This window comes from Ylistrum balloti, unplaced genomic scaffold (assembly GCF_031769215.1).
Source record: "Ylistrum balloti isolate Yb309-2 unplaced genomic scaffold, AGI_CSIRO_Ybal_v1 Utg370606, whole genome shotgun sequence".
Classification (NCBI taxonomy): Eukaryota; Metazoa; Mollusca; class Bivalvia; order Pectinida; family Pectinidae; genus Ylistrum; species Ylistrum balloti.
Window position 1 is genome coordinate 69,631 of NW_026782373.1, and position 72,089 is coordinate 141,719.

The following is a 72,089-nucleotide window of genomic DNA, read 5'->3' on the forward strand; positions in this document are numbered from 1 at the left end:
CTACAATTCCGAAGGAAACTATTTTTTGGGCTTGTTTGGACTGTGCACTTTGCTAGATTTAGCGCTTGGACAATGAAATGCTGAAGGTATTTTTCACTGATAGAGTCTATATCTGTGTGTGATTTGTCTAGCGATTGTATAAGGTTTTCTAAAAATAACTTTTTGGTGCCGCGTTTTTCATGTTTATTTTTTCATAATGAAGTCATGATAAAATTATCTGTAGCTTCATTTAATTGGTCTAGATCGGGTTCCAGAAGAAAATACTGACCAATCACTGGCTGATACGCTCCCTTTGAAAATTACAAGGGAGCGACACCCAATTTCAAAGTCATTACAACATACCGTTATGAGACCTCGAGATTCGTTTGGTGTATATCAAAGGATCAAACTAGTGTCTTCGTTATGTCCATAATTGTGCCCAAAATTTTAAATTTTGCCACGGTATGTTCCACGGGTGCAGAGAATGTCAGTGAGCGCAACCCCTGGAGTTTCGAGGATGATTAAAAGTCTCTAGATTCTAAGAAACGAACAATTATGTTCGTGTAAAAATGACTAGCATTAGGGACCTACGAATGTTCATTGTTAAATTCAACTACGGGCAATTTGAACAACCCACTATCTAATGATGATTGGGTCAAAAGAGTGAAGATAAAGTTAAATGTTTATTTGTCAGGGTGTCGGGGTACAATATTCTTGCAGTAACTGGTCACAACCTCACTGTACAACATATGGGAAGTCAACACACACCATTCTGAACAATTAGAGTTAAGTATCGTGCTTATGGTCACAACCATGATAGAAAAGGTCTAATCCCATTTAAGTGGGGATCCAACTACACATCCGAGATCTTCAATTACCTACCTAAGTCTACCGAAGGCAGGATGTCCGAGATCTTCACTTACCTACCCAAGTCTACCTAAGGCAGGAAGTCCGCGTACTTCACTTACCTACCTAAGTCTACCGAAGGCAGAAAGTCCGAGATCTTCACTTACCTACCCAAGTCTACCTAAGGCAGGAAGTCCTCGATCTTCACTTACCTACCTAAGTCTACCGAAGGCAGGAAGTCCGAGATCTTCACTTACCTACCCAAGTCTACCTAAGGCAGGGAGTCCGCGTACTTCACTTACCTACCTAAGTCTACCGAAGGCAGGAAGTCCGAGATCTTCACTTACCTACCCAAGTCTACCTAAGGCAGGGAGTCCGCGTACTTCATTTACCTACCTAAGTCTACCGAAGGCAAGAAGTCCGAGATCTTCACTTACCTACCCAAGTCTACCTAAGGCAGGGAGTCCGCGTACTTCATTTACCTACCTAAGTCTACCGAAGGCAAGAAGTCCGAGATCTTCACTTACCTACCCAAGTCTACCTAAGGCAGGGAGTCCGCGTACTTCATTTACCTACCTCAGTCTACCGAAGGCAGGAAGTCCGCTTCTTTCTCTATATTCGGCTACGAATCATTATTTACACAATTACTTGTGCCGGTCCAGCAATTATATGGGGCAGTATAATCGTACGCAAGTGAATGTACACTCCAATGTCTGTCTAATCTTCATTCGAGGAACTTCACGGAGTTTGCACCTATAATGGCGTCTGACAAGCCATTCCATACACGAATGACCGTGTTTGTGAAGAAGTATGTTAAGCCTGCTTCTGCATTTTTTCGAATTTCCCTTAGTATTAGTATCAGATACTCCTTCTGTGACTTTCTCGTTGTACATTCCTGACCGAATCTTCCCGCCTCTCAGTCACCGAAGGATTAAAGTAGGTAACATCAATCTCTTGAATCTTCGTATGTTAAATCACCTACTACAGGAATACGTTTTGTAGCTTTCCGTTGTATATTCCCTGATTCCATTTCCTTGTATAGGCTCCATACCCTGGCCGCATACTCCAGGCGTACTAATGTAAAGTAAAGGTCTCCATAGTCTGATTCTGCCAAGATTCTGTTTGCTTTGTTCAGCTGATTCTGGATATGATCCTCTAATGTTAAATTGGCTTCTGACGTCACTCATATCTCGATGTCGTTAAGTGTCCCCTCCTATTTTTTGTTTTCCCTTTCACTACTTGTAGATAAATGCATTATTTATCTGGTTGAAATCGCAGTAGCCATCCCATTCAAACAAAGGATTCTCCTGAATAATGTAACCCTCACTCTCTCTCTGTATATCACCTGCAAACAAGTCTCATTTAACAAACTCGGTCAAGTCATTGATGACAACAAATTATATCGCATATAATACTGATCCATGGGGAATTCCGGTGGTCATACAGTGCAGGTTAAGTAAGAACCGTTGATATGTCCCCATTGCGGTGATCTGTCCCACTTTCCAACCTCCCGGGACTCTTCCACTGGCATACAAGCTATTAAATATCATGAAAATTGGTTCCGAAAGGATTTCAGCTAATTCGTGTGATACACAGAGATGAACCAGTTCTGGCCCTTGAGATCTGTTAACATGAAGGTCTCTAATTACTTAAATTTGCATACTTTTTCTGGCTGGACGTTTGCATCCTTTCCTATCACATATTGTTCATATGAGATGACAGTTTTCTGATTCTATGGTAAAGACGATACTAAAGATGTTTGCTAAATCCTTCGCTTTTTGTCTTTATCTGTAATAACTGTATCATTTCCCTCCTTCATTTCACACTCCAGATTTCATACATCTAGAAATGTTTACTGTTGATCTTCTTCTCGCTACCCTTCTGTTCGTTAACAACTGTATTTACTTTGTTACCAGCGATACAGTAGTCCCTCTAATTTTCTCCGCCCCTGTTCCCTAGATATTTCTTCCGCAGTCTACGTATTTTTCTTGATAGAGGCAACCGATCCTTGCTAAAAGTCGTTTTTCCTTTCTTTAATCCTCCTCTCATTTTTGTGTCGCCTGCAGAGCTGGCGGACACTTAGGGATCACTTTGTCCGTCGTCACGCGTCGGTGGCGTCGGCGGCGTCCATACGAAAGTTTTCTGGACTTTTTTCGGTTATGCTTTGAGGTATCAAAATGAAATTTAGTATATGGCTGTCTGTAACCCTTCTTGGCAGATTAATGCCCCTTTGAACTTAGAAAAAATTCTGGGAATATTGTTTTCCGGAGTTTTTTTGGGTTATCCTTTGAAATTATATACTGAGAGGAAAAAGAAACGCAATTAGCAGAAAGTTAATATTGTAAATTAAATCCTTGACGTACACCCTTGAAACTTACAAATGTGCACGTTTGATTTAGGTCCCTGTGGTACCGTATTAAAATCACTGATGCATAACTAAACTGCGCACGTCGCTTGTACAAAAGAATAAGAGACAAAAGCACGATATCTCAAACCCAGCATAAAGGATTGGTTCAAAATCTGTGTGGGCGAATCTTCAGACATATCCGTCTTGATTTCCCACATTTTAACCATAAACAGTTCACCGTGAAAAAAAATGCCACAACTGTCCGAAGTTGACAGGGGTCGTGCCATTGCACTTCTTATGCAAGGTACCCCGCAAAATCAGGTCGCTAATCAATTTGGAGTCCATCCATCGAACATTTGCCGTCTCATCAAAAGACCACATGCTACCGGAAAGGGTTACAGACCGTCCCGAAGCGGTCGCCCTCGTGTGACGACGCGTCGGCAGGATAGGGCAATGCGACTTTCGCACCTACGCAATCGCTTTCTGTTCCAATTGATCCAAAGACAGTGCGTACTCGACTGCGTGCCTTCGGTCTAAGACAGAGGCGCCCATAAGTTGGACCACAGATTAATATGCGGCGACGTGCCAGACGAATGCAATGGCTAAACGCACATTCCGTAAGACGCTTCCCAATGCAACGTTAGAGAAGGGTCCTGTTCTCAGATGAGTCCAGGTTTTAGCTTTACAGGACAGACGGCCGACGTCGTGTCTATAGACGTACCCACGAGCGCTATTCAGATGCTTGTGTGATAGAAAATGACCGCTTTGGAGGAGGACCGGTCATGGTATGGGGAGGGATTGTGCATGGTATCAAGACTCCTCTGGTCGTTATTCAGGAAAATCTCACGGCCGTCCGCTATAGAGATCATGTCCTAGCGCCGCATGTTGTTCCTCTAGTACAGCAGCGTCAACTGACGTTTCAGCAGGACAACGCCCAGTCGCACGTAGCGAGGGTTTACCGTGTTTATCTCGCAGCAAACAATGTCTCCACCCTAGACTGGCCCCCCATACAGCCCTGACCTCTCCCCAATAGAGCATTTATGGGACATATGTCAGTTGGACAGAAGGACAAGACGTAGGCCGAATCCTCCAATCAACGTCGCTCAGTTGGCGTTGGCGCTGGATGAGGAATGGAATCGTATACCAATGAGGAGGGTTAATACCCCGATCAATTCAATGCACAAAAGAGTTCGTACAGTTACCGCAGCTCGCGGGGGGCACACACGATGGGTCCAAAACGTACTTCATTTTGAGTGGGGTACTCTTGAATCAACGTCAGGTTCTGACATCCAGTTCGATTTCTGGATGACTTCTGTGATACTTTATGCAGGCGACACATACAGTTGAGAAAGATACAACAATAAAAAAATTTCAAAGTGAAATTCCATGATGGCCGCATGTCGACCATAATGTTATCTTGTTTAATGGGCACAATAAGGAACAAAGGGGAACCTACATATGAAATTTGCGAAATGTTTATGGATGGATGACGGACCACACGTGACAAAAACAAATAAAGTATCAAATGCTATTTCTGTTGCCTAATACATATTTCTGACATCAATTACAGTTCCTCTGGATGATTTGTCTAAGAAGTTGCTTCGGAATAACTATCTTCCCTTGCATAACTTCATATGTTGACTTCCTCTGTCAATTATATCGGGCTTAAAATCAAATTGTGATGATCTGGTTTCCAAGTTGTCATCTCAGCTAGCACAGCCCAGTCAAGCCAACTCTAACTGAACCATTTTGATAAACAAGAAATCTACGAAACTCAGTTTTAGTGTTGTAAAAAATTGTATTATAGGAGTACTGAATGTATGGGGAACTAGTGACTAGATAATAGTTGTTTTACATAGAAAAGGTCTGTAAACAAACATGTCTCATATAGTGGTCTGAACATAAAAAGCATAAACGAATATTTCACAACACTAATACACAAGGACATCTGCTACCTCACACATTTCATCAGCAGGTCTCTCTGAATATAAAATCACTATAATTAGTGTCAAATTGTTATAATTGAAAATATTACACTATATTGTTTATTGTCCATTTCCAGGACAGACTCTTGGTTTATTGATCCAACAGAACAAAGATCAGGTGATTGTACATTGTAATATATAAGTGTAACTGTTTCTGGGCCGAACTACAGGCCACACGGCATAACGGGCATGAGTGTGAGAGAGTTCCTGGGCTTGTATCCTTTGTTTTAGGTAATAACCCGAGTACACTGTCCCTAGGGGTGGGCTTGTATCCTTTGTTTTAGGTAATAACCCGAGGACACTGTCCCTAAGGGTGGGCTTGTATCCTTTGTTTTAGGTAATAACCCGAGAACACTGTCCCTAAGGGTGGGCTTGTATCCTTTGTGTTAGGTAATAACCCGAGGACACTGTCCCTAGGGGTGGGCTTGTATCCTTTGTTTTAGGTAATAACCCGAGTACACTATCCCTAGGGGTGGGCTTGTATCCTTTTTGTTAGGTAATAACCCGAGTACACTGTCCCTAAGGGTGGGCTTGTATCCTTTGTTTTAGGTAATAACCCGAGGACACTGTCCCTAGGGGTGGGCTTGTATCCTTTGTTTTAGGTAATAACCCGAGGACACTGTCCCTAGGGGTGGGCTTGTATCCTTTGTTTTAGGTAATAACCCGAGGACACTGTCCCTAGGGGTGGGCTTGTATCCTTTGTTTTAGGTAATAACCCGAGGACACTGTCCCTAAGGGTGGGCTTGTATCCTTTGTTTTAGGTAATAACCCGAGGACACTGTCCCTAAGGGTGGGCTTGTATCCTTTGTGTTAGGTAATAACCCGAGGACACTGTCCCTAGGGGTGGGCTTGTATCCTTTGTTTTAGGTAATAACCCGAGGACACTGTCCCTAGGGGTGGGCTTGTATCCTTTTTGTTAGGTAATAACCCGAGGACACTGTCCCTAGGGGTGGGCTTGTATCCTTTGAGGAAGTATTCTTTTGGTAAATGGTAAGATCTATTGTGAATGTGTATTAATGAGCACTCTTACCAGAAATCATATAGATAAGTCAACTGCAAGTCAGTAAGCAATCACAAAATATTTCTTATTTACTTATCAGTTTTTCTTTGCTTTGCTTAAAAATTGAGAATTAGCTTGACAATGTTGACGACTTTATCTGGATCTTGGAAACAACACTAACAAAGTGAAGTGTTTTGACTGTATAACATTGGTAACAGACATCTAGTGTACCCTTTCTAATGTAAACATCTAAGATATTTATTCTCTTATACTATCTCCTTTCCAAAGAGTTCCAAAGTAATAAACTCACTTTCCAAATCTGGAGTGGTTTACACTTGATTCTCAATATCTGTACAAGTTGAGTCAATATGGAAAACTCACAATAATAGATTCCGACCAAGAAAATTTGACCAAATTGTACACTAAATCAATTTTGATCCATTTTTCCAACAAGAATAATGTTACATTTTTTGAAGGGATTCCATATAAAAAAGTATATATGATTCTCTGACAGTTTCAAGACTAAGCATTGTCTATCATCCATTTGGTGGTAAGTACTGACTGAGTTTTCAATTCTTTCAATGATATTTCCTTGACATGCAAAAATAAAGACATGTACATACCACAATTGGAATCATCTGATCTAAGGACTTTTGATCAATATCTGTTATTGATCAAAGCTAGGTACATCTGAAAGGCACCCACTAGCTTAACTTGTTCTTTGAAAGTTGGATCTTTTTCCCTTCTTTTTTTCTTACCTATGTTTTTTATCTTAATGATATGAAATTTCAAAACAGCGATAACAATCTTTAATTGCCAAATCAAAGATGGCTACCCAGTCTTTTTCTGATACATCACAAAATCTGATATCAGAAGGGCATAACAAGGGCAACCTACATATGAAGAATGGTTTTACAAACATATGGGTGTAGGATAAAATGAATAACCAATCCTATAATGAATTTACTGTTCTCTTTCTAAATTGCTGCATCATTTAATCAAAATGTTCAGTGATTTATCTAACCAGATATCCCATAACTAGAAATCAATAGTTTATTGTGACATAAGATGACATACATCCTTTTTTTTCTACCAAAGACCAAAAATATAATGTGCAAGATAGCAAGGTCCTTACTGGAGAGGATATTCAAAACACATACCACAGGTTACACATGTAAGGTAGACTATTACATCTTGTCATATCAACATTCTGACATTCAATAGTCAGCTAAATGCAGCAAATGACACAGTATCTAATAATGCTCACTCTAAACATTGAGCTAGTCATGTTTACTCAAAAATTGAGTAAATAAACTAGGCTTATTTGAAATTGACCTAGTCATTTTTACTCAAAAATTAAGAAAATAAACAAGATTAACTCAAAACCTGGGTGAGTCATGTTTACTCAAAAATTGATTAAATAAACTGGGTTTATTCATAAAATTGAGCAAGTCATTTTTACTCAAACCAGGTTTACTTAAAAAAAACTGAGCGAGTCATGTTTACTTTAAAAAAAAGGGGTAAATAAACCAGGTTAACTCAAAAATTAAGCTATTCATGTTTACTCAAAAACTGAGGAAGTAGTGTGGGAAATCCACCTAGAGGGTATATCATCATTATCTACACGATGTCTTTGACACCAGACACATATATTCATTTTATGTCGACTATAATTCAGCACTAATTCGTGTACCAAAGTCTCAAGCTTTGCAACAATATTATACATCAACAATCACCCCAACTCTCTACTCTTGCCTTATTCATACTTCACTATCCACTTCTTAAATTAAATCACACATACTATATATAAAATCTGTTTTTGCCAGAATCTAATTTTTGGCATTTTTTAAAGGCTTCTTGCCGAACTACATTTCTACTAAACGACAGAAGAACAAAACACAGCTTTAAATCACTGAATATCAAACTCCCAAAAAACAAAAAAATTATTTCGGAGAAATTGGGTCTTATTCATTCTACTATTGTTACTGAAAATTAGAAATTTAGAACAGAAAACTAAAGCTTTACTACAGCAATGCATAATTCCTTTTTCATCACTTTCTCCCTTTTTTGACCTCATTTATGTTTTACTACCAGTCACACATATAAATCAATATTATCACTTATTCAACCCTGTGATCACCATACACACATATGTACATGTTTGTGGTCATTCACTCACTCTCTCACAGTGATCTTCACATTTTCTCCTCACAGCCTGTATCCTCAGCACATGTGTTCAGTGACTTTCAAACACTCCATCTTTTCACAGCATATGACTTTTAAACACTATTTCTTCACAGCCAGCAACTTCAACACATGGAGATTGTCACATTAATGCCAAGATTTCCATGATCTGCAAACAGCTGAGCAATGTTTGTATCAAACACAAGACAGTCACTAGCTACAATGGCTGACTGAACACCATCATGGATGCTCCGTGGAGTGGCTTCCCATGACAGGCGTCGACGATGGCCATTCAACTCTAATCTGTCAACAAGTAAACAAAGTATTGTAGACAACATAATTAAGGAACACCACACAAATATAGGCAAAGAACTTCCTTAACTATGTATGCATGCACCTATACCAATATGTTAATCACTCTAACACCTAAAATCTCCTCACCTGAGCTCCAGTCCCAGTAAATGTAACAATAATTTAGACATGTAAAATAAGAATTCCTTTGCCCTATTGCAGCCAAAAATTTTAATTTTTTTGTCCTAGCGCTGTTTCAGTCAAATACTGTTACAATTCAAAATTCCTTTCTCTTTACACTGTTTCAGTCAAATACTGTAACATTGATATTTCATCATGAACTATATCAATCTTTTGAACACACTGTTTATGAAATACATGAAATATCATAAATACTGTCATTCCTACCTGTATGCAAAGTTCTCTGCCTGTTTGCGTGTGCCTATTAGCTGAACGATTGCATAGAACATTTGCTGTCCCTCTGTTTTCTCTTGTTTTTCTAGCACCAACATGAAGTTATGGCCAAAGCATGACTGCATCATAACCCAGTCTACAGCGCCCGGTAGGTTGATGTCTGTTGCGAGGAATACAATGTCTTCACCTGTCAAATAGACATTAATACAAGCTAGCTTGCTCTGCTCTTGATGTCCTAGATTCTATTTTCATCTGAAATATAAATGTGTGAAGAAAATGGCACAGTAGAAAATTAAGTTACTTTTCATAATAATGAAGAAAAAAATTTGTATTGTATTCATGAATATTACATATGTCCCCACATGGTTGTTACTAATAGTGATAAATTGAGATTGACATGAATTGTGATAAAAATCAAACAACATTTGAATTTTATCACATAAGTTGTTTCTGTAGGGCTGTCATTTTGTTAAACAATAAAAAGAACACCATAGTTTTTTTTCCTGGCAGACAACACTGTGCTGACTTTCATCAAAACTGGACAATATGTAAATTACAACAAATCTGAAGCTGCTATATGGCGGCCATCTTGTCCAATGAGAAAGCTGATGTCATCAGATGTGGACTAACCAACATACCAATTTTCCTGGAAATTTGGAGATGCCTTGATATTGGCTAAATTTTCACAAATAAGAGGCCGCTCCAATGACCCATCAAACAACAAAATTGTTCTTTCATAACTTCTAAACAATAATGATCAAAAGATAAACTCTAGAAGAATTCAATATCGAATGTTTACTAATCTTTTTTATCTCAAACAATGCAATTCATTCATAAACAAATCAAAATTTTACCTTCAATTAAATTTCTTTTAATTATGAAAACATAATTTTGTGAAAAAAAAATTCTTGTTTGAAATAAAGTTAAAACATCTGCTTTAATTCCTCGCACACAGTCAAGGTAAAAATGACAGCTCCTATGTGGAACAGTGAATTGGCAACAACTGTTGTTTGATCAGAGGTATATTCAGTCCATAGAACTTATGTGTTTACAAAACCCATATGAATGCTTTGCAAGGGATATGCATCACTGACAAAATTGGGTAATCCCCAAATGAAGGCATAATTTATATAGAAGTGGAAAACTGTAAATAGCCAGGATGTTGTGACAGGTTGCAAATAAAGGATTCAAACTCGGCTGGGACATTTTTTAAAATATTTTTTCTTTCCCTATTACTTTGTACTAGTGAAAACATCAATCATGAATAAAATATCCAGACTACAATGGTCACTCCAGACAGCAATGATCACTCCGGACTACAATGATCACTCCGGACTACAATGATCACTCCAGACAGCAATGGTCACTCCGGACAGCAATGGTTACTCCAGACTACAATGGTCACTCCAGACAGCAATGATCACTCCGGACTACAATGATCACTCCAGACAGCAATGGTTACTCCAGACTACAATGGTCACTCCAGACAGCAATGGTCACTCCGGACTACAATGATCACTCCGGACTACAATGATCACTCCAGACAGCAATGGTCACTCCGGACTACAATGGTCACTCCAGACAGCAATGGTCACTCCGGACTACAATGATCACTCCGGACTACAATGGTCACTCCAGACTACAATGGTCACTCCAGACTACAATGATCACTCCAGACAGCAATGGTCACTCCAGACTACAATGATCACTCCGGACTACAATGGTCACTCCAGACTACAATGGTCACTCCAGACAGCAATGATCACTCCGGACTACAATGATCACTCCAGACAGCAATGGTTACTCCAGACTACAATGGTCACTCCAGACAGCAATGGTCACTCCGGACTACAATGATCACTCCGGACTACAATGATCACTCCAGACAGCAATGGTCACTCCGGACTACAATGATCACTCCAGACAGCAATGGTCACTCCGGACTACAATGATCACTCCGGACTACAATGGTCACTCCAGACTACAATGGTCACTCCAGACTACAATGATCACTCCAGACAGCAATGGTCACTCCAGACTACAATGATCACTCCGGACTACAATGGTCACTCCAGACTACAATGGTCACTCCAGACTACAATGATCACTCCAGACAGCAATGGTCACTCCAGACTGCAATGGTCACTCCAGACTGCAATGATCACTCCAGACAGCAATGGTCACTCCGGACTACAATGATCACTCCGGACTACAATGATCACTCCAGACTACAATGGTCACTCCAGACTACAATGATCACTCCAGACAGCAATGGTCACTCCAGACTACAATGGTCACTCCAGACAGCAATGGTCACTCCAGACAGCAATGATCACTCCAGACAGCAATGGTCACTCCAGACTACAATGATCACTCCGGACTACAATGATCACTCCGGACTACAATGGTCACTCCAGACTACAATGGTCACTCCAGACTACAATGATCACTCCAGACAGCAATGGTCACTCCAGACTACAATGGTCACTCCAGACTACAATGATCACTCCAGACAGCAATGGTCACTCAGGACTACAATGATCACTCCGGACTACAATGATCACTCCAGACTACAATGGTCACTCCAGACTACAATGATCACTCCAGACAGCAATGGTCTCTCCAGACTACAATGGTCACTCCAGACAGCAATGGTCACTCCAGACTACAATGGTCACTCCAGACTACAATGATCACTCCAGACTACAATGGTCACTCCAGACAGCAATGGTCACTCCAGACTGCAATGGTCACTCCAGACAGCAATGGTCACTCCAGACTACAATGATCACTCCAGACTACAATGGTCACTCCAGACTGCTATGGTCACTCCAGACTGCAATGGTCACTCCAGACAGCAATGGTCACTCCAGACTGCAATGGTCACTCCAGACAGCAATGGTCACTCCAGACTACAATGGTCACTCCAGACTACAATGGTCACTCCAGACAGCAATGGTCACTCCAGACTACAATGGTCACTCCAGACTACAATGATCACTCCAGACTACAATGGTCACTCCAGACTGCTATGGTCACTCCAGACTGCAATGGTCACTCCAGACAGCAATGGTCACTCCAGACTACAATGGTCACTCCAGACTACAATGATCACTCCAGACTACAATGATCACAATGGTCACTCCAGACTACAATGGTCATTCCAGACTACAATGGTCACTCCGGACTTCAATGATCACTCCAGACTACAATGGTCACTCCAGACTGCAATGGTCACTCCAGACAGCAATGGTCACTCCAGACTGCAATGATCACTCCAGACTACAATGGTCACTCCAGACTTCAATGGTCACTCCAGACTGCAATGGTCACTCCAGACAGCAATGGTCACTCCAGACTGCAATGGTCACTCCAGACAGCAATGGTCACTCCAGACTACAATGGTCACTCCAGACTACAATGGTCACTCCAGACAGCAATGGTCACTCCAGACTACAATGGTCACTCCAGACTACAATGATCACTCCAGACTACAATGGTCACTCCAGACTGCAATGGTCACTCCAGACTGCAATGGTCACTCCAGACAGCAATGGTCACTCCAGACTACAATGGTCACTCCAGACTACAATGATCACAATGGTCACTCCAGACTACAATGGTCATTCCAGACTACAATGGTCACTCCGGACTTCAATGATCACTCCAGACTGCAATGGTCAGTCCAGACAGCAATGATCACTCCAGACTACAATGGTCACTATGCCTATATTTGGTGAAATACTTTCCTGTTGCAGTTCAATACATCCAGGTAGCCATTACTAATCTGAAAGTTGGTGACTCATACTACAAGAGGCCCAGAGGGCCTGTATCGCTCACCTGGATTTTTATGACCAACAGTACTAAATCTGTGCATATGTTCCAAAGTAGATGCTTAAAGCAATATGACAAATAACTCCATATGGGTTCTGTCCCTTAGTAGTCAGCTCCCTAATCTGTGCAATGTTGAATTGAGACTTTCTTATGATGTTTCCAGTTAAATATAATTGATAGCTTTCTTTTCAATCAAGGAAAGAAGATAGTCAAACAACATAGCAGAAAAACTCTTAGTTATAGCTGGACGGATGACCCAGGACAGCAGAAGTTTACTTGCCCTTTAGATCACTGTTTACAAACACAGATACAACATATTTGAGACTTTCACAATATGTAGCAACAATTAAATATGAAGACAGGAAAATTTAAGGTACATGTAATTATAAACCATAATCCTAACTCAAAACCAAAAATAAAACATTTCATGTATACCATTAGTGATGTCACCATGGTCAGTTAAGCCCCGGTTACTGGAGATATACTGATAACAGTTTACTGTAGGCCTATAAACACTGTATAGCAAATGAGATCAACTTAGAATTTCTTATTTATTTATGCTATAATTATGAAGAATCTTAAATCAAAATGAAACTCTTGCAATTCTCTTTCCAATCATGTTTTCTGTATTTTAATGTTGTGAATAGAACATAAGTAATTGGCTAACATGTAGTTTTTCACATTACTTAGCTAGAGTCTCTCAGACCTCCTGGGGGCTTGGCCTCATCTATTTTTTTGGAACAGTGTGACATCACTGTGAAAGGTTTTTATAATCTATTCCAAATTATGCCAAGAAAACTCCCAGCCAAATATGTCATTACGTCATTTGTATATAAGCCTTTAACGGTCAAATATGATGGCTTTTTGGTTAATCAGAAGAAGTTGATTAACTATTTTACCAAATCAAACCCCAGTGACCTTAAATATCATTATGGGTCAAGCTATTTTTTCACACACTATGTGGGCACCATTAAAGGAACCTTTTGGACAAATATAATGATCACAAGCCTTTAGCTTAATCAGAAGTTGTTCAAAGGTTTAACACATTTGACTGTTGTGAACTTGAATATGGGTCAAGGTCATTTCTGTTCTCAAATATTACTCGGCATCATTGAGAACCTATTTTGGAATAATATCACTATCCTAGATGTTTTGGATCATCAGAAAATGTACTTTAAAGGTTTAACACATTTGACCCCTGTGACCTTGAAGATTGATCAAGGTCATTTCTTTTAGCAAACTTTACAGGACACCATAAGAGGAACATAGTAGCCAAATATAATGATTCTAGGCCTTCCAGTATTTTGGAAGAAGTCGCTTAAATTTTTAAACACATTTGACCTCTGTGACCTTGAATATGGGTCAAGGTTATTTTTCTTCGCAAACTTTGTTGGGCTTTATCAAAGAAACCTTCCAGCCAAATATAATCATTCTAGGCCTTCCAGTATTCTGAAAGAAGTCTTTTAAAGGTTTTAACACATTTGACCTCTGTGACCTTGAATATGGGTCAAGATCATTTCTTTTTGCAAACTTTGTTGGGCTTTATCAAAGGAACCTTCCAGCCAAATATAATCATTCTAGGCCTTCCGGTATTTTGGAAGGCATCATTTAAATGTTTTAACACATTTGACCTCCGTGACCTTGAATATGAGTCAAGGTCCTTTCTTTTTGCAAACTTTGTTGGGCTTCATCAGAGGAACCTTCCCGTCCAATATGATAACTCTAACCCTTTCGTTATTTCAGAAGAAACTGTTTAAATGAAAAGTTGACGGAAGCAGGACAGACAGACGGTGGACAGACGGACAGACAACAGACGCCATGCTATGGCATAAGCTCACTTGGCCCTTTGGGCCAGGTGAGCTAAAAATCAGACAGACCAAACTGAAAACCTATCTCAAGTACCCAGATTTATAACTATGTAACAGTGTTCAGTGTTTGTCTTACAATCCAAATAATGTTTTGCAAAATTTTCAACTTTTGTGTTGACCTCTGTAACAGTCAGTCTATAGAGGTATTACATACCTTGAAGTGTGGTGATACTTTTATGTTGCTGCATCAGGTGTGTCATAACTTGCTCTAAGGATCCTTGCCATTTACATGAAGCTCCAGGACAGGGACAACAGTAGGGTCTGCAGTAGAGTTTCTCTCATTAGTGAACATACACTGGATGATCCATTCTTAAGAGGTTAATGAAACAAGCTCAAACATTTGTTATTCAATGGTGAGGTAATGTTATCAAGAGAATCAAAGGCCTTAATGGTCACAATACTGTCCTTGTTCATGTAATGTTGCCCTAGAAAAAATCTTATTAACAAAGTAAGAAAATGTACACTATGCTGTACATATATACAAGTGTAAAATTAACTGTCATCCCATGTTTAGGTTTCTAACCATGTTTTGAATTCAAAGAAATTGCACTAACAAATGTAATTTTCCTATAGAAACTATTCCATCCATGAACAGTATATAATAGATTCTATTATATATTGGTTTTGAGAAAATCTTGAGAGAATTTGAGACAATCTGACCCCTTTTTGCCCAACAATCTCTGTGCCAGTCAAGATCAATATGTGCATATCATCAAACTGTCATCTTATACTAATAATTCTAACACAGTACAAACTATATTCAGCAGGAGAGTTTCTGGTTCACCTTATCTGGGTATTCACAAGCTTTTCACAATTTCAGTCAATTTGACCTTTTTTTGGCCCCTGCCCATCAGCATAACAAGTTATGCTAAAAAATATAATTTTCTGTATAAACTATGGTAAACTTCACCCCCTCACCACAGGGAAAGGTGAGACCCTTGGGCCATGAATTCACAATTTTGGTGAAGCATCTGAAGACACTCTATCCATGAAGAGTATTTGATTCTACCAATCTGGGTATGTAGAAGATTTTTGAAATTTTTAGTCAATTTAAACCCTTTTTGGCCATACCCATCAGCCCCATTGTTTAACATGGTTAAGATGTGCATAACATCAAGCTGTCATCCTATAATAACAATTCTAACCAAGTTTGATCTATTTCCAATAAAAATTAAACAAAATAGCATTTGAATCTACCATATTTCTGAACTTTCAATTAATTTGATCCTTTTTGGCCCTGCCCCTCTAGCACTTTGGGGAAGGAAGGGACCATATCATTTACGATACAAATTTTGTGCAGCTGTTCAGGGGTTTCCACAAAAAGTCGAAAATGTTTAAAGTTAATGACACATGACACCAGACAATTGTCCAATGCATTTGGTCACCCTGAGACTTTGTCTCACTTTGTAATGTCATAAATGTCTAATGGGGTGGTGTAAGTAAAAAATATTCAAATCTGTGATAAAATTGCAAGGATTCACTTAGGATTAAAAAATATATATAGAGAGAGAGCACTCTGGGAAAAAGTTGCTCCATACTTGATTCCATGTACACCCTGTTTGGTTTTTTTACATGATGTCTAAATAACATAAGAGAATTATATAAAAGTAAATCTTTAATTGAAAATAAGATTTTGTTGATCAAATAAACTAGATACTTTAGCAAACATTCCTAAAAACGGCATTTTCTTTGACTGACATGAAATCTAAACTAACGATGTTCTCAGTCTATTTTACAGCATATATAATGCTATGAACGACATCACAATGGAAAAAATGAGTCTTATTGCAAATGTGTAACACAAGGTTATTGGCCTAAAGTGTCATCTGTTTAATCTCAACACCATATGTATTGTTGAACAGGGTAGTTGTGCGATAGAATCCTTGATTCCAATTAAATCCAAGATAACCTTTTTCCAATTTTCATTACATAAACAGCAAACTTTCAATAAACTGATGTCCAGACTGACCTGTACCTGTATTTACAGCACTCCAGATAAACCTGATGTTGGTAACTGTATTTATAGGACTCTAGATAAACCTGGTGTCAGTGCCTGTATTTACAGGACTCTAGATAAACATGATGTTGGACATATATTTAAGTAAGTCTAGATAAACCTGTTGTTAGTACCTGTATTTACAGGACTCTAGATAAACCTGGTGTCAGTACCTGTATTTACAGGACTCTAGATAAACCTGTTGTCAGTACCTGTATTTACAGGACTCTAGATAAACCTGGTGTCAGTACCTGTATTTACAGGACTCTAGATAAACCTGGTGTCAGTATCTGTATTTACAGGACTCAAAATAAACCTGATGTCCTTACCTATATTCACAAGTCTCCTCGTGATCTGTTTTGTCTGTATGAAGCAGAGTGACTGGGCACCCACTGGACGAGTATTTACAAGGGAACATGACGGTGCTTGCCACTTTTTCCATAGCTAAATTACGTATATTTCCTGAAAACACAGAATACACTCTGCAAATGTTAACTGTTAAAATCTTGACCCATGTAAATCATTCTCTACAGTTATAACTCCAATGATGTGAAGCTGCCTTTACCCTTTAATTATTACTTGTTAACAATAGTAGTTATTGAGAAACAACTGACTAAGTTATGTAGCTTGTGTATCTATTCAGAAAATTGAAAACAATACAAGTACTTAACAATCATTATAATTCAACAAAGATATCAAGCATTGTCGGAGATGGTTCAAATGGAAACTTACTTGAAATAGAATAGTACTGTGACAGATAAATAAGATGTTCCAGCCAAAATTCCAATCAAATTTTATTAAAATCTGTTCAGCAGGACAGGAGTTGAAGTTTTTCACCACAAAAAATAGCTGCCATGCTTCCCAGAATTACAACTCCATGAGGAATATTTATTGAGCATTTTCAATGTTATTTTGAAATTTCTCCAGTAATGCTGGAGTCAGAAATTAAGCGTACATGAAAATGTTTATCATACTATTCTTACCTAAAGGGCCTCGACACGTTGGACACATGGTAAGTTTCTGACGACAAGCCTGGCATACTATGTGACCACTCTGACACTGCATGATGGGAGGGAGCGCATAGTCAAAACACACAGGACACTCAAATAGACTGGCCAGGTCAGAATTATTGGGGTTTCCTGCAGCAGCTGAGAAAAATGGTTAAGATATCATTACTGTAGGGCAGAAATATGGTATGTTTGGTCTTTATCTTGCCCTGAAAGTAGGGCAGAAGTATGGTATGTTAGATCTCCATCTTGCCATGAAAGTAGGTCAGAAGTATGGTATGGAAGGTCTCCATCTTGCCATGAAAGTAGGGCAGAAGTATGGTATGTTAGATCTCCATCTTGCCCTGAAAGTAGGGCAGAAGTATGGTATGTTAGATCTCCATCTTGCCCTGAAGGTAGGGCAGAAGTATGGTATGGAAGGTCTCCATCTTGCCCTGAAAGTAGGTCAGAAGTATGGTATGGAAGGTCTCCATCTTGCCCTGAAAGTAGGGCAGAAGTATGGTATGTTAGATCTCCATCTTGCCCTGAAGGTAGGGCAGAAGTATGGTATGGAAGGTCTCCATCTTGCCCTGAAAGTAGGTCAGAAGTATGGTATGGAAGGTCTCCATCTTGCCCTGAAGGTAGGGTGTAAGTATAGTAGATATTGTGCCTTCTATTGTGATTGCATGATCCAAAGAAGTGACTAAATTTGGTATCTTTATATCTTTCTTCTTCAATATTTTTTGTTTCATGTAGCAACTTATTTGTAAGATAGCAGTACACAGTTTCTCGGTGTGGCCATGGGTGATTTTTTTTTTGTTCATTAGATTACCCCCATTATAAAGGTTTTAATTAAAATTGAAAAAACAAATCCTTGCTAAAATTGATCTTATCATGTTAAAGTGGACATTGTGGGGTTTCATTTTTTCAGGATAATATTTCAGCTTTGTGTTGGTGATTACTATTTGGGCAGTCTCGAATCTGTGTCTATGCACCAAAAACTAGCTTTACAAGAAGGGAAATTTTCATAGTGTTTACATGTGGTCTTTTGAAGGATTTCTGAGTTGGAATTTGCTGAAATGTAAGTACTTTGTTACCATGACAGTGTTGTTGATTTTAAGATTGGTGTTTAGAATTAAATTTCTTCTAGAAAGTTGTAGTGTTAGGTTGGAATTAGCAGTATTTTTGCATTTTTAGCATTTTTTCAGTAGGTAACCATGACAATCAAATATCAGAAATCAGAGGAAATTTTTGATTTACACAATTTCATCTCTCTACTGTTAATGTAATTGTTATGTAGTTTATAAATATATACTCAAACATGACCAATAATTTCAGGAAAAATGCAAATTAACTGTTTCTTGCTACCTAAGCATCTCCTGTTTGGTGTCAGTGTTGAGTATCTACTCAAGCAAGCAAGGTTACAGGTTCAGACTCGTGTCTGTGGCTTGCTTATTTTGGCTTGACATTTGTTTTTAAATATCTGAATAGTGTAGGTTGTTGTCAGTATACCGTAAAATGAGACAGGTTGGGGTATCATGCTACTGTATATGATATTTCAGTGTCATTACACTATAAGAGTGCCCCTGTTGTCAGTATATATATAACCAGGTATGGTATCATGCTTCAATGTTCATGTGGAGACATTTCATCATGCTATTGTATCAAGTTTTATAACATTTCAGTGTGACGACACAATAAAAATGTCCATGTTGTCAGTATAATGTGACTGGGTGGGATATCATAATATTGTATCCAGGTTTCTGACATTTCAGTGTGATAACACTATAAAAGCTCCCATGATTGGCAATCCTTCAGGGTACTAGTCTTTAAATGACCTTTGCTGACCTGTTGCCAGGATGCTATCAATCATCATTTGATTATTAATCCACAAACCAACCTGGAAGCACAGCTGTATTCATTTCCAATAATATAATGCGGCACAAAAAAATTTGGTCATGGTTATTGTTTTGGTAACTAATTCTTTAACAGCACATATCACATTCCTAAACATATAATGGAAAATCCAAGATGTTTCCAGATAATAAAGTAATCCTGTATTCAAGTTACTTTAGAACCCAGTTGCCACTTTTATATCAGAAGAATGTACTGATCATATACCATCTAATTACATACCAAGAGCTGCTGCAGCATTTGCTGGTCCACCATTGGCTGCCACTGGGATGTGTGACCGCTGTTTCCCAGAAGATGATGTCTGTCGACTAAGGCTCATCTTGGAGGTTAACAGCACACTCTCCAATTAGAACTGCAAACAACCACAAGCCTTTAGTGGAGAGAGCTTATATATAATTAGTAATATTACAAATATAAAATCGAACAGAACTAACTATCGACACATGTACCTAGCAATAGCTAGCTGTCCTTCATTTAAACAATGTAGAGTCCTTTTGGCAGAAGATTCATATTCTAAACAGTAATACTTAGTTGGAAGCACATTGTAAATACAATGTAAGATATATACCAGTATATATATATAAATAAATGCATGTTTTTCAGGTCTGCAAATTTTCAAAAAATATCAACCTGAACAGAATGGAATGTAACTTCAAATGATATATAAAAGTAGGTCACCATACATACTTTAGCTGTTATCTCATTTCAGCACTTTTTTGCTGAATCATGGCACTAAAATATTCATATGATTGTGATAATATATAAATATATCATTGAGCTAAAATATTTAAATGATTTAGCTAGAATATTCATGACTGTGCCAAAATATGTATATGATTGAGTAAAATATTTATATGATTATGCTAAAATATTCATATAATTGTGCTAAAATATTTATGTAATTATATTAAAATATTTATGTGATTGTGCTTGTTGCAGCTTTATACACGTTATAAAAATAGTAATTATGGTTAGCCCAATTTTTTTATTATGATTAATGCACTATATTTTCCAAAAAGTGATAATACTTCAAAATTTTATGGTGTACGATTAGTAAAATTACAGTAACACATCGTAAGTCATGTAGTAGATGTGTTTTATCAAAAAAATCTTTAATGTGACAAACAGAAATTTCACGATAGGAACAATAACACCATGATATATCTTTGGATTTTTTTAATGATAATTCTAACTAAATGTTTCACTCTCAGTTCTTATGTAAAACTATCATATAACCATGTGAGATTGTTATCCACAGGTATGCACATTCCACAATCTAACATAAAAAGAAATTCCGTATCAAAATGTCTGGGTAGCTGTTGTCCTGCTGTTGATATTGAATGTATGAATCCTTGAATTAATTCACTATTTTCTTATTTTATTTGGAAGTAGCCAACATCACAAATGGTCCTTAACCATTCATATTGTGAATTACTGACACTTGTTGTACTTGACAATCGCTGAGGAAAATAATACGATAAATTAAGTTTTCAATTTGTTAATCATAATTAAGTAAAGATTAGTTGCCTTGCTAGCCTACAGTCTATATGTTGTAATTAAGAAAGAGGGTTAGCTGTACATAGTACCAGACAAGCAGAACAGTTAACTACATAGCTCTTCTGGTAAGACTAAGAAAAGAAGCACACATACATGTAACAATTAACACACAACGTTTATAAATGCATCTGTGAAACTGGACTAGGTTGATGGTAGGACACCAGAGTGCTCGACTGAGTGTCTAGAGTTTGAATAATCCCTGGCCATGCATTTTTCCACTTCTATTACAACTGTTGTCTGTAACAAATCCTTGTTTCAAGTAGGTGAATGCTTGACATGGGGATACCTGAACCTGGATTGTAAGAAGTTATCTTCAGGGGCAAAGACTTAGAAAAAGAAGGGCAGATAACTTTCTGAGTATTGGAAGGAAAAACCCTCTTGGGTCAGCTACTGAGGTTTTTAGTTAAAAAAAAATAACCCCCATTATCCATTAATCCAAACAATTTTCTCCTATTTTTGAAATGATATTTAAATTCTGCTATCGCCTGGTAGATATTGGTGTCAATATTTTCTTCACATCAGAGCTTGAGACTTAACCGAGACATCAGCAGTCAAATATAATGTTACACAATCGCTTATCACTATTCTACAAACATATCAAGAATTGAAGTGACTTTGTGACCACTCTTGACAAGGGAGGTAATAGGTATTAACAGAGATGGGCGTGTTTAGTTGGAGCTATTGACAAGGGAGGTAATTAGCAATACAAGATACATTCGATTGTACATTATTGTGGTATCTGTATCTAGTATTTCAGTGCACCTTATTTTGACCCTTTTGGAGCCGTAAGCAACTAAATTCGACATGCAGACAGGGCGTCGTAGGCGACTTTGGTCGACAATTTTTATATCTTTATTATATATATTTTTATAATATTTGGTGCTGAGCTGTACATTGTGAGAGATATTTGGCGCTGAGCTGTACATTGTGAGAGATATTTGGCGCTGAGCTGTACATTGTGAGAGATATTTGGCGCTGAGCTGTACATTGTGAGAGATATTTGGCGCTGAGCTGTACATTGTGAGAGATATTTGGCGCTGAGCTGTACATTGTGAGAGATATTTGGCGCTGAGCTGTACATTGTGAGAGATATTTGGCGCTGAGCTGTACATTGTGAGAGATATTTGGCGCTGAGCTGTACATTGTGAGAGATATTTGGTGCTGAGCTGTACATTGTGAGAGATATTTGGCGCCGAAAGGGTTAAAGGGGTTAAATTGTCAGGTTTTGTTCTCTTTTTCTGTGCATTTGATTTCACAGGTTTCACAGACAATTTCATGATACTTCAAATCTGACTATTCACAAAATTACAGTACTTTTTGAGAAAAATTGACAAAGCTCATCAGCTTTAAGCTAACTCTAGACGAAAATTGCTGTTATGTCTACTGTCATTCATTATTTAGATCAGAGATAGCAGTTATCAAGTAACCTTCCAGAACATTGTTTTAACCCGCTGTTCAGTTAGGATTTCTAAACTTTCCTGGGTCATGCATGCTCAAACACATTGTTTATATTTTCCAAACAACAATGATAGGAATAAGTGTTGGGTTGCTCCTATTTTATTTCATTTTTACATTTTCAATAAAATGGTTATGCAAAGTTTAATATATCATACTTAACAGAAATGTTTTTGTCAATTATGAAATGAAATTCTAACCATTTACTCCCTTTAAGTACATACATGTTTCTTTTTAATTAGAGGTTTCAGCATGCACTGAAAGATTTTTTTATAGCATTTCAAAGAAATTTAAGCAGAAAATGCTGGTTTTTAAGAGCACTTGAGGAATTTTTTATGAAAAGGAACCACACTGGGTTGATGGTCAGCAACCAGGTAGTTCTATTAGTAAAACATCGGTCTAGAGTCAGAAGGTTCCAGGTTTGTACCCGACTCTGATTGTGCTGTTTTTCTGCTCCTAATAATTTCTGATAAACATAATTCAAATAGCAATGTTTCTGTAACAGACGTAATTATTTATTTCATTGCCTCCACTAGGAATCGAACCCGGGACCCCTGGCTTACTAGTGTGACACTTAACCAATCGTTCTAAAGAGAAGTTCCCTCTAGCCGAGTGGTATATTGCAGCTAGTATTTTACCAGGGTTACATACCCTCCCTCCAGGAAATAACTTGTCCCCGAGTTTCCAGGGGTTACAGCAATGCTGGTGGGGCATAACTATGAACTATTCCCGGGGTCCCTACATGAACGCCAATGTAACAGAGGTAATTTTTTATTTCAATGCCTCCGCTAGGAATCAAACCTGAGACCCCTAGCTTATCATTTTGACGCTCGACCAATCATGCTAAAGAGAAGTTCTCTCTACCCGAGTGCTATATTACGGCTAGTATTTTACCAGGGTTACATTTCTATTTTAAGACATTGGGTTTTTTGAGACAGTCTGAAAGATGAAGATTTCCATTACAATGTTTTATCTTACAATCTCCATTTAAATAAATGACATTTTCTAAATAGGACTTTTACTTTTAGATGCCGGACACAAACTTATTGACCTTTGTTAATATCTTGTACACCTGCACACAATTCTACAATTGTATGATACACTTCGAAGCACATACAATATAGACCTCGAGGATGTCTGATATCAATTAATATTATAAGCTTAGTACCTACTAATTATGCCTCATGACTAGATAGGACTGTTGTGTTATTTAACACTAAAAAATGACGTCATTATGGCAATTAATACACATCATCAAATGATGTAATCTTTATATGCTCCTATTGGTTGCATAATTTACAACATGAAAGTAACAAAACGAAACACAATGAAAGTGTTTTTCACACCGTAGGCCTAACCACCTGACTGATGGATTTCGTTCGCATTGTTTGTTTCTTTATAGTGATGAAACACAATTTCACTTACTAATGCCAGTTCGATATAAAACTTAAACATATGATAAAAGTCCACAAAATATCGATACGCTGAAATCAATTTTATCATAAAAACAATAACTGGAAATTCCCTAGCATGACATGTTTCATGAAACACAAAACATGGCGGTCGAAGTTTCTTTTATTTAGAGTGGTACGTTGAACAAGTGTTTACGAATTGCCAAAATACATTCAAATTGATTGATAAACGAAGGCAATATTTATCATATCAAGTTAAACTATGGTTTAAAAGGCTCAAATATACCAGAAAAATGTCAATTTCATCTTACCCAAGGTCTTCCACTCTGACAAATTGTGTGTTCGGAATTTCTGTATTTTTTTCCTTTCGGAACACCCCGGACCTCTTCATGGCTAATTCTCTTGAGGTCCCATATAGGGAATTTTACGGGGAACAAAACTTTAAACCATATTATATTTGTATGATCCGAGAAGAGAACTAACATTTAAAGATCGTTTATATGTATATATTGATAAATATCACATGTTCGACAGGCTGACAAGCTGATATATTGGAATACAAGTATTTTATTTGATGTTACAAACAAAAACATTAGCTCTAGTATCAATAAAGGTTGCCTGAGTCATCAGTCGATAACATCATATGTCGTGAGCGGACGACGATGATAGGTAGAAAGATGATTTAAAATAACGGAACTAAAATCTGAAAAAAATGAAACATTGGAACTAAAGAAATAACAACTAAAAAGTACAAAATAAGGGAATTAAAATTAAAAAAAAAATAATGGAATTTAAATGTACATAATATTTCAATTAAACGTACGAAACAAAATAACAAAAACCGTACAAAACAGAGAGCACCACAAACGTTACAGCAAAGGAACAAAAGTAACATACAAACGCAAGTTATTACCTAGTAAAAAAGATCTTATAGACTAAATATGTGTTAGAGAAAAACAGAGAAAGCGATAAGGAAGAATATCACGACACCTTAGCCGTGTACGTATAGTTTTAGAAAATTAAATGAAAAAGATCGACACGATGAAAAAAAAACAAGAAAAGAAAAAAGACAGGGAATCGAAATTAGTGTAAGTATGTCATTTCTTCTTTCTGTCGCTTTGCCAGTATTTCTTTCATTTTGGTCGTTTGGAAGCCTTAATAGATTGTGGATGTTTCTGTCACATATTGACCGTGCCTAAGAGCAGAAACAGTGAAAAAAAACCACTATTTGTAAACCTATTGATTTGTTAATTTATATAAACGAGTGTTTATCATCTAAATTTGAGGGAAAAATGCAAACGTTGGGCCATCATATTGGTATTTCCTGTCCAAACATCGTCCGGTTTCTCTATCCAGGCCAGAGACGTGTTATATACGTCTCTGTCCAGGCCAAACATCGTCCGGATTCTCTATCCAGTCCAAACATCGTCCGGTTTCTCTATCCTGTCCAAACGTCGTCCGGTTTCTCTATCCAGTGCCCAAACATCGTCCGGTTTCTCTATCCAGTGTCCAAACATCGTCCGGTTTCTCTATCCAGTGTCCAAACCTCGTCCGGTTTCTCTATCCAGTGTCCAAACATCGTCCGGTTTCTCTATCCAGTGTCCAAACATCGTCCGGTTTCTCTCTCCCGTCCAAACATCGTCCGGTTTCTCTATCCAGTGTCCAAACATCGTCCGGTTTCTCTATCCTGTCCAAACATCGTCCGGTTTCTCTCTCCCGTGTCCAAACATCGTCCGGTTTCTCTATCCAGTGTCCAAACATCATCCGGTTTCTCTATCCAGTGTCCAAACATCGTCCGGTTTCTCTATCCTGTCCAAACATCGTCCGGTTTCTCTATCCAGTGTCCAAACATCGTCCGGTTTCTCTATCCTGTCCAAACATCGTCCGGTTTCTCTCTCCCGTGTCCAAACATCGTCCGGTTTCTCTATCCAGTGTCCAAACATCGTCCGGTTTCTCTATCCAGTGTCCAAACATCGTCCGGTTTCTCTATCCTGTCCAAACATCGTCCGGTTTCTCTATCCTGTCCAAACTTCGTCCGGTTTCTCTATCCAGTGTCCAAACATCGTCCGGTTTCTCTATCCAGTGTCCAAACATCGTCCGGTTTCTCTATCCAGTGTCCAAACATCGTCCGGTTTCTCTATCCAGTGTCCAAACATCGTCCGGTTTCTCTATCCAGTGTCCAAACATCGTCCGGTTTCTCTATCCAGTGTCCAAACATCGTCCGGTTTCTCTATCCAGTGTCCAAACCTCGTCCGGTTTCTCTATCCAGTGTCCAAACATCGTCCGGTTTCTCTATCCTGTCCAAACATCGTCCGGTTTCTCTATCCTGTCCAAACATCGTCCGGTTTCTCTATCCAGTGTCCAAACATCGTCCGGTTTCTCTATCCAGTCCAAACATCGTCCGGTTTCTCTATCCAGTGTCCAAACATCGTCCGGTTTCTCTATCCAGTGTCCATACATCGTCCGGTTTCTCTATCCAGTCCAAACATCGTACGGTTTCCCTATCCAGTCCAAACATCGTCCGGTTTCCCTATCCAGTCCAAACATCGTCCGGTTTCTCTATCCAGTCCAAACATCTTCCGGTTTCTCTATCCTGTCCAAACATCGTCCGGTTTCTCTCTCCCGTTTCCAAACATCGTCCGGTTTCTCTCTCCCGTTCCCAAACATCGTCCGGTTTCTCTATCCTTTCCAAACATCGTCCGGTTTCTCTCTCCCGTGTCCAAACATCGTCCGGTTTTTCTATCCAGTCCAAACATCGTCCGGTTTCTCTATCCTGTCCAAACATCGTCCGGTTTCTCTATCCTGTCCAAACATCATCCGGTTTCTCTATCAAGTCCAAACATCGTCCGGTTTCTCTATCCAGTCCAAACATCTTCCGGTTTCTCTATCCTGTCCAAACATCGTCCGGTTTCTCTATCCAGTCCAAACATCTTCCGGTTTCTCTATCCTTCACTGTTGGTAAGGTTTATGAACGTGTTACCTCTGAACATATCTATAAATATTTTGTTGACAGCTCATTGTTTTATAACAATCAGTTTGGTTCTACCAGGTCATTCGAACTGATGTCAATATATAGAAATGTATCATAGTATCTAGTACCTTTATATCGATTGAAGAATAAAAACATACATGTATTGTCTTATGTGATATTTTAAAAGCCTTTGATCGTGTCAGGTCGATGAAGGTCTTTTAACAAAGTTAAAATCCTATGGAAAAGGAGAATCATTGGTTAAAAAAGAATGATAAACATCAAAGGTAGCAAAGAGTAAAAAACACAAAAAGAAAAGAAAACTTCAAATGCACCAATAATAAAAAGAAGAAGGAAACATCAATGGCACCGAGAAAAAAAAACAAAGAAAAAAGAAGAAAAAATATATCAAAGGCAGCAAATAGTAGGTATTAATTAGTCAAATTGGGTCCGATTGATGCAGGGATTTCCAAAGGTTCCATCCAAGCCAAGTGTACTTTTTTTATATAAAATGGTATAGTGGATATTTTTTTGGTTCAGGATCTCGTCTCTTCGCTGATGTCATTGTTCAATATTAGAATATACACGTGAAGTACGGATAATTGCAAAGTTTAGAATTAGAAAAGTTAGAAAAAAGTCAATGTGAAGAAATTAGAATTATTACTGGTCTTCCACCATAAGCAAGTATCCACGCTTTACAATTTGAGACATTTGTCTGCTAGGAGAAAACAAAGAAAACTTTGTACAACATAACAAACCCCAGACTATCTGTCTCCCTTACTTAAAGATCATATGTTTTTAGAAACAGAAATGATTTTGAGTTCTATATCATCAATCAGATCTTCTTTCTTACCATCAACGCTTAGTAAAGTAATCAGCTTCTAAAACCTGGCAACCAATCTTTTCCCACATCTTATTTTGGTATTGGAGGCTGCAAACTTAATATCATTCACATTTAACTTAGATTCAGTTCGTACATTTATGACTTGTTCGGAGGGAACCTTGTGGAATCTCCCCATTGTATACTTGTGGACGCATTTGTGAGAATGTCCATCACATTTTGTTTGAATGTTGATCTTAGGATATCAATAAAGATGTCCTCTTGGAGAGATAAAACGATTTAAATTTTAATATTGATTTGTTCAAATATATGCTTTTTATGTTTAAAATGTTTAGCATTACAATATTGACCCAGATGTCTACGGAAAGGAGGAGGATTTGAGTGGACACCAATGTGAACGGATTTTAGGGTTCAAATGGACCTCTTGTAAAAGGCATCGACTTTGTACCGCTCTCTCTCTCTCTCCTACTCTCTCTCTCCCTCTCCTATACCCTATAACTTCCCCTCTCTCTCACTACCTCCCCCTCTATCTCCCTTTCTACTCCTCCTCACTCTCTCTCAAAAATCATGCTATATTGTAGGTGTTATCCATGTTCATCTACATTACACCCACCTCTCTCTCTTTCTCATCTCTCTCCCTTCCTCTCTCACTTCAATATATCTTCCTCCTCTTTCTCCCTCTATCTCCTTTCCTCCTCCCCCTCTCTACCCCTTCCCCCTCCTTCTCCTCCTCCCCACTCTCTCCCTCTATCTCCTTCCCTCCCCCTTTATCTCCCTCCCTCTATCTCCCCTCCTCCTCCTCTCCTCCTACATCCTCCTCCTCTCCCTCACTCTCTTTCTCCTCTCTCACCCCCTATATCTTCCTCCCTCTCTCTCCCTTCCCCCTCCTTCTCCTCCCCCACTCTCCCCTCTTTCTTCCTCCCCCTTTATCTCCCTCAACCTATTTCCCCTCCTCATCCTCTCCTCCTACATCCTCCTCCTTTCCCTCACTCTCTTTCTCCTCTCTCACCCCCTATATCTTCCTCCCTCTCTCTCCCTTCCCCCTCCTTCTCCTCCTCCCCCACTCTCTTCCTCTATCTCCCTCCCTCCCCCCTTGATCTCCCTCCCTCTATCTCCCCTCCTCCTCTCCTCTTACATCCTCCTCCTCTCCCTCACTCTCTTTCTCCTCTCTCATCCCCTATATCTTTCTCACTCTCTCTCCCTCTGTCTCCCCTCCTCCTCCTCTCCTCCTACATCCTCCTCCTCTCCCTCACTCTCTTTCTCCTCTCTCACCCCCTATATCTTTCTCACTCTCTCTCCCTCTGTCTCCCTTCCTCCTCCTCTCCTTCACTCTCTTTCTCCTCTCTCACTCCACTACATCTTTCTCACTCTCTCTCCCTCTATCTCCCTTCCTCTTATCCCTCTCTCTCCCTCTATCTCCCCTCCTCCTCCTCTCCCTTCTCCTTCTCCTCACTCTTTCTCAAAAATCATGCTATATTGTAGGTTGTTAATAGTGAAATTTGTCACTCAAGTATAGAACATAATTTGTGTTAAATCTTAATGTGACCGGTTGGCTTATCAGACAGACAGTTTAATTGCGGTCACCTTAGTGTCAGAATCATGGACATGCTCTCCACCAGTGAGACATTAACTGGTCACAGTTTAATTGTAGATCAGTAGAAGACACTTTCCCTATCGGAATTAGATTATAATTACTTTAGGATAAACTGCAAGATCACAGCAAATAGAGTCAGTCCTGGTGTGGCCGTGGAAGGGGTAACTTGTTAAGCTCGATACTCAGGCCATACATGTTATCATTGTTGTAACTTGTGCTAATACTCAACATTTATACTTGAGAACGGTTGATGCTGGTCTTTTGTATAACATAAGGATAGTACAACATAGAGGGGTAACATAGGTGTTATTCATGTTCATCTTCATTACGCCCATCTCTCTCTTCCTCTTCTTCTCTCCCTCCTTCTCCCTCTTGCTCCTTCCTCTGTTTAAAAAAATGCTAATCATGGTATCTATATGTGGAAGTATTTTGGGCGATTAGAAGATGTAACAACAAGTGTCAAATCATTTGTAATATTAGCGAGGTGTTTTTGTTTATAATGTCCTCAAAGCTAGAGTTACATGCACTATTGTTGTTAATAACGACTCATAGACGTTAAATTTAACATCAGGGATAGGTGTGTCGTCGAAAAGAAATGGTGGGTTAAACTGTATTTTCGTTTTAGAAATTAGTGGTATTTCCGTTTTAGAAATTAGTGGTATTTTCGTTTTAGAAATTAGTGGTATTTCCGTTTACTTCGGTTTAGAGTTTATTAACCAATCACGTGACTGAAAGTGTCGAAGGTGATATGTTGGAATATCTGAGAAAATATAATCCAAGGTCCTTTTATAAGAAAAATGGAAAGAAGAAAGCGGCTCCGCCTTTGTTAAACTGCAGTCAATTGTATAGTCACTTTAAACGTTTGACGTTTGTTTACAAATTTACAAATTTGTTTACTGATCCAGTTTTTCATGATGACGTTTGTTTTAGTGATAATAAGTATGTATTTGAAGAATTAGATGCACACATTTCATTAAAGGAAATTAGTAGTGCTATACGGAAGATGAATTGTGGTAAATCACCTGGACCTGACTGTTACAAAACTTTGCTTCTTCCAACCTTTTCGACATTGTCCAATAATAACCTTGAATCTGGTTGCTTTCCTTCTAATTGGCCATCAGCCATAATTATTCCTGTGCATAAGAAAGGCGATCGTAATGACCCTAATAATTTAGAGGTATCATCTTTATTAGCTGTCTTTGTAAACTTTTCACATCTTGTGTCTCAATTAAAGGTAAATGTTCTAATTATTTCGAGAACAGTGTAGGATTAATACAAGGGGAAATACTATCACCTATATTGTTTTCGCTTTTTTATGATTTAGAAATTTCATCTATTGAAAATGGAGCAACTGATTACGATTTTGGTGAATTAAGCTTATTTCTTTTAATGTATGCTGATGATCTAGTAATGTTTTCCGAAACCATTAAAGGTTTTCGGAGTCTTCTAGATAGTCTTCATAATTATTCCACAGCATGGAAACTGACAGTTGATACAGAGAAAACAAAAATTGTTGTCTTTAGAAATGGTATACATGATAGAGAATCCCAGACTTATAACGGTAAACAAGTGGAAGTTGATGACGTTTTTTTCCTACCTGGGAGTGAAACTTAAATACAATGATAAATTACATCAGATACAACCACACTGACCAGGGACGTAAAGCTATGTTTGTACTTTCATCAAATTGTTCTAACTTAAGTCTAAATTGCAAAACCTTATTACATTTATTTCATACACATGTTTGCAGTATATTGCATTATACGTGTGAAGTTTGGGGTTCTTCAAAGGGTATTGATATAGAAAAGGCTCATCTATTGTGAGGTAATAAGATTTTAAAATTTAAGAGGTCGACATGTAATGCAATGGTTTATTTTGAGTTAGGTCGATACCCATTAGAATGCATAAGTATAGAATGATCTAATACTGGTTAAACTAATGTATTCGAAAAACTGTATTATAAACACTGGGTATTCCTTTTGAAGTAGTAGTAATATAGGTTATTGTTTTAACTGGGTAAATTATGTCAAACATTGTCTTTTTTCTCGGCTTCTGAGATGTGTGGACAAATCATTATGGTCATAATTATAAAAGTATTATGTATTTAATAAAGCAAAGAGTTTTTGACCAAAGTCAGCAACACCTGAGAGGATTACTGGGGTCCTCATCTAAATGTACTTTATATCAGCACAAATAATTTTACCCTACACTATTATTTGACAAAGTTTATTCCTATAAAATATCAAATTTGTTTATCTAAATTTCGCCCTTTCCGCACATAGTTTGGCCATTGAAACTGACAGATAAAATAATATACCGAGAGAGCAAAGACTTTGTCCGAGTTGTAATTTAGACACAGAAGATGAATATCATTTTATTTTGATATGTAGGAATTACCGAAATTTAAGAATGAAATATATAACACCATTTTACTGGCGAATTCTTTCTATGTATAAAATTATACAATTGGTTAGTGTTGATAATATAAACGATCTTGGTAAACTAGCTAGATATATATTCGGTAAGTACGACCATCACTGATATAATGATTATCATAACTAGCATCTATATAACGTGTAAATCATCAGATTATGAATCTGTGTGCTGATTCGTGGTTTTGTACTGATCACCTTAGCGTTACGAATATGGCGGAGTGCGAGGTTGGCACGAATGTTCACATTCGAAAAGGAAACGAAGAGTATGTCGAAGATATTCCATTAGTATACACAGATCTGAGCGCTAATCAGCTCAGCGAAAGTCCAACCCGAAGCCCTACCCATAGTGTCGATTTTCTATATTCCCCGACCAACAGTCAGATGTTCCCCCAGTCTGAACGTTTGCCCTATAACAAGGATTTTGTTGATAAACTGGATAAAGCTTTACTGCATCTCCCCCGAGAGCAATATGTAAAGACAATAACTGAACTATGTGAGGGGTCCGAAGGGGCAATTAGCTGGTGCAGAAATATTTTGTGGAGTCGAGCTAGGGATATCCCCGGTTGTCCCAAAGGTAAGCTTGCAACGAGAAAAACCACAACAAGTAGCCAGAATCATGTTAAATATGGAAGAGACTGTTACATAATACAGGCTTTTATACTTGGAGATTCGACCGATATCGAAAGCGTATGTAGCAAGGGTAAAACGACGTCGGAGTCGACTGATGGAATACTATCGGATAGTCTGATAATGGGAACTCCTCTGCATACCACCCAACACAAAAGAAACGAACCAAAAGGACCAAATATTTCTGTAAATAAACTTTCCGATATAGACAACAGAAGTGTTCTTCATTCTATATGTGAACGACTGAAAACTGTTGAGGCCTCTTTGAAAGAGAGCCACAAAAATGAATGCCAGATGTTGAAAATATTGGATGATCTGCGAATAGAAAACAAAGGACTTCGCGATAACGTTTCAGAACTGCAAAGCATTTTCTCGACCGTTGTTACAGGAATGAATAGTGTGAAGTTGTACTCCGTTGTAGTTATAGGTAGTCAGAACAACGTTCCTTACGGTAACGTGCCCAGCCCTTATACAGGTGAAGATGAGACGACGAGGTCGGTGACCAATGAACCGCGACGACCAATACAGCGCGCAGATAGTATGGACGCCAATACTGACCGAAATCCAAGCAACCAATATCAGGATAGGCCTACGGGTGACGCTAGGACAGACGAAACAAATGCGTGTGTACCAAAAGTTATGAGTAAAACACTAACAAAATCCAAGGATAAAACTATCCAACACAATGAATCGAATAGGGACTATCATAGATCAGCTGGAGATGCAACGGAATCTACGGCGGGCGACATAAGACAATCGCGACAGCTGGGCAATTATAGGCAAAATAGACCCAACACAAATGAAACCAAGGAGGATACAGACATATTTGTTGGTGTACAAAGGCGAAAACGGGCAGCAAGGTTTTACCTCAGTGGTATTGGACACCAAACAACTAAGACTGGTATCGTCAATTATCTACGCAGAAAAGGCGTTAAAGTTACTGATATACGGATTTTCGCAAAACGATTTGGGTCATATACGGCCAAGATAAATGTTGAACCCAGTAACGCCGACATACTGGACAGTCCTGGATTCTGGCCAGATAGTGTGGTTTGTAGGCCTTGGTTTAGCAACAAGGAATGGCAGGAAAAACTTGAGTCCCAGCAGCAAAACGAGAACAGATCACGATCGAGGGCGTTACAAGACAATGCACGCATGAAAGACTCTTGGGGCGATGATAACGACGAATACTACAACAGATACAGCAGAGAAAATGAACATTCTTGGAACTATAACGATGCACGCGACAACTTTTACTAGTGTACAAAACCTGAACCGTCTCCAGTACTCCTAGGTATTCCGTATGAAAAAGATAGTATTTCTCGCAATTGTAATGGTATTTACTGTAATGACCTGGAACGTCAGAGGAATTTTCTCCTCAAGCAAATGCGTTGCAAAACTGCTACGGGAAACAGATTGTGACGTTCTGGCTATTACAGAACATAAATTGTGCTACAAGTCACACGAGTATTTAGACTGTATCGATGGAAATTACTATGCAATATTTGCAAACTGTTGCGACAACTTCAAAGGTGGGACAGGAGTCGCATTTTTAATTAAAAAAGTCTCTGCAATATGGCATTCGGAAACTAGACGATGTACCAAACGAACGCATAGTTGCAGTTGAAATCACAGGTATAACTACAGATAGTCCCGTGTATATATTTGGTGTGTACATGCAAAGTGATAGCGACATAAATGCATATCGCGAAACTTTACAAGTAGTACATGATCTACTAACGTTCTATGATCAACGAGGAAAACTTATCATAGCGGGAGATTTCAATGCAAGAATTTTGGACAATCCGACGTATTCTATTGCAAGACAAAAGGCAGGCGCGGTGAAAACTCTTGTTCATGATCTCAACCTGTGTGTTCTTAACAACCATTCTTCAAGAACTGGCCAGGACTACACGTTCAGATCCTGTCATTCGACGCTAGATTATATATTCACAGACCAATCAACGATTGCGAATATTACATATAACCGAATTTTAGACGACGGCGATATTGAAATAGCATCGGACCACTTACCAATTGTCTGTTCGCTAGATTTTAGTAATTCATACTCCGGGGTAAAAGAAAATACCCCAAAAAATCATACATCATGGAATAAAGCAAGTGTAGAACACATAATCTCGTACCAGTTAGCTCTTACGGAAAAACTTAATAAAGTTCAGGATTTCGATTTGTCCACACAGCTTGGTATAGACGCGTTATGTGAACAAATATCATTGTGTATGTTACTGTCGTCAGACGAAACAATTCCAAAGCGTCAGTTCAAACAGTATTTAAAACCGTACTGGACATCGGATATTGAAAGCGCACATAACGCTGCTCTTTATAAAAGGCAGTTATGGATAAATGAAAACAGGCCGCGCGGAATGCAAAATAAAACATATAAAGACTACAAAGAGGCTAAAAATATGTTCCGGAACATGCATCAAAAGCACATAAAACATACATAGACAATGTCAACAATGATCTCGACAATACAGCTGAATTAGATATCAGATTATTCTGGAGGACAATACGGAAACGCAAGAACCCTTCTCCAGACATATGTACGGCACTAACACTTGGTGATACTATCTGTAGGGACCCTATTGGAATTGCAAACATTTTTGCAGACTTCTTTGTAAAACTATACGGGGATGATTTAAAAAGAAAAATGGACTTCCAACTTCGGTATATATACGTCGACGAATTAGACTCCCCGTTTACGTTTGACGAGATCAACATGTGTGTACGACAGTTAAAGCTCAACAAATCACCCGGTATAGATAACATTACAAATGAACATATTAGATATGGCGGGAAACGGCTGTTAGACAAAATATGTGAACTGTTCAATTGCATTCGTTTATCTGGGAGAATACCGAAAACATGGAAAATGGGACTTATAGTTCCGATATTTAAAGGTGGACACAAAAAGAAGAACGACCCGAATAACTACCGCCCAATTTCGTTACTTCCTGTACTATACAAACTGATGGAAAAGGTTATTCGTGATCGCATTATCCGCTGGATGGAAACGGAGAATATCGAATTCCCTAACAAACAGCAACAAGGGTTCCAAAAAGGAAAAAGCTGCATGACGGCATCATTTAACCTTCGAGAATGTATAAATGAAAACCTGGAACAGAATAGTAATGTCTATGTTGCCTTTTTAGACACATACAAAGCATTTGATACCGTGCAGCATAAAGGTATATTTCATAAGTTGTATGAGCTTGGTGTAACGGGAAATCTTTTCAAGATGCTGTGTAACTCTTATCAAGGAATTCTTAGTGCTGTCGTCCATAACAATGTTCAATCAAGGTGGTTCAGCGTGAATAGGTCAGTGCGACAAGGGGGGTTTTTATCAACTTTTTTGTATTTGATACACATAAATGACTTACTTAGTCAACTGGAAACATCGGAAGCTGGCGCTAAAATCTTATCGATTAAGTGTGCTAACCCATCCCTTGCTGATGATATCGCACTTATAAGTACTAGTCCAAGAGCTCTTCAGTGTCTATTGAACATAGCTGGCGAATACGCTAAAAGATGGAATTTTACATTCAGTTCCTCGAAATGCTCAATTATTTCCTTTAAGTCGTGTATAACAAACATCCCGTGGACATTGAACGGCGATACCATCAAAATTGTGAATTCAGAGGTTCACCTAGGAATTGATGTATCAGCTGACCGGAAATGTTCAAATGCTGTGGAAAAAGCCTGCAAAAAAGGTCGGAACATGTTGCATGCAATTACTCGCATGGGATCAGACTGTGCACACACTAAACCACTAACATCCGTAAGCATTTATAAGAAAGTAATACTACCAGCTGTCCTATATGGATCGGAAATGTGGAATAACTTAACAGTGAAAGACAAAGAACAATTAGATATATTCCAGCATTACGCTGCCAAACTGATTCTTAATGTCAGAAAATCTTCTAGGTCGGATATGTGTGAAACTATTCTAGGCATTAATAGAATTAATTGTGAAATTGAAAAGAGGAAACTTAACTTTCTACACTGTCTCATCAGTAACCCGCCAAATAGCATAACCAAGCAAATTTTCATTCGTAGACTTTTAAAATTTTTAGAACGCAACGAAAGGTCCAAGAAACAGGGTGGATTCGTGCCAGATATAATTGACATTCTCGAAAAATATAAGTTAACATCATATATAAACCAATACGCAGTGGATGGGAATTTCCCACCACGACGCAAGTGGAAATATATTGTAAACGCAGCGATAGAAATACGCGAAAACACACTACTAAAAGCAAGAATGAACTGCGATCGAGATTTTAATCGTTTTAAACACGTACATTTGACATATAGTAAGCCTTATGATATGTTAAAGGCAGAAAACACAGACAAGAAAATAATATTATATATTTGCAAAATGATAACCTGCCCACCAACAGAACAAGGTAAAATATGCAGCAAGTGCGGGAAACCCTTCCGTGACGTCATTCGGCATTTCGTTACGGACTGCAATGTGACATTCCCCTTAAGAGACACCTTTATGGACAAAGTAATAAACTACTATGGTGTTCAACCAAATGTGCTAATGTCTCAAATGACAGAGGAAGAACTCGTTATTACTCTGTTTAAAGGAACCTTAGACAGTCCTGATTTTGATGACAAAACTGTGTGCTGTGAATTTGCACAAGACAGTGCTTACTTCCTATGGAAATCGGCACAGATATATTTCAATGCCGCAGACCTGATGTAACGTTTTCAGTTTCAATGTAAGGGTGAATATACCCTTCCCCAAAGAACAATGACCAAAAGAGCGTAAAACGAAATATGTATTTACCACTTTTGTATTGCATAATTTTCTTATTCTTTTCTTAATTTGTATACTCTCATGATTGAGGAATAAAGAGTGATGATGATGATCAGATTATGACGAATATATATTGTAGTGATTTCTTGTTACGTTAATAACGCTGTATTTGTTGTTGATGAGGTATATATTAATAGAATATGATGATATATGCACGACTTTTCTTAAATGCATATTATGTAATACCATTTGTAAAACTGTAGGATGAAATAAGCACGACCGTTGAAATGTATGTTATGCTATATGTCATTTGTAAAAAAACTTGTGTATCCAATAAGTTGTAAAAACTTAAATTTACGGAATAAAATTGAAATTGAAAAATAAGATATATTAAAATGATAAATGATGTATTTGTTTGCTTGTTTTTATCGCAATTCCCTTGTCGCTCCTCTACTCCACGTGCCTACTACTCCATTCCGCACAAGAAATACACAACTAAAGTTACGTAAAAAAACAAAAACAAAAAACATAGAAAAACACAGAGCAGGGAAAGTGCACAAATTTCACATTAATACATGCACACATGCTATAAAACATCACCAACTTCCACACGTGGGACAATAAACGTGCAAATACATACGTTTCAAATACATTTATTTAATATTCGGGGTATTCCTAGTAGAACAATGAGACTTATACCAATAGCTAATATGTAGTCCAGTATTAGTGGCAAAAACAATGTATTTATTGTACATATATACTTTCAGACATAGCTTATATTAGGATACTTCATTAACACTACTAATGAGCAGGGATCGACATTTACGTAGTATCCGCCTTTGTAATCAATAAACTACTTATAGTATACAATAATAAAGAGATACTTAAATGTGTAATTAGAAGATATAACGATTTTCTGTCAGAATTTTCAGGTGAAATAATCGATTTTTTCCTCATTATTTTTTGATATACGTAACAGTTAACATTGAAGGTAGTTGAAAATTAAAAAAAAGTTGATCTTTCTTTTCTAATAATGGTACAATATCCACTGTCTGCTTAGCCTTAGTATAGGTAAATAACACGTCATGTGACCAGGTTATGACGCTGGACACACAACTGTGTAAGGATTTTTTTAGTTTTATAATACCTCACCGCAATACGTCACTGCTGAAGAACGACCGACTGTACAATTCCAACTGTCACTACCGTCTGTACGAATTGACGTCACAGATTTTTTGGGTGCCGAAGATTTCCGAGAGCTACCGAAGAAAGCCTAACCCCCAACAGGTAATCAAAGTCACTTTTAGTCAAACGTTCTCGGATACAACCATATCGAGAGGTAGAATCGATTTAGGGTGCTACTTTTGTGAATTCTATGTCAATATATATACATCTGCAAAATACTGTTGTCAATGTACCTTTAAACATCGGTCTTACCTATTGCAGTACAAGAGGTAGACATTAATATTTGACAGAGTTACACCCCTTGAACTTCAGAATTTCATTTCAACCGGTGACATAGTGTTTCATAAACACATCTTATTTCTGATTGAAAAAAAGGCCGAACAAATGTTTATCATTTTTGATATAATCGGGCCATAATTCGAAAGAACTTTCCAGGTAGGAATAACCTGCTTTCTCATCTAGGCCTAACTTTCAATAATTTATTGGCGGTTTCATTGTATTATACTATAATCGAAAACTATAGATATGTGCCGAAAAAAGTATAGGAAATCCGTACTAGGATGAAAATTCTCTGTAAAATCTTATAGTTTATCGATAAGGGAAAATGTTAAATTTTTGTATTTTCCTTATTTTTGTACAATGAAGAGGTATAATTATTTTTTTCTGTCTTTTTAAACAAACGAATCAGACGGGATATTATTATGATGTTGCGTTACGTCCAGAGAGGAAAAAATAACTGAAATTGTTGAGATTTCTACAGAGTAAAACTAAAATCAACACAATATTTGAATTAGAAATTGCATTTCCCCTTCATTTTGGATATTACTCGACCAATTTGATATCCATATTTAGATGTGAAGAAATCATTAATGTAAATCGAGAGTTTTGAAAATATCCGAGTTATCTCCCTTCACCAGACTCTCGGTGGAGAGGCAAAAGGTGAGAGGCGATGAACAAGTGATGGACCAGTGAACAATTCTGTGAACATCCCCATCTTTGGGAGGGGTTTGAGATCATATCTACTGGCTTACATCGGATTATAGATACAGTGAAGTCAAGGAAATAACCACAAACTGTGTCTGGACCAAAAAGGTAAATACAGCAGCCTCGTCATTTATAATGAGCAGTAGGCATAATTTAAATTTTCACGCAGAATTTTTGGTCGGAGACGTACACCAACAGACCAAAGTCATACAGAAATTTCATGTGCCTGTTTTACAGAAAAGTTACGCATGATTAGGAGTGTACACGGTGTTGTCTTTATCAAAGACCGTGTTTTGACTCTCTTATTGGCTGGTATCGATTTTACTATGCATCTTTCATAACTGGATATGTTACAATGTTCAGTAGAGTGCGGATTCAACCTTCCCAAGGACGTCCGAGAGTGATAAACTCGGTGTTTACTTTATACCAGAACATATACGGAAAGATCATACCACACCTTCTGATTAGTACAACCTGATTTTTAGGTAGTCTAGATGCTGCTGTTTTTTCCGTGTATAAATAATATATTTCATATATACTGTACAGTGAGTTTCTCATGACTGCTGTAAGGAACGAGGAAGTGTTATCAATGTATACTATATATACACCAGGTGTACTGTAAAGAATTCTGTATAAGGTGTACAAGAGCTTGTGATAAAATATGTTAATCATTTTATAAACAGATGGAGATGGTGGTTGTTTATACTGTGAAAACCAGATTTGCCTTTAATGGTGATAAACATAGAAACTTGAAACTGTTTTTTTTCTTTGTGTATTTTTCACAAGCAAGTATATCAGAAAAAACAAAAAACGTAAACTTTTATGTAAAAAATGTGCAACACATAAATAGAATTCTGAGAAATCGTTCACAAATTATTGTCCCTAAACGGGAAGACTTGTGACATCATTTGAGACCAAGCTATGTTGATAAAATAATTTTGATTTAACATCAACTGCTAATTTGAGATTTAGACATTTAGTATAAGTGCTGGCCTTGTCTGTCAATATATATTATAAGCAAGGCCACATTTAGGGGTCTTTTTAATGCTTGTGCTGTAATTTCCCTTATAAAATGAAAATGTGAGATAACAATATAACCAATATTTCGTTGTCAGAATTAACTTTATTCACTCACACATAATCAAACTTCTTAATCTCTTATAACACAGTAACTTTATTCACTCACACATAACCAAACCTCTTTATCTCTTAAAACACAGTAACTTTATTCTCTAACACATAACCAAACGTCTTTATCTCTTAAAACACAGTAACTTTATTCACTCACACATAATCAAACTTCTTAATCTCTTACAACACAGTAACTTTATTCACTCACACATAACCAAACCTCTTTATCTCTTAAAACACAATAACTTTATTCACTCACACATAACCAAACCTCTTTATCTTTTAAAACACAGTAACTTTATTCTCTAACACATAACCAAACGTCTTTATCTCTTACAACACAGTAACTTTACCTACTCACACATAACCAAACTTCTTTATCTCTTACAACACAGTAACTTTATTCTCTCACACTTAACCAAATTTCTTTATCTATTAATATACAGTAACTTTATTCACTCACACATAACCAAACCTCTTTATCTTTTAAAACAAGGTAACCTTACCTACTCACACATAACCAAACTTCTTTATCTCTTAAAACAAGGTAACCTTACCTACTCACACATAACCAAACCTCTTTATGTCTTAAAACACGGTAACTTTACCTACTCACACATAACCAAACCTCTTTATCTCTTAAAACAAGGTAACCTTACCTACTCACACATAACCAAATGTCTTTTTCTCTTAAAACACAGCAACTTCATTCACTCACACATAACCAAACTTCTTTATCTCTTAAAACACGGTAACTTTACCTACTCACACATAACCAAACCTCTTTATCTCTTAAAACAAGGTAACCTTACCTACTCACACATAACCAAATGTCTTTTTCTCTTAAAACACAGCAACTTCATTCTCTCACACATAACCAAACTTCTTTATCTCTTAAAACACGGTAACTTTACCTACTCACACATAACCAAACCTCTTTATCTCTTAAAACAAGGTAACCTTACCTACTCACACATAACCAAACCTCTTTATCTCTTAAAACAAGGTAACCTTACCTACTCACACATAACCAAACCTCTTTATCTCTTAAAACAAGGTAACCTTACCTACTCACACATAACCAAATGTCTTTTTCTCTTAAAACACAGCAACTTCATTCACTCACACATAACCAAAACCTACCTGTAAAGGCCACCTGTATGTAAATACCTACCTGTAAAGGCCACCTGTATGTAAATACCTGCCTGTAAAGGCCACCTGTATGTAAATACCTGCTTGTAAAGTCCACCTGTATGTAAATACTTACCTGTAAAGGCCACCTGTATGTAAATACCTGCCTGTAAAGGCCACCTGTATGTAAATACCTGCCTGTAAAGTCCACCTGTATGTAAATACTTACCTGTAAAGGCCACCTGTATGTAAATACCTACCTGTAAATGCAACCTGTATATATATACCTGCCTGTAAAGGCCACCTGTATGTAAATACCTACGTGTAAAGGCCACCTGTATGTAAATACCTACCTGTAAAGGCCACCTGTATGTAAATACCTGCCTGTAGATGTCACCTGTATGTAAATACCTACCTGTAAAGACAACCTGTATGTAAATATTTACCGGTAAAATGTCACCTGTATGTAAATACTTACCTGTTAAGGCCACCCGTATGTAAATACCTACCTGTAAAGGCCACCTGTATGTAAATACCTACCTGTAAAGGCCACCTGTATGTAAATACCTACCTGTAAAGGCCACCTGTATGTAAATACCTACCTGTAAAGGCCACCTGTATGTAAATACCTTCCTGTAAAGGCCACTTGTAAAGAAATACCTACCTGTAAATGCCACCTTTATGTAAATACCTACCTGTAAAGGCGACCTGTATGTAAATACTTACCTGTAAAGACCACCTGTATGTAAATACCTGCCTGTAAAGGCCACCTGTATGTAAATACCTATCTGTAAAGGCCACCTGTATGTAAATACCTACCTGTAAAGGTCACCTGTATGTAAATACCTACCTGTAAAGGCCACCTGTATGTAAATACCTACCTGTAAAGGCCACCTGTATGTAAATACCTGCCTGTAAATGATATCTGTATGTAAATACCTACCTGTAAAGACCTGTATTTAAATACCCACTTGTAAACGCCACCTGTATGTAACTACCTGCCTGTAAAGGCCATCCGTATGTAAATACCTACCTGTAAAGGCCACCTGTATGTAAATACCTACCTGTAAAGGCCACCTGTATGTAAATACCTACCTGTAAAGGCCACCTGTATGTAAATACCTGCCTGTAAAGGCCACCTGTATGTAAATACCTACCTGTAAAGGCCACCTGTATGTAAATACCTACCTGTAAAGGCCACCTGTATGTAAATACCTACATGTAAAGGCCACCTGTATGTAAATACTTACCTGTAAAGGCCACCTGTATGTAAATACCTGCCTGTAAAGGCCACCTGTATGTAAATACCTACCTGTAAAGGCCACCTGTATGTAAATACCTACCTGTAAAGGCCACCTGTATGTAAATACCTACCTGTAAAGGCCACCTGTATGTAAATACCTACCTGTAAAGGCCACCTGTATGTAAATACCTACCTGTAAAGGCCACCTGTATGTAAATACCACCTGTAAAGCCCATGTAAAGACCTGTATGTAAATACCTACCTGTAAAGGCCACCTGTATGTAAATACCTGCCTGTAAAGTCCACCTGTATGTAAATACCTACTTGTGAAGGTGAGCTGTATTTAAATACCTGCCTGTAAAGACCACCTGTATGTAAATATCTGCCTGTAAAGGCCACCTTTATGTAAATACCTGCCTGTAAAGGCAACCTGTACATATATACCTGCCTGTAAAGCTGTATGTAAATACTTACCTGTAAAGGCCACCTGTATGTAAATACCTACCTGTAAAGGCCACCAGTATGTAAATACCTGCCTGTGAAGGCCACCTTTATGTAGATACATAGGTTGGGTGATTAAGGTCTAATAAGGCTGTGTTTTGGATGGTGGAGATGGAACTCTGAAGAGATGTTGGGACTTCTTAGTGCTGATGTCATAACATAACAATACTCGAATGTCTTACAGATTGTATACGTGTTAAGGTATATATGTGTATGTATAATGATAAGGCTGATTTAAATATATGATCTACAGACACACATACTACCGTGTTGAATTTCCTGATTTGCTTTGTGTAATAGAGTGACGAATACACCAGATGTTACCAACAGCGACACCTGTGTGTGGTTGCTGAGGTAGACTTGGGGATAAGTAAAGTGAGGTTTTTTACCATTCATATTAGAATTGCTGCCTGTATGTGGTTTGGTTACTGGCCAAACATTGCCTGGGACTTAAGGGCGTTGTTTACTTGTCTCAACTTGTGAGAAGACCAGAGGAATCTAGGCTGGAGTGAGAGACGTTAGTCTGCTGTCTTATCAAACACATACAAATCTTATGTATTCTCCCAAGTAGAGTTCAAGGCATCAAACAGACCATTGTGGATTTGTCAGAACTCAGAGGAGGACTGGCTAGTAGGCCAGTCTTCCATGGATGTGACACACAAGGCAGCTTTCAAACATTTTATTTACAAGGAGAGTTTTGCAGTGATGTCACATGACCTTGAGGTGGAAGATATCAATATAGCACATACATCAATGAGCACTTGTATGTATATATATTGTGTGGTGGAAAGGCATGTGTATATGTATGTGAATACAAACCTGTTTATATATCTTAATAATCACTTTGTTCATTTGTGGAAACATAGAAGTTTTGTCCCTTTTAACATAAGTTACTGAATCTTTCAAGTTTTAAGATATTTGCTCTAATATAATTACAATGCCTAGGAAGTTTCAATATCCATTTGATGAATCCATTCCTTACATATAATTAGTCCACTAGAAACCTTACATTCCAGTTTATAATTAATCCACTAGAAACATTCCTGTATTAGATCAATCCATTTCTTATATTCCAGTATATAATTAATCCACTAGAAACCTTACATTCCAGTATATAATTAATCCACTAGAAACCTTACATTCCAGTATATAATTAATCCACTGGAAACCTTACATTCCAGTATATAATTAATCCACTGGAAACCTTACATTCCAGTATATAATTAATCCACTAGAAACCTGACATTCCAGTATATAATTAATCCACTAGAAACCTGACATTCCAGTATATAATTAATCCACTAGAAACATTCCTGTATTAGATCAATGCATTCCTTACATTCCAGTATATAATTAATCCACTAGAAACCTTACATTCCTGTATATAATTAATCCACTAGAAACCTTACATTCCAGTATATGATTAATCCACTAGAAACCTGACATTCCAGTATATAATTAATCCACTAGAAACCTTACATTCCAGTATATAATTAATCCACTGGAAACCTTACATTCCAGTATATAATTAATCCACTAGAAACCTTACATTCCAGTATATAATTAATCCACTAGAAACCTTACATTCCAGTATATAATTAATCAACTCGAAACCTTACATTCCAGTATATAATTAATCCACTGGAAACCTTACATTCCAGTATATAATTAATCCACTGGAAACCTTACATTCCAGTATATAATTAATCCACTAGAAACCTGACATTCCAGTATATAATTAATCCACTAGAAACCTTACATTCCAGTATATAATTAATCCACTAGAAACATTCCTGTATTAGAAACATTCCTTACATTCCAGTATATAATTAATCCACTAGAAACCTTACATTCCTGTATATAATTAATCCACTAGAAACCTTACATTCCAGTGTATGATTAATCCACTTGAAACCTGACATTCCAGTATATAATTAATCCACTAGAAACCTTACATTCCAGTATATAATTAATTCACTAGAAACCTTACATTCCTGTATATAATTAATCCACTAGAAAACTTATATTCAAGTATATAATTAATCCACTGGAAACCTGACATTCCAGTATATAATTAATCCACTAGAAACATTCCTGTATTAGATCAATGCATTCCTTACATTCCAGTATATAATTAATTCACTAGAAACCTTACATTCCAGTATATAATTAATCCACTAGAAACCTTACATTCCAGTTTATATAATTAATCCACTAGATCAATCCATTTCTTATATTCCAGCATATAATTAATCCACTAGAAACCTTACATTCCAGTATATAATTAATCCACTAGAAACCTTACATTCCAGTATATAATTAATCCACTAGAAACCTTACATTCCAGTATATAATTAATCCACTAGAAACATTCCTTTATTAGATCAATTACATTCCAGTATATAATTAATCCACTAGAAACCTTACATTCCAGTTTATAATTAATCCACTAGAAACCTGACATTCCAGTATATAATTAATCCACTAGAAACATTCCTGTATTAGATCAATGCATTCCTTACATTCCAGTATATAATTAATTCACTAGAAACCTTACATTCCAGTATATAATTAATCCACTAGAAACCTTACATTTCAGTTTATAATTAATCCACTAGAAACCTGACATTCCAGTATATAATTAATCCACTAGAAACATTCCTGTATTAGATCAATGCATTCCTTACATTCCAGTATATAATTAATCCACTAGAAACCTTACATTCCAGTATATAATTAATCCACTAGAAACCTTACATTCCAGTATATAATTAATTCACTAGAAACCTTACATTCCAGTATATAATTAATCCACTAGAAACCTTACATTCCAGTTTATAATTAATCCACTAGAAACATTCCTGTATTAGATCAATCCATTTCTTATATTCCAGTATATAATTAATCCACTAGAAACCTTACATTCCAGTATATAATTAATCCACTAGAAACCTTACATTCCAGTATATAATTAATCCACTAGAAACCTTACATTCCAGTATATAATTAATCCACTAGAAACATTCCTTTATTAGATCAATCCATTTCTTACATTCCAGTATATAATTAATCCACTAGAAACCTTACATTCCAGTTTATAATTAATCCACTAGAAACCTGACATTCCAGTATATAATTAATCCACTAGAAACATTCCTGTATTAGATCAATGCATTCCTTACATTCCAGTATATAATTAATCCACTAGAAACCTTACATTCCAGTATATAATTAATCCACTAGAAACCTTACATTCCAGTATATAATTAATCCACTAGAAACCTTACATTCCAGTATATAATTAATCCACTAGAAACCTTACATTCCAGTATATAATTAATCCACTAGAAACCTTACATTCCAGTATATAATTAATCCACTGGAAACATTCCTGTATTAGATCAATCCATTTCTTACATTCCAGTATATAATTAATCCACTAGAAACCTTACATTTCAGTTTATAATTAATCCACTAGAAACATTCCTGTATTAGATCAATCCATTTCTTATATTCCAGTATATAATTAATCCACTAGAAACATTCCTGTATTAGATCAATCCATTTCTTATATTCCAATATATAATTAATCCACTAGAAACCTGACATTCCAGTATATAATTAATCCACTAGAAACATTCCTGTATTAGATCAATCCATTTCTTATATTCCAGTATATAATTAATCCACTAGAAACCTTACATTCCAGTATATAATTAATCCACTAGAAACCTTACATTCCAGTATATAATTAATCCACTAGAAACCTTACATTCCAGTTTATAATTAATCCACTAGATACCTGACATTCTAGTATATAATTAATCCACTAGAAACATTCCGGTATTAGATCAATGCATTCCTTACATTCCAGTATATAATTAATCCACTAGAAACCTTACATTTCAGTTTATAATTAATCCACTAGAAACATTCCGGTATTAGATCAATGCATTCCTTACATTCCAGTATATAATTAATCCACTGGAAACCTTACATTCCAGTATATAATTAATCCACTAGAAACCTGACATTCCTGTATATAATTAATCCACTAGAAACCTTACATTCCTGTATATAATTAATCCACTAGAAACATTCCTGTATGAGATCAATCCATTTCTTACATTCCAGTATATAATTAATCCACTAGAAACCTTACATTCCAGTATATAATTAATCCACTAGAAACCTGACATTCCTGTATATAATTAATCCACTAGAAACCTGACATTCCTGTATATAATTAATCCACTAGAAACATTCCTGTATGAGATCAATCCATTTCTTACATTCCAGTATATAATTAATCCACCAGAAACCTGACATTCCAGTATATGATTAATCCACTAGAATTATTCCTGTATTAGATCAATCCATTTCTTACATTCCAGTATATAATTAATCCACTAGAAACCTTACATTCCTGTTTATAATTAATCCACTAGAAACATTCCTGTATTAGATCAATCCATTTCTTATATTCCAGTATATAATTAATCCACTAGAAACATTCTTGTATCATATCATTCCACTAAAGAGATGTTAAATGTTGAATTAATTAGTGTATAGAAATAATAATCAAACAGGAGACACATACATACAGCTATCCATCAATGTCAATATTTAAGATAAAATTCAATGTGACTGGTCATTTTGGTCTGAAAATATTTGTAAAGAATTACCGAATAAAATACAGTGGTGCTCAGAGTGCTTTAAACAGTACTGGTTTTATATTAGATAAAGCAGCTTCTATATTGACATAGAGGATGAGTATTAACATCTGGATTCTGTCATCAGAACAACGGTCAAAATATTTGCATAGCTCAAGTAAAAATTATGATTGTGACGTAATTACAATTGTCATGTGATATTGACAATACAATGGCGACAATATAAGTTGTATTGACAGAGTAAAATGTAAGTTCTTCATGCTCGAAAATGAGCCACATCATCGTCCGACATACAGGTGATAGTATAGGTAGTAGTAGTATCTGTAATGGTTGGATCTCTGATGTTAGATAAAGATGTTCATGCTCCATCCTCTATGTCGTTTGTATGTATCTTCTTTGATGGGGAATACCATTGGGTATCCATCTTTGATTCCTTCATGATCCGTACGCTGCCCTAAGACCACCAGGCGGTTGGTTCTCTCCCACTTTGTTAGGAGATTTTTATTAAATATTTAGGTTATATCTGGGTAATCTATTTTCTTTCAGCCCACCATCAGATGGTGGGGTATTCAAATTGCCCTGCGTCTGTGGTCCGTGGTCTGTGGTCCGTCCGTCTGTAACAATTCTTGTTACCGCTATTTCTTGGAAAGTACTGGATGGATCTTTCTCAAATTTCATATGCAGTTTCCCCTTGGTCCCTAGTTGTGCATTGTACCTTTTTTGGACTGATTTGAATTCAAGATGGCTGACAGGTAGGCATCTTGGATTTTGGAAGTAAAAGTTTGTTATCGCTATTTCTTGGAAAGTACTGGATGGATCCTTCTCAAATTTCATATGCAGTTTCCCCTTGGTCCCTAGTTGTGCATTGTACCTTTTTTGGACTGATTTGAATTCAAGATGGCTGACAGGTAGGCATCTTGGATTTTGGAAGTAAAAGTTTGTTATCGCTATTTCTTGGAAAGTACTGGATGGATCCTTCTCAAATTTCATATGCAGGTTCCCCTTGGTCCCTAGTTTTGCATTGTACCTTTTTGGACTGATCTGAAATCAAGATGGCTGACAGGCAGCCATCTTGGATTTTGAGAGTAAAATCTTGTTACCGCTATTTCTGAGGAAGTACTGGATGGATACCTCTGATATTTCATAGGTATTGGTTTCCCTTGGTCCCTAGTTGTGCATTGTACTTTTTTGGACTGATTTGAAATCAAGTTGGCCCACAGGCCGCCATCTTGGATGTCAACAGTAATACAGCACAAGCATATTTTCTTCGATATTCTATCATTTTGATTCAAGACCATGTCCATTATCCACCTGTAACTGACTGCTATCTAATAATACTTTGGGATCTTTTTCAAATGATATTTGCTAATAGATGCTTAATAAAAATATCTTGTGCCATCATTGAGAACATTCAATGAAGACCAGTTCATGAACATTTACAAAACCTGTAACACAAAAAAAAAAATAAACAAATCTTCAAGAACTGAAAACAGATCCTCAAAATGGTTTGCGCCAAGATCCCTCTGGGATCTCTTGCTGTTTACTGCTGTCATTCTTACTGATTAATTGTACTGTTCCATTCGGCCATGTGTTATTACAGGTAGGTTCAATGACAGATGCTATACAGAAAGGGGGGATTTTCAAGGTACAACAATGAATTTTTGAGGGCGTAGGGGAATACTTAGGCAAGAGGTGAATTTTCAAATTAAGGGTGAATATTTAAAGGACATCGTGAATTTTGGGAAAAAAAGTGAATAATTCAACTTTGCACAAGGAAATTCACCCAAAACTATTTCCCAGATGTACTTCAGCCCAAAAGGCCTCTTGATATCTATTTGACGTGATTTATCAATCACATGTTTGACAGATTACAGAAAAATTTCAGCCTTCAAAATTATCTTGTTAATGGTTGCTTCAATACAGAAAAGTGTGTAACAGTTAAGTGCTGTGTATTATTAGCGAAATGGAGGGTTTACACAGCTATACTATAGCTCAGTGTAATTTCCAGGGAGGGTTCTAACACATAGCCCTTTAAATCACCAGACCATGACTTAAGTGTAATAGTTCTCTAGGGAGGATCTAACATTTAACCCGGTAAATCACCAGACCATGACTTTAGTGTAATAGTTCTCTGGGGAGGATCTAACATTTAACCCGGTAAATCACCAGACCATGACTTTAGTGTAATAGTTCTCTTGGGAGGATCTAACATTTAACCCTGTAAATCACCAGACCATGACTTAAGTGTAATAGTTCTCTGGGGAGGATCTAACATTTAACCCTGTAAATCACCAGACCATGACTTTAGTGTAATAGTTCTCTGGGGAGGATCTAACATTTAACCCTGTAAATCACCAGACCATGACTTTAGTGTAATAGTTCTCTGGGGAGGATTCTTATACATAACATCTTAAATCATCTGACCGTGATTAAAGTGTTCTCTAGGAAGGATCTAACATTTAGCCCTGTAAATCGTCTGACCGTGATTAAAGTGTTCTCTAGGAAGGATCTAACATTTAGCCCTGTAAATCGTCTGACCGTGATTAAAGTGTTCTCTAGGAAGGATCTAACATTTAGCCCTGTAAATCGTCTGACCGTGATTAAAGTGTTCTCTAGGAAGGATCTAACATTTAGCCCTGTAAATCGTCTGACCGTGATTAAAGTGTTCTCTAGGGAGGATCTAACATTTAGCCCTGTAAATCGTCTGACCGTGACTAAAGTGTTCTCTAGGGAGGATCTAACATTTAGCCCTGTAAATCGTCTGACCATGATTAAAGTGTTCTCTAGGAAGGATCTAACATTTAGCCCTGTAAATCATCTGACCGTGATTAAAGTGTTCTCTAGGAAGGATCTAACATTTTTGCCCTGTAAATCGTCTGACCGTGATTAAAGTGTTCTCTAGGAAGGATCTAACATTTAGCCCTGTAAATCGTCTGACCGTGATTAAAGTGTTCTCTAGGAAGGATCTAACATTTTTGCCCTGTAAATCGTCTGACCGTGATTAAAGTGTTCTCTAGGAAGGATCTAACATTTAGCCCTGTAAATCGTCTGACCGTGATTAAAGTGTTCTCTAGGGAGGATCTAACATTTTTGCCCTGTAAATCATCTGACCGTGATTAAAGTGTTCTCTAGGAAGGATCTAACATTTTTGCCCTGTAAATCGTCTGACCGTGATTAAAGTGTTCTCTAGGAAGGATCTAACATTTTTGCCCTGTAAATCGTCTGACTGTGATTAAAGTGTTCTCTAGGAAGGATCTAACATTTTTGCCCTGTAAATCGTCTGACCGTGATTAAAGTGTTCTCTAGGAAGGATCTAACATTTAGCCCTGTAAATCGTCTGACCGTGATTAAAGTGTTCTCTAGGAAGGATCTAACATTTAGCCCTGTAAATCGTCTGACCGTGATTAAAGTGTTCTCTAGGGAAGATCTAACATTTTTGCCCTGTAAATCGTCTGACCGTGATTAAAGTGTTCTCTAGGAAGGATCTAACATTTAGCCCTGTAAATCGTCTGACCGTGATTAAAGTGTTCTCTAGGAAGGATCTAACATTTAGCCCTGTAAATCGTCTGACCGTGATTAAAGTGTTCTCTAGGGAAGATCTAACATTTTTGCCCTGTAAATCGTCTGACCGTGATTAAAGTGTTCTCTAGGGAAGATCTAACATTTTTGCCCTGTAAATCGTCTGACCGTGATTAAAGTGTTCTCTAGGGAGGATCTAACATTTAGCCCTGTAAATCGTCTGACCGTGATTAAAGTGTTCTCTAGGGAGGATCTAACATTTAGCCCTGTAAATCGTCTGACCGTGATTAAAGTGTTCTCTAGGAAGGATCTAACATTTTTGCCCTGTAAATCGTCTGACCGTGATTAAAGTGTTCTCTAGGAAGGATCTAACATTTTGGCCCTGTAAATCGTCTGACCGTGATTAAAGTGTTCTCTAGGAAGGATCTAACATTTTTGCCCTGTAAATCGTCTGACCGTGATTAAAGTGTTCTCTAGGGAGGATCTAACATTTTTGCCCTGTAAATCGTCTGACCGTGATTAAAGTGTTCTCTAGGGAGGATCTAACATTTAGCCCTGTAAATCGTCTGACCGTGATTAAAGTGTTCTCTAGGAAGGATCTAACATTTAGCCCTGTAAATCGTCTGACCGTGATTAAAGTGTTCTCTAGGGAGGATCTAACATTTTTGCCCTGTAAATCGTCTGACCATGATTAAAGTGTTCTCTAGGGAGGATCTAACATTTAGCCCTGTAAATCGTCTGACCGTGATTAAAGTGTTCTCTAGGGAGGATCTAACATTTAGCCCTGTAAATTGTCTGACCGTGATTAAAGTGTTCTCTAGGGAGGATCTAACATTTAGCCCTGTAAATCGTCTGACCGTGATTAAAGTGTTCTCTAGGAAGGATCTAACATTTAGCCCTGTAAATCGTCTGACCGTGATTAAAGTGTTCTCTAGGAAGGATCTAACATTTAGCCCTGTAAATCGTCTGACCGTGATTAAAGTGTTCTCTAGGAAGGATCTAACATTTAGCCCTGTAAATCGTCTGACCGTGATTAAAGTGTTCTCTAGGAAGGATCTAACATTTAGCCCTGTAAATCGTCTGACCGTGATTTAAGTGTTCTCTAGGAAGGATCTAACATTTAGCCCTGTAAATCGTCTGACCGTGACGTGACTAAAGTGTTCTCTAGGGAGGATCTAACATTTAGCCCTGTAAATCGTCTGACCGTGATTAAAGTGTTCTCTAGGAAGGATCTAACATTTAGCCCTGTAAATCGTCTGACCGTGATTAAAGTGTTCTCTAGGAAGGATCTAACATTTAGCCCTGTAAATCGTCTGACCGTGACGTGACTAAAGTGTTCTCTAGGGAGGATCTAACATTTAGCCCTGTAAATCGTCTGACCGTGATTAAAGTGTTCTCTAGGAAGGATCTAACATTTAGCCCTGTAAATCGTCTGACCGTGATTAAAGTGTTCTCTAGGAAGGATCTAACATTTAGCCCTGTAAATTGTCTGACCGTGATTAAAGTGTTCTCTAGGAAGGATCTAACATTTAGCCCTGTAAATCGTCTGACCGTGATTAAAGTGTTCTCTAGGGAAGATTCTAATTGTCAGACCATGATTAATAAAGTGTAATACTACATATGGAGTGATATCTTTGGGGCTGATTCCACATTCCCCATGTATTATCTGATCTTGACTGAAGTGGTTAAGATAATCCATGGTGTATGTTTCAAGGTATAATTATTATTAGTTCTCACTTCAGGTGTTCTCTCAAGGAATTTTTTTATGCTCTATGTTACCTATACTGAGACGTGACATGGCTTATCATGCCTTAACGCAGCCATTTCAACACTGCAACTCAATAGTGCAGAGAAATACAGTGTTGAACAATTACATCTTACATTTATTAAATAAATAAACATCATTTATTAAACTTACCTTTCCTTTTGCACTCTGACCTTTGTACACTTACAGTATTCTTGTAAGTTCAGCTAAACAACATCCAGCAACCATGTTAATGAAGCCAAACAGGCCATTTTGGCAGTTGTGAAATGAAAAATACTTTTTTGGACATATAAATGTACTACTATACATGCACAGACAATTATTTTTGCATACTTAGAATAGGTAGTTTGAGTCAAAAGAAATTAGTAGATTCAGTTGTGACTATTAAAATTGGTCTTAACTAAATAAGTTCACTTTTTATTTAATATCAATCTCATTAACTGTAGAAGTTGAGAGTACAGGTTGCCTTACTAGTCTTGGCTAGTGAGAATTTCCCTTTAGTCCAGCGGAAGAGTGTCTGACTGGAGATCAAAGGGTCGCTGGTTCAAACCCCAGCGGGAGCAGTGTGTTTATCTATACTCCTTCCTATTACACTAGCTTGAGTCCTTTAACTCAAATTTAGTTCTTGTTTGTCAACCTATTTCAAACTTAAACAATGTTGCTGCATTTCTGTTGAAATTTTTGCTTGATATTGTCTTTCATGTCGAATTACTCAATACATAATATTTTATCGTACTGATCAAACTAAAACTTTACATGTTTGTTATTTAGTTAAATGTATCAATTTTCTACTTTTGGTTGGGCAGGTAACACGTTAGTCTGTGTTGTTGTAACACATTGTACACATGTATTTCATTTTATGTTGTGTGGTAGGTATGCATGCTGCATGTGTAGGTTTGATGTTACAGAAATGGCTGTATATAGACTGTGTATAGTCAGTGTGAAACAGCTTGTCACCATGTCACTGTGTAAACTACGAAGCTGCACATCAGTTGCTTTAGGTATGTAAGAGGGATTATCACTTCATACCCAAAACAGTTCACTTAAAATCCTAAACACATCACTTTACACCCTAAATACATAACTTCATACCCTAAACGCATCACTTTTTACCCTAAACACATCACTTCATACCCTAAACACATCACTTATTACCCTAAACACATCACTTTATATCATAAACACATCACTTCATACCTTAAACACATCACTTATTACCCTAAACACATCACTTATTACCCTAAACACATCACTTCATACCCTAAACACATCACTTCATACCCTAAACACATCACTTTATACCCTAAACACTTCACTTCATACCCAAAACACATCACTTATTACCCTAAACACATCACTTATTACCCTAAACACACCACTTAAAATCCTAAACACATCACTTATTACCCTAAACACATCACTTCATACCCTAAACACTTCACTTCATACCCAAAACACACCACTTATTACCCTAAACACATCACTTTATACCCTAAACACATCACTTAAAATAAAAAACACATCACTTTATACCCTAAACACATCACTTAAAATCCTAAACACATCACTTTATACCCTAAACACATCACTTAATATCCTTAATACACCCTTTTATATCCTTATCACTTAACCTCATATCCTTAACACACTAATTCATACCCTAAACACACCACTTATTACCCTAAACACATCACTTTATACCCTAAACACATCACTTAAAATCCTAAACACATCACTTTATACCCTAAACAGACCACTTAAATCCTAAACACACAACTTTATACCCTTAACACACCTCTTCATATCATTTACCCACCATTTTATACCCTTATCACACCTTTATGTCTTAAAACCTATCTTTATCTTCAGAATATGTCCCTAAGTTGTCCTAAAACATATTTTCATTTTATCATAGTCATGTAACTATCCTATAGTCATGTCATAAGACCCAGTTTATAAATTTTATTTTCGACCACATAATACCTCTGGTCAAACCTCACTGTGATTGGCTAAAGGTTTTTCCATTGTGATGTGATATCTTCCTGGCATCATATTCATGTGATTAAGACCAAGATATTAAGTGAAAATATTGCCAATTTAGATTTTATACCAATCTTAATAAAATGTTTCTTTAGGATTGCAAGTTGTTCCTTTTTAATCATTGGACTGATTAGAAAAACAAGAAGGCTAACAGGCTACCATTTTTAACTTTGTTAAAGTTTGTTGCTATTTCTTTAGGAAGTACTTGGTGGATCATATATAGGTTCGCCTTGGTCCCTTGCTGTGCCATTCTGATTTTAGGACTGATTAGATGATAAAACAGCCAACAGATGATCCTCAAGGACTTGGTACTTAAAGATGTTTGTATCTCTAAAGAAGGAATTCTAAACAACTAAGAAAAAAAATTTGAAAATCAAATAATGATGGGCATCAAGCTAGGATCCGTTTGGGACCTCTTGTATTTCACAGCTATGACCACCAACCTCCTTTGTACTCAGATTTAGGTTTATTGACAGTTAAGATCACAAGCCTTCTGTTTACTCAGGTGAACCGTATTTTCCAGATTATAAGCAGCACCCTCATGATTCGGTAAGCAGCTTGTATACCAGTGCAGCTTACATGAGATGAAAAAAAGAAAATCGGCAGGAGAAAAAAAAATACAGGAAGCGTTCTAGTACACCAGATCATCTTGAACCGTCATTTGCAATCATGTACAGGATGATTTGAAGATTGATATAAAAATATCATTCTTATGGATTTAATTAATCATACCTTTTTTCATGAATCACAAAAACATTTTCTGGACTTAAACCATTGCATCAAAGCCATAGTGGAAGTTTACCAGAGGTTTACAATAGCCAGTTGCATCCTTGGATTGATGAGTCATCGGGTTATAGGTCAAATTCTAGAAAGTATGCTATGCTTCTTTATGATATGAATGGCTTCGTGTTACTTACTAGAAAAAAAGATATGTGACTATAAGAATTTGGTCAGCATGCAAGGGCTTTCATTACTATTTAATAGTACAGATACAGATGAAGAGATTGTTTAGTAAACCGTAGGTATCATCAGGCCCTAGATCTGTGTGTAGATAATCTGTGAAGGCACCTTAGTCAAACAAGTGCGATATTTTATGTATTTTGTAATATATCAATAAAATAAAGGATTATCTGCATATGACAATCTTAATAAACTGCCCTCTGATGTCTGTTATATCAGCAAACTTTGGTCAACATAACTGTAGCCACTTTGTAAGAACTACCTTCCATTATCTGTTACAAGTATAAAGTCAACAATAGTGGTCACCATATCGTAAGAAAGGGTACCGCTCATATTCCAGATTTAAGTTTGTTGACAGATAAAACTTCCAGTCTCCAGTTTACTCAGATTTAGGTCTGTTGACAGATAAAACTTCCAGTCTCCAGTTTACTCAGATTTAGATTTGTTGACAGATAAAACTTCCAGTCTCCAGTTTACTCAGATTTAGATTTGTTGACAGATAAAACTTCCAGTCTCCTGTTTACTCAGATTTAGATTTGTTGACAGATAAAACTTCCAGTCTCCAGTTTACTCAGATTTAGATTTGTTGACAGATAAAACTTCCAGTCTCCTGTTTACTCAGATTTAGATTTGTTGACAGATAAAACTTCCAGTCTCCAGTTTACTCAGATTTAGATTTGTTGACAGATAAAACTTCCAGTCTCCAGTTTACTCAGATTTAGATTTGTTGACAGATAAAACTTCCAGTATCCTGTTTACTCAGATTTAGATTTGTTGACAGATAAAACTTCCAGTCTCCTGTTTACTCAGATTTAGATTTGTTGACAGATAAAACTTCCAGTCTCCTGTTTACTCAGATTTAGGTCTGTTGACAGATAAAACTTCCAGTCTCCTGATTACTCAGATTTAGGTCTGTTGACAGATAAAACTTCCAGTCTCCAGTTTACTCAGATTTAGATTTGTTGAGATAAAACTTCCAGTCTCCAGTTTACTCAGATTTAGATTTGTTGACAGCTAAAACTTCCAGTCTCCTGATTACTCAGATTTAGGTCTGTTGACAGATAAAACTTCCAGTCTCCAGTTTACTCAGATTTAGATTTGTTGACAGATAAAACTTCCAGTCTCCAGTTTACTCAGATTTAGGTCTGTTGACAGATAAAACTTCCAGTCTCCAGTTTACTCAGATTTAGGTCTGTTGACAGCTAAAACTTCCAGTCTCCAGTTTACTCAGATTTAGGTCTGTTGACAGCTAAAACTTCCAGTCTCCTGTTTACTCAGATTTAGATTTGTTGACAGATAAAACTTCCAGTCTCCAGTTTACTCAGATTTAGATTTGTTGACAGATAAAACTTCCAGTCTCCTGATTACTCAGATTTAGGTCTGTTGACAGATAAAACTTCCAGTCTCCAGTTTACTCAGATTTAGATTTGTTGACAGATAAAACTTCCAGTCTCCAGTTTACTCAGATTTAGATTTGTTGACAGCTAAAACTTCCAGTCTCCTGTTTACTCAGATTTAGGTCTGTTGACAGATAAAACTTCCAGTCTCCAGTTTACTCAGATTTAGATTTGTTGACAGCTAAAACTTCCAGTCTCCTGATTACTCAGATTTAGATTTGTTGACAGCTAAAACTTCCAGTCTCCTGTTTACTCAGATTTAGGTCTGTTGACAGATAAAACTTCCAGTCTCCAGTTTACTCAGATTTAGATTTGTTGACAGATAAAACTTCCAGTCTCCAGTTTACTCAGATTTAGATTTGTTGACAGATAAAACTTCCAGTCTCCAGTTTACTCAGATTTAGATTTGTTGACAGATAAAACTTCCAGTCTCCAGTTTACTCAGATTTAGATTTGTTGACAGATAAAACTTCCAGTCTCCAGTTTACTCAGATTTAGATTTGTTGACAGATAAAACTTCCAGTCTCCTGTTTACTCAGATTTAGATTTGTTGACAGATAAAACTTCCAGTCTCCTGTTTACTCAGATTTAGATTTGTTGACAGATAAAACTTCCAGTCTCCTGTTTACTCAGATTTAGGTCTGTTGACAGCTAAAACTTCCAGTCTCCTGTTTACTCAGATTTAGATTTGTTGACAGATAAAACTTCCAGTCTCCAGTTTACTCAGATTTAGATTTGTTGACAGCTAAAACTTCCAGTCTCCTGATTACTCAGATTTAGGTCTGTTGACAGATAAAACTTCCAGTCTCCAGTTTACTCAGATTTAGATTTGTTGACAGATAAAACTTCCAGTCTCCAGTTTACTCAGATTTAGGTCTGTTGACAGATAAAACTTCCAGTCTCCAGTTTACTCAGATTTAGGTCTGTTGACAGCTAAAACTTCCAGTCTCCAGTTTACTCAGATTTAGGTCTGTTGACAGCTAAAACTTCCAGTCTCCTGTTTACTCAGATTTAGATTTGTTGACAGATAAAACTTCCAGTCTCCAGTTTACTCAGATTTAGATTTGTTGACAGATAAAACTTCCAGTCTCCTGATTACTCAGATTTAGGTCTGTTGACAGATAAAACTTCCAGTCTCCAGTTTACTCAGATTTAGATTTGTTGACAGATAAAACTTCCAGTCTCCAGTTTACTCAGATTTAGATTTGTTGACAGCTAAAACTTCCAGTCTCCTGTTTACTCAGATTTAGGTCTGTTGACAGATAAAACTTCCAGTCTCCAGTTTACTCAGATTTAGATTTGTTGACAGCTAAAACTTCCAGTCTCCTGATTACTCAGATTTAGATTTGTTGACAGCTAAAACTTCCAGTCTCCTGTTTACTCAGATTTAGGTCTGTTGACAGATAAAAACTCCAGTTTACTCAGATTTAGATTTGTTGACAGATAAAACTTCAGATTTATTTAGATTTGTTGACAGCTAAAACTTCCAGTCTCCTGATTACTCAGATTTAGATTTGTTGACAGCTAAAACTTCCAGTATCCTGTTTACTCAGATTTAGGTCTGTTGATAGATAAAACTTCCAGTCTCCAGTTTACTCAGATTTAGATTTGTTGACAGCTAAAACTTCCAGTCTCCTGTTTACTCAGATTTAGGTCTGTTGACAGATAAAACTTCCAGTCTCCAGTTTACTCAGATTTAGATTTGTTGACAGATAAAACTTCCAGTCTCCTGATTACTCAGATTTAGATTTGTTGACAGCTAAAACTTCCAGTCTCCTGATTACTCAGATTTAGATTTGTTGACAGCTAAAACTTCCAGTATCCTGTTTACTCAGATTTAGGTCTGTTGATAGATAAAACTTCCAGTCTCCAGTTTACTCAGATTTAGATTTGTTGACAGCTAAAACTTCCAGTCTCCTGATTACTCAGATTTAGGTCTGTTGACAGATAAAACTTCCAGTCTCCAGTTTACTCAGATTTAGATTTGTTGACAGATAAAACTTCCAGTCTCCAGTTTACTCAGATTTAGATTTGTTGACAGATAAAACTTCCAGTCTCCAGTTTACTCAGATTTAGATTTGTTGACAGCTAAAACTTCCAGTCTCCAGTTTACTCAGATTTAGATTTGTTGACAGCTAAAACTTACTCAGATTTAGATTTGTTGACAGCTAAAACTTCCAGTCTCCAGTTTACTCAGATTTAGATTTGTTGACAGATAAAACTTCCAGTCTCCAGTTTACTCAGATTTAGATTTGTTGACAGCTAAAACTTCCAGTCTCCTGATTACTCAGATTTAGTATCACTGTTTATTTTTTGTTTACAGCTAAGACCACGAGCCTCCTGTGTGCTGTCAGCCTTGGGTTTGGTATAAGCACCTATATACTGTATCGTCTCTATTGTCGCTATATACAACCCTTCTTCAGGAAGCCGCCGGATGGAAAGTCGGAGCCAGCTACAGCTAACAAGAGCACAGTGAGTAGCATTTAATCTTCACAAAAAAGTTCACAACAAAGTTATAATTAGTGTAATGGAATCTGGTGAGTCATTCTCTGTGTTGATGAAGAAAGGATGGTTTTATAGACTGATGACAACCTAGTTGTTAGAATAGTATCAGCTGGCATATAGTACATCCGAGAAAGGTTAAAAAGTGGATTGGAAAAAGGGGAATTAATTAATTTTTAATTTGGGTTATTTTAATCATTTTTAAATCATCTGTCGAGAATGGTCAGGATGACATATAGCCAGTGTTTCCTACATCACTGTGTGATGTCTGCTGTGCATAAACTTTTCAATCAATTGACTACTTCTCAATGACCAAATGGCCCAGGATGCTGATATTTGGCATGTAGCATGTTTTGGTGAAGGGCTATCAAGTTTTCTTTCAAATTAATTACCTTGACCCACTTTCAAGATCACAGGAGCCAAACATGAATAACCAAATTGCCCAGGCTATTAATATTGATTCTGTGACATACATGCAGGTGGATGAAGGACTATCAGGTTTGTTCAAATGAATAATCTTGATCCTCATTCAAGTCACTGGGGTCATATATGGAAAAATCTTTCAACAACTTCACAATAACCAAAAGACCCAGGATGCTGATATACTTTCAAGGTCACAGTTGTCCAACATTAAAATCTTCAAATAGCTTCTCAATAACCAAAAGACCTTTGTGTTGATAATGGGTCTGTGGTATGCTGGGATGAAGAGCTACAAGATTTGTCCATATGAATGACGTTTACCAACTTTCAAGGTCACATGAGTCAAGCATGTTAAAATTTTCAAATAATTTCTTAAAAACCAAAAAGGTCACAGCTATCAATATTGATAAAGGGCTACCAAATTTATTCCACTAATTGACCAAGGCCCACTGGGTCACTGAGATCAAATGTCTTTCAACAAGTAAAAGGTCAAGGTTCATGGTATTTGTGAAGTTGGCTTAAAAAAAGGGTATTTATATTCCTGAAATATGTATTCAAGAGCATATCTAGATGGGGAGTAATTTTTCTACAAAGTGTATGTAGATATATAACAATACATCTAATTGATGTCCAATATTTACTAGCATATTTAAGTCTATTATATTCTTTTGCTTGATATTTAATACAGGCAGAATTTTGTTTTAAATTCTAGTGCTTGTATCTAATTAAAGAAAAAAGGTAAAAAAAAAAAAAAATAAAGAAAAAAAAGATGGAAAATTTTTGCCATAAACGATTTATTATTTTCAATGCTCTGCAGCATGTTACTGTCGCCCCTGAGTTATGTACTTCGTTTTCATTGGTTCATAAATCGAAAGTTTACTCCTACTCCATCTGCCGGACATTACCGTAATCATTGGATTATCGCCCCTACAAGTTGCTGATGCTAGTCATTAAATGAAACAACCTTATCAACATTTTCTTCATTACTTGTACATCAAGAAAACGTTTTGTGTTGTGTATTAATGATAATCAGACATCGAAATTTGTAAATACAATGACAAAGACTCATGTTTTATGGTGGTAAACTTTGCGAGGCGATGCCAATATGGCAGCTTAACTTTCTTTTCCGCGCGATGCATTGTGGGTGTCATATATCTTTCTTTTTTTCTTTTTCGAAAATTTTTATCCCGTTTAATACTGTTGAAAACTTTTGAAAATACTGAAATATGTAGTTGAAAATATGAATGAAACTAAAATATGAATGATTTAGAGTAACATAAAATTTTGACGGAAAAAGCCGGGGTGCTCTTTGCTGCTGGACCCTGAAAGAAGACGGCGGCAGAAAGAAGATTGCGGGTATTTGATGTAAGTAAGTATCACTATATATATATATAAGCTGAATTTAAAGTCAATACTTATACTGAACTAGCAATTGCATTTTTTGCAAAAATTCATTTGAAATGAGCCATAGCATGTATTGAATTTAGGCTCAACGGCGACGTGCAAGCAGGGCACTACCGCCATGGCACTTTTTTTCAAAAGATTTTCAAGACTTTTCCTTTGAAGCGGTATGCATTTGAAAAATGTTATGTAAGCATCTAGCACATTTTTGTTGCTTCCGTAAAGTATTTCAGTGTTTTGAAATGAATTTATTTTTGAATGATTGTTTCATAATGGTCTCATCGCAGTCACTTCTGTCAGTGGCCCAACAGATCGGAAATTAAACAGAAAAAAACTTATCCGTAATATTGTACTGTACTACTTACGCTACCGTGAATAGATCTAGGAATCTATCTGTGTAATATATTGATTTTACTTTAAAATATCGGTCACTGTCCGTGCTATTGTAGATCTAGCATTTTCAAATTTCTGATCGGAGGTAATTTAGAAATACCCCAAGGCCAGGGTATGAAATTGTATGGGAACTCTACAGCTATGCCAATTGTAAGGTTTACAAGTGAAGTTATAGTTTTAGCTTAAATTTAGTTTTTGTCTTTCTGACATGATGTCTCGTTGATTCTGTTGAAGAGTGATGCATGTGAACGATTACAATATGAATATTGGGATTAATGAAGATGTCAATTAACATCTGAATCCGGGAAAGTGTTTTAATAAAGATTAGGATAAACCTAGCAAAGTGTAAGGTCCCAGTGTGAATGTGTAAAGTGTTAGGTCCCAGTGTGAATGTGTAAAGTGTAATTGGTACAATTCTTATTATGCCTGAACTTTTGATATGTGTACTGTATTTGTTTATCTCAGAAATTGCAGTATTATGTCAACTGCTTCCACTTTCAGTTCAACACTTGATTCATCAATTTTACACAGCCCTAGGCTCAATATTTGTCATTAGTTGTCGACTGTTTTTAAGCGTTTTAGAGTTTTGTTTCCATGGTGAATGGAATGAAATGGGATAAATAGTCTAACCGATACCCCTCGAGAACTTATTAGGACATTGCAGTATTATCACTTTGGGCCTTATTAAAAGTCAAATTGAAACTTTAAGAAACTCAAGTGACAGTAAGTACAACAATAAGATGTCAATAATCAATGAAATTGATTAATTGAGAGGACATTTTCTTAGTACAGTTAACCAGGCTTTGTAGTGGTTTGTTCAGAACTGTAGTTCTGGTTAAGTAACCATTAATTGTGTCTTTTCAGTTACAATGACATACATTTTTGAAATACCTCTACTGTAGCTAAATGTGGCATTTGTAATAGACAGCCAAAGTTAATTTTGTGATAGACGTAGCCAAAGTTAATTTTAGGATCAGTTAGGACAGCTACTGTTTGTAACAGGCATGGGTTCAATTACATGATGATGTAATTAATTAAATTACAATTACATTATGAAAATGGCATTGCCATTACAGGTATTTTCAAATTAATTAAATTACCATTACATGACGGTCCAGTGTAATTAATTAAATTACACATTACTTTTCAAGTCAAAATGATTTTTGAAATACAAACGTCAAAATAAATTATCATACTGATCAGATTTATCACACAAATTTAACTTTATGATTCAATCTCTGTATGACCATGGTCAAGATATTGTTTTGCTAACTGTCCATCGCTTAATAATTTGACAGTCCTGAACGTCAAAGTAATTAATTACAGTATATTTAATATAGACTCCTATTGGGAAGTTCAAGACTATAAGCTTATACAGAAGTGTATATTTCTTGCACATAATCATAGCAATAATGAAATATAGTTATTTATTTCCCTTACTCTCTTTCAGCAAGTGGATGTCCCTGAAGAAATGAAATCTGGAATGGTAGAAGGTATCTCTATTGATTCTTCTAACTTGGAATTGGCCATTGTGACCAACAATGGATTTGAGGACCTTATGGTGGAGAAAAACGTCCTTCTTTCCGGCCTCCATTTAGATGTTGAAGATGATTAATCACTTGAGGAGATGCTAACAACCATGTTGCCTTTTAATGTCACAGTACTCTCTAAAGGCGGCAATATATTTACCATCACAAAAGAAGAATCAACAAATCGCGGAAACTAAAAAAATGTGGAACAGATCATTGTATACTGCATTTGTAGTAAATTTGTATACAATCTTCAATTTATTTGAGTAGAAAGATTCACTAGTTATACCAAGTTTGTGTAGAAAGGATCACTGTATACTGAGTTTGTAGTGTACATAGAAAGGTTTACTTATTTATTTTTTTCTAAGTTCAGTGTATACAATATATAAAAAAAAACTTTTTGTAGAAAAGATCACCGCATACTGAGTTTGTTGTTTACAAATGTGTAGAAAAGATCGCTGTATACCGAGTTTATAGTTTACAATTGTCTAGAAAAATCACTGTATACTGAACATAATATGACTTCTGTTTAAAACCTTCATTTAAACTTAGGCATGTATTTTTTTATGTATCTGAAAAGTCTACCTACAACAATTTTGTGTATGCAATCTTGTACTAGGATATTGACATGACAAGATTACATTGCTGATCAAAGTATGGAAAGAATACTGTATCTAAAAACTGAATAAAACAAGATATAAGCATCTGTATCATGTTTTTTTTTTATTATTATTATTTTTCCATGATGTCTGTCCACATGGAATCTGTAAGCACTCTTTTGCATTCTTATACCACCAAAAGGGTGGGTAAACTGGAATCAGGTTGTCTATCCGTCCATCCATCTGTTTGTCTGTCTGTAGACAGATCTTGTCTGGACAACTCCAATGAAACGTTTCAGTAATGTTCAGGACAATGTGTAGATGTGCATGCACCATTTTCCCTTGAAATATTGATTGCTATGGCAATTGGTCAATATAGACGGGTTTTGCTTGTCGGTCAACTTCTAAACCTGTGGACCAATTTTAACAAAACTTTGCAGGAATGTTAGGGAACATGTGCACATGCCGCTGTGTTTCAGAGGATGTTTCTGTGCAAAAGGTCACCATGGGGAGATAACTAAGGCTGTGGGTGATGGGGGTATTGGTTATCATTTGGGTTACAGTTTCAGTTATCCCTGGGCAATGTGGAGAGGATATAGTAATGATTTTGAGGATTGACTGTAGAGGTCACAGTACTTGCATCAGTACTATATGATTACCTTGTAAACGCATTGAGACTAAGACAGTATACCTTAATCAAATTTGGAACATGTATCCCTTATGAGGAGAAGTCGGTTTCTTTAGAAATTCAAGGTCAGATGTCAAAGATCAAGGTCAAAGTCAAAAAACAGATAGATGCATGGGGGTGTTCTCCTTTGCATTACCCTCATTTTTCTATCAAATTTCACAGCCTAAAAGATATTCACACCTTGCAAATTTCAAGGTTCAAGGTCACTGTAAGGATGTTAAAAAAAATGATAATACAAGAGGAATAAAATATCTTGCGACAAGTTTTAGAGAACAAAGAATATATAAACATGAAAAATTGGAACGAAGTCAATATCTACTCGAAGATTCCCTGAAAAAGTACAAGGAGAATAAGACCAGGTGTTCCGGAAGAATAGGCATCTTCTATTTTAAGTTACGGTGACATATGATGTTTGTTTTAGAAAACTGGCACTCTTTTGCAGTCATTTACAAACAATCTGGAAAATGAAGCTGCCCAATATTTGTATGTAGCATGTTATTTGCATGATGGTCTAACTAATGGTCTTAAACCAATAAGATACGCAGTCTTTAAAGTGATAATATGGTGTCCAAGATCAATATTTCCTACAATGTATCCAAAGAAATGGACAACTTCCCTATCATTGCATCTTGGAGCCTACTGTAAAAACCCATGTAATGTCCGCACTTTTTTTCACCGAAAATCAATCCAAAAATGGGGGTGCGGACATTACAGAGATATAGAGGAAATGACACTTTTTTCCTTCCGACAATTTATATCATATCTCCTTGAATTGTGTTCTTAAAAGTCAAGCATACCTGATATTATCGTTCTATGGTTTTTCCTATGATGTTTCCCCAACCAAACATGATTATTTATGATTATTTATTATAGTTTCCATGGTTAATTCCTTCCATTTTCTCGTTACAGGTTCGTATTGTGTCGTCCTTCGTAATAGGAAGCCATTTTGTTTGACTTTGTCACATGAATAAAGTTAGAGTTATTCCCCTTTCCCCATTGAAAAGCATACACATGAGCATATACAAAATAACACAACATTTTCATTCTACATTTTATTTACAAAATAACAATAAATAACATGTACAAGAATAAAATAAATAATCAGACGTTTTATTGATTATAGATCGTTTATCAGAAAGTCTTAATACATAGCAGGCCGTTTTAATCGCGTTTCTCGAAACCCCAGAAGTCCTCTTCGTCGTCACTGTGGAAGAACTCCTCGGCGTTGAAGTTGTCTTCCTCTGTCTGGTCGTTATAATAAATGGCGTTCTCGTCGTCTGATGGTGTGTCAGTAGGGTCAGTGGCGCCGTCTGTCCACAGTTCATCGTCTTCGGAACCATCTAGTTTGTTAGATATGCTGCATTTCAGGAATGACTTAACTATAGTCTGAGGGTCGAGTTCCTGCCACGTCTGTGTTAACCATTTACAAATGTCAGTCATCTCAGGCTTCTTCATCCTGCCGCCATTGGTGTATGTGTGGGCGTCTCCAGTAATCCACTCGTTCCATTTTTTCCTCATGGCGTCTTTGATAGGCTTGTTGATGCCGACATCTAGGGGCTGTAAAATGGACGTCATCCCGCCGGGTATAATAGCCAGACGTGTGTTGTCTTCCTGTAGTATGTCGTGTACATACTGAGCCCTGTGTACCCTGAAGCTGTCTAGTACAAGTATCGACTTCTCTCTGGTGTTGGTACGGCTTCCCCACACAACCCTAAGCCAGTCTTTCATAGTATTTTCTGACATCCATCCTTTCTCATGGACACGTACATGTATGTTACTAGGAAAGTTTCCCTTTGGCATTGTCTTTCTTTTGAAGATGATGTAGGGGGGGAGCTTGGTTCCATCGGCCATGCACGATAACATCACAGTAAACCTGTTCTTTTCGTTGCTGGTTGTACGAATGGACACACTCTTCTCATTTATATGGGTCACTGTTCTGTCGTAGGGTAAGTCAAAAGTGAGGGGTGTTTGGTCTGCATTTCGATGCGGGAGGGAGGAATATTAAATTTCTTTCTGGCGTTGATGATGAAGCTCTGAAATGATGTTATTTTGTCTTCATAATCATCAGGGAGGTGTTGGGCAATAGTGGTTCTTCTTCTCACGCTCAGAAGATGACGTTTCATGAAACGGTAGCACCAGTTCATTGAAGCTTTGAAGTGGGTTACCCCGTGTTTACGGCCAATGTAGGATGCTCGGAGTCTGATCTCTGTTGAGCTTACAGCAAATCCGTCATCTCGTCTATCACATACCCACTGGTAAAGATCTTTTTCTATTTCTGGGAACTTTGCAGGTGTACCACGATTAGCTTTCTTGCCAGCCGGCATTACGATGAGGGTATCTTTCTTTCTTCTCCAGTTTCTGACGTTCTTGTCATCAGTATCATACTTTCGGGCAGCAGCTCTGTTACCAAACTTCTCAGCATACTCGACGATCTCTAACTTTTCTTTGGCAGTGTAAGAAGCGTAGCGTTTCCCCATGATTCAAATAAATAATCTTCTGTTGGGTACCCTCGGATAATTAAATTACGGACACCACAGAAGATTGTGATTGTGTACAGCTTTCCCGTATTATTTATGTACAATGTTGGCTTGGACGTGGGCGGGTCGTGTTACTGTATAGTTATCGTTAATTGGCTAATCACACGCTGTCACTCACTCACACTCGAGGTGAGGAGACGACCCAAGCTGTTTATAACACTGCTGGGCTAACCCTTATCAAAACACCAATTATCGAAATGAGGACTTGTCATACCGGTAAGCTTACTGTACCATTATGGAGAATAACTGTTATAAACAATTAAGTGAATTCTTAAATGGTACCTGTACGTTATACACAATGCGACATGCTCTCGGCCATTACGACATTAGCTTACGTGAAATGATATCGGCAGCTTCAATTTGCATTTTTTACCCGCGGACATTACATGGAAGGTGGGTTTTTTCCCCAGATTTTTGTGTCAAAAAAGCGGTGCGGACATTACACAGATGCGGACATTACGTGGGTTTTTACGGTACTTGGGACATGTATTACATAAGTAATACTACTATGCTTGTTATTTCTGATATCTGCTGGTCATTTTTTATGCTAAGAGCATTTTCAATGCTCTTCAGCATGTTGCTATCGCCCCTGAGGCTGAGTATCAGTACTTCGTTTTCATTGGTTCATAAATCGAAAGTTTACTCCTACTCCATCTGCCGGACATTACCGTAATCATTGGATTATCGCCCCTACAAGTTGCTGATGCTAGTCATTAAATGAAACAACCTTATCGACATTTTCTTCATTACCTGTACATCAAGAAAATGTTTTGTGTTGTGTATTAATGATAATCAGACATCGAAATTTGTAAATACAATGACAAAGACTCACGTTTATGGTGGTAAATTTTGCGAGGCGATGCCAATATGGCAGCTTAACTTTCTTTTCCGCGCGATGCATTGTGGGAGTCATATACATTTGTATATCTTTCTATTTTTCTTTTTTCGAAAATTTACTTCCCGTTTAATACTGTTGATAACTATTAAAAATACTGATATATGTAGTTGAAAATAAAAATGAAACTAAAATAAGAATGATTTAGAGTAGCATAAAATTTTGACGGAAACAGCCGGGGTGCTCTGTGCTGCTGGACCCTGAAAGAAGACGGCGACTGAAAGAAGATGGCGGGTAATTCATGTAGGTAAGTATCACTATATATATATATATATATATATGTTAGCTGAATTTGAAGTCAATACTTATACTGAACTATCAATTGCATTTTTTGCAACAATTCATTTGGAATGAGCCTTCGCATCTATTGAATTTAGGCTTGACGGTGACGCGCAAGCTGGGCACTGCCGCCATAGCACTTTTTTTTCAAAATATTTTCAAGACTTTTCCCTTGAAGCAGTATGCATTTGAAAAATGTTATGTTCTCATCGCAGTCACTTCTGTTAGTGGCCCAACAGATCGGAAATTAACCAGAAAAAAAACTTATCCGTAATATTGTACTGTACTACTTACGCTACCGTGAATAGATCTAGGAATCTATCTGGGTAATATATCGATTTTACTTTAAAATATCTGTCACTGTCCGCGCTATTGTAGGTCTAGCTCTTTCAAATTTCTGATCGGAGATAATTTATAAGTACCCCAACGGCCAAAGGCCAGAGTATGAAATCGTACGGGAACTCTACAGCTATGCTAATTTTAAGGTTTACATGTGAAGTTAATATATATAGTTTTAGCTTAATTTTAGTTTTTGTCTTTCTGACATGATGTCTCGTTGATTCTGTTGAAGAGTGATGCATGTGAACGGTTACAATATGAAGATTAGGAATGATGAAGATGTAGATTATCATCTGATTCCCGGAAAGTATTTTAATAAAGATTAGGATAAACCTAGCAAAGTGTTAGGTCCCAGTGTGAATGTGTAAAGTTCCAGTGTGAATGTGTAAAGTCCCAGTGTGAATGTGTAAAGTATTATTGGTACAATTGAACTTTTTGATATATGTACTGTATTTGTTCATCTCAGAAATTTCAGTATTATGTCAACTGCGTCCACTTTCAGTTCAACACTTTTGATTCATCAATTTTACCCAGCCCTAGGCTCAATATTTGTCATTAATTGTCGACTGTTTTTTAGAGTTTTGTTTTCATGGTGAATGGAATGAAATGAGATAAATAGTCTAACCAATACCCCTCGAGAGCTAATTAAGACATTGCAGTATTATCATTTTGGGCCTTATTAAAAGTCAAATTGCAACTTTTAAGAAACTCAAGTGACTGTAAGTACAACAATAAGATGTCAATAATCAATGAAATTGATTGAGAAGACATTTTCTTAGTACAGTTAACCAGGCTTTGTAGTGGTTTGTTCAGAACTGTAGTTCTGGTTAAGTAACCATTAATTGTGTCTTTTCAGTTACAATGACATACATTTTTGAAATACCTCTACTGTAGCTAAATGTGGCATTTGTAATAGACAGCCAAAGTTAATTTTGTGATAGACGTAGCCAAAGTTAATTTTAGGATCAGTTAGGACAGCTACTGTTTGTAACAGGCATGGGTTCAATTACATAATGATGTAATTAATTAAATTACAATTACATTATGAAAATGGCATTGCCATTACAGGTATTTTCAAATTAATTAAATTACCATTACATGACGGTCCAGTGTAATTAATTAAATTACACATTACTTTTCAAGTCAAAATGATTTTTGAAATACAAACGTCAAAATAAATTATCATACTGATCAGATTTATCACACAAATTTAACTTTATGATTCAATCTCTGTATGACCATGGTCAAGATATTGTTTTGCTAACTGTCCATCGCTTAATAATTTGACAGTCCTGAATGTCAAAGTAATTAATTACAGTATATTTAATATAGACTCCTATTGGGAAGTTCAAGACTATAAGCTTATACAGAAGTGTATATTTCTTGCACATAATCATAGCAATAATTAAATATAGTTATTTATTTCCCTTACTCTCTTTCAGCAAGTGGATGTCCCTGAAGAAATGAAATCTGGAATGGTAGAAGGTATCTCTATTGATTCTTCTAACTTGGAATTGGCCATTGTGACCAACAATGGATTTGAGGACCTTATGGTGGAGAAAAACGTCCTTCTTTCCGGCCTCCATTTAGATGTTGAAGATGATTAATCACTTGAGGAGATGCTAACAACCATGTTGCCTTTTAATGTCACAGTACTCTCTAAAGGCGGCAATATATTTACCATCACAAAAGAAGAATCAACAAATCGCAGAAACTAAAAAAATGTGGAACAGATCATTGTATACTGCATTTGTAGTAAATTTGTATACAATCTTCAATTTATTTAAGTAGAAAGATTCACTAGTTATACCAAGTTTGTGTAGAAAGGATCACTGTATACTGAGTTTGTAGTGTACATAGAAAGGTTTACTTATTTATTTTTTTCTAAGTTCAGTGTATACAATATATAAAAAAACTTTTTGTAGAAAAGATCACCGCATACTGAGTTTGTTGTTTACAAATGTGTAGAAAAGATCGCTGTATACCGAGTTTATAGTTTACAATTGTCTAGAAAAATCACTGTATACTGAACATAATATGACTTCTGTTTAAAACCTTCATTTAAACTTAGGCATGTATTTTTTTATGTATCTGAAAAGTCTACCTACAACAATTTTGTGTATGCAATCTTGTACTAGGATATTGACATGACAAGATTACATTGCTGATCAAAGTATGGAAAGAATACTGTATCTAAAAACTGAATAAAACAAGATATAAGCATCTGTATCATGTTTTTATTTTTTTTTTTATTATTATTATTTTTCCATGATGTCTGTCCACATGGAATCTGTAAGCACTCTTTTGCATTCTTATACCACCAAAAGGGTGGGTAAACTGGAATCAGGTTGTCTATCCGTCCATCCATCTGTTTGTCTGTCTGTAGACAGATCTTGTCTGGACAACTCCAATGAAACGTTTCAGTAATGTTCAGGACAATGTGTAGATGTGCATGCACCATTTTCCCTTGAAATATTGATTGCTATGGCAATTGGTCAATATAGACGGGTTTTGCTCGTCGGTCAACTTCTAAACCTGTGGACCAATTTCAACAAAACTTTGCAGGAATGTTAGGGAACATGTGCACATGCCGCTGTGTTTCAGAGGATGTTTCTGTGCAAAAGGTCACCATGGGGAGATAACTAAGGCTGTGGGTGAT

At 36.9% G+C, this 72,089-nt stretch overlaps 1 protein-coding gene across 1 annotated transcript; it reads right to left on the minus strand.

Moving 5' to 3' along the window:
- Window positions 1-4,950: 4,950 nt before the first annotated feature.
- On the minus strand, window positions 4,951-24,414 carry LOC132556924 (E3 ubiquitin-protein ligase Siah1-like). Its single transcript, XM_060221378.1, has 7 exons — window positions 24,380-24,414; window positions 19,867-19,996; window positions 17,728-17,892; window positions 17,074-17,206; window positions 14,903-15,009; window positions 9,041-9,233; window positions 4,951-8,644 (listed from the first exon to the last, which is right to left on the minus strand). The coding sequence occupies exons 2-7, from the start codon at window positions 19,961-19,963 to the stop codon at window positions 8,467-8,469; spliced, it is 873 nt and encodes a 290-aa protein (XP_060077361.1). The 5' UTR covers window positions 19,964-19,996; window positions 24,380-24,414; the 3' UTR covers window positions 4,951-8,466.
- Between the last annotated feature and the right edge of the window lie 47,675 nt (window positions 24,415-72,089).

Coding starts and splice junctions, on each gene's coding strand:
- LOC132556924 (XM_060221378.1), bottom strand. CDS start 19,963: ATGAGCCTTAGTCGACAGACATCATCTTCTGGGAAACAGCGGTCACAC. Junction 17,893..19,866: donor AAATGCTGCAGCAGCTCTTG/GTATGTAATTAG, acceptor CATTTTTCTCAG/CTGCTGCAGGAAACCCCAAT. Junction 15,010..17,073: donor GAGGAGACTTGTGAATATAG/GTAAGGACATCA, acceptor ACTCTACTGCAG/ACCCTACTGTTGTCCCTGTC.